This window comes from Podarcis filfolensis (assembly GCF_964270895.1).
Source record: "Podarcis filfolensis genome assembly, chromosome: 6".
NCBI classification, from domain to species: Eukaryota; Metazoa; Chordata; class Lepidosauria; order Squamata; family Lacertidae; genus Podarcis; species Podarcis filfolensis.
In genome coordinates, this window is record NC_139609.1 from 4,997,378 (window position 1) to 5,069,466 (window position 72,089).

A 72,089-nucleotide genomic window follows, 5' to 3' on the forward strand; every position below is an offset into this window, starting at 1 on the left:
AATGCATGAAATGTGCTGTAGTTTCTGCATCATATAAGCACCAGATCATGTTCTATTTTGGGTTGCATGCTATTGAACCAGATGAGGACAGGGTAGAGGCTCAGCCCCAGAATCTGAGCCCCAGTACAGTGGTACCTCTGGTTAAGGACTTAATTGGTTCCGGAGGTCCATTCTTAACCTGAAACTGTTCTTAACCTGAAGCACCACTTTAGCTAATGGGGCCTCATGCTGCTGCTGTGCCACCAGTGTGTGATTTCTGTTCTCATCCTGAAGCAAAGATCTTAACCCGAGATAATATTTCTGGGTTAGTGGAGTCTGTAACCTGAAGCATCTGTAACCTGAGGTACCATTGTATATCTGTTGGGAATAAAAAGTGTAACTTTTTTGTTTGAGTAATCACAAGCCAACCAGTACCAGAAATTGAGGACCAAGTGTTGTCATTACATCTGTTAAGCATGGACACATTTCAGTAGATATCCACCTAGGCCAGGGTTAGACTTTTTCCATTAAGGGGAGGGCATGCCTGCTCTGTTCTGTGGTCCTGTCTCTTCTTATGTTCTTTTGGCTGTGGCAGCCATTTTGTGTTATGTCACATTTCCACAGCAGCTATTTTGTGACTGACACCCACCCAGCTCTTTCTCCAAATACCAAATGGGTAAAGGTAAAGGTAAAGGACCCCTGACAGTTAAGTCCAGTCATGAACAACTCTGGGGTTGCGCGCTCATCTCGCTTTGCTGGCCGAGGGAGCCGACGTTTGTCCGCAGACAGTTTTTCCGGGTCATGTGGCCAGCATGACTAAGCTGCTTCTGGCAAAACCAGAGCAGTGCACGGAAACGCTGTTTACCTTCCCGCCAGAGTGGTACCTATTTATCTACTTGCACTTTGACGTGCTTTCGAACTGCTAGGTGGGCAGGAGCTGGGACCAAGCAATGGGAGCTCACCCCATTGCGGGGATTCGAACCGCCGACCTTCCAATCGGCAAGCCCAAGAGGCTCAGTGGTTTAGACCACAGCGCCACCCGCTAAAGTCCACTGTACACTGATCCAAATGGCTGGCGACCTTTGTTAGCCATTCTACACCTGAGGCATCTATCTTTCTTTAAGTAGAGTACTGCAGGATTTTATTTTATTTTATTTTTGTTCGTGGAGGAGGAGTTGGAGAAAAACTAATCATGGCTTGGGACTAGAAGCTGTTTGTTTGTTTGTTTGTTTGTTTGTTTGTTTGTTTGTTTGTTTGTTTGTTTTGCTTGCTTGCTTGTTTTTAAGTCTGATCCTCAGCTATATTGTTTGGGAGTTTCTCCTCTCTTTCTTCTGTTTGCCCCATACTTAAGAAGGGTCATAGATGCAAACAGCTGGGGAAAACTCTAAGCAAACAAACCGTACCAAGGGGGAATGCTTTCTGGGGCACACAATGCCTTTAGCTCACACATGATTAGCTGAGTGGAATGAAGGTGTAAAATGCAATTACTTCTCTCATACACAGTTCCCCAGTTTTATTTTATTTGAGGGGGGAGCAAGAAGATGCTACAGATGTCAGCCATGATTTACTCCAACACATCATCCGATTCACAGCAGGTATAAATCTCCCATACCCAACACAATCATGTTAAGATTTTAAGTGCTCCTGGTATGTGTGTATAGGGAGCGGGAGAAAGTTCTCAAGTGTACACACCCCTCTCCAGTCCAGAAGCACCAGGGTAAGAAAATAGCATTCCTCTCAGTACACTCTAAGCATTACAATTGCTGCAAGAGATGGAATAAAAGAAAGGGAGCAGAATTTGTTTATATCCTCCTTGAAAACAGCAGCAAGATTTTTTCGACTCCATCCACATCCTTCTTTATTGATCTTTGGGCAATTTCAGAGCATCAGCACTATTGTGGCTCAATTTCAACAACATGATTCACTCCATAAAGAAATATAGATATTTCTGGATAAACACTCCAGGCACAAAGATTGTTGGACATTGCTAAATCCGTAGTGGGCAGAGAGTGTGGTGGGAGATTCACCTGAAGCTGGTACCATTGAGCACGGGAACACGGTAGAGGACTGTGCAAAACAGGGGTGGATTAGAGCCACTAGAACAGGGATCAGCAAACTTTTTCAGCAGGGGGCCGGTCCACTGGCCCTCAGACCTTGTGGAGGGCCGGACTATATTTCGGGGAGAAAATTTGGCAGAATCCGAGACCAGGGAGAAGAGACGGTGGAAGAAGATTGGAAGAAATTTAAAGACTATTTGCAGAAATATTGTAAAATTAATGAATGATAGAATGATGTTGGATAGAAATTAAGTGGTTTCCAGCTGTAATGCTTTAAGAATATGGAAGAAGGGTTTAGCAACAAAGTTAATAAGAATATGCAAAAATGAATCGATAATGGATGAAAATACTGAGTTATAAAATGTTAAGTTATAGAGATAAGATGAATGAAAGAGGGTAAGGATTTGCTGATTTGATTTTTTAAATGGGAATACAAGAAGGGGAGGTGTGAGGAAGTCAAAGAAACAAGCAAATGAGTTTTAAGCTATGAAAAATAATTGTTTTTAATTTTTCTTATTTTTTTGTATGTTTACTTATTTTTTATTTTTTTTATTATGTGTTTTTGTATATTTGTCTTTGTAAAATCTTAATAAATATTCCTTAAAAAAGAAAAAGAAAATATGAACAAATTCCTATGCCCCACAAATAACCCAGAGATGCAATTTAAATAAAAGGACACATTCTACTCATGTAAAAACACACTGATTTCTGGACCGTCTGCAGGCCGGATCTAGAAGGCGATTGGGCCAGATCTGGCCCCAGGCCTTAGTTTGCCTACCCATGCACTAGAATGAACTGTGCTCAGAGCCAGAATTCTGGTATTGGGAGCAGCCCTGGAAGAATTTAGGCAAAGCAGCCCTTCTTGCCCCACTTCCTGACCCCTTCCTTTCAACAAACAGGGGATGCAGGGAAAAATGGGAACATGGGGTCATGCCTTTGGTCAGACCATTGGTGCATCTGGCTCAGCAGTGTCTAGGCTGATTGGCCACAAACCACCGCTGGAAGGAAAAGGCCAGACTGAAGCTGCAAAGTTTAAAAAATTCAACCATAAAGAATACATATCACTCAGGCACCTCTTAATGGTTTGATAGCAAAGAGCAAGAGACAAAACTGCTCCACCATGCCATTCCAATTATGGAGGTGATGTAAAAATTGGCTTTTGCTGCACCACTCCCCATGGGGCGCTGAGTCCCCTAAGTCCACGATCAGTCAGAGAAGAATGGATAGAGGCAGGATCCAGTGGAAAGCAAGCAGCTATTTATTTTTCTGTTGCAACAGAGTTCTCTCTCCTCCTTCCGAGGAGGGAGAGACCCTGAAAAAAATTGTTTACTTCCCCCACAAAAAGCCCCTAGACCCACTTCTCTGCAATTTTGTGGGCTCAATGCAGCTTGGAGGGACCCTGTGCCTTTATGCTTTGTCCACAAGGGAAAAGATTACAGCCATTTTTATGATATGATGAGTATGTGGGCAGGGGCATTAGGATTTAGTAAAAGAATTAATCAAGGTTTGATCAAACTTTACCAAACGCGGAAACCCCCAGATTTAGTTATGCTACCAAGCCAAGCTAGCTCAGCAAAGCTAGCTGGATGGTCCATTAGCAAGGGACAAAGGCCCATGATGGTCTGTCCAGGAAACCCTCAGAGAGCAAGGCTGTGTCAGCCAAACGGGAGCAGAGTCGCTTATTTTCTGGGTGCTAGTGAGCAGAGGCAAAGGCCAGGCTGAGGGTTTCAACTCTGAATGGCGTAGGCTGGGGGGAGTTCCTTAGAGCTGGTTAGCAAGAAGGAGAAAGAAAGGCAGAATTGCAAGTGAGCTGGGAATGACAGATGGAGAGTGGCTATTTTTTTCTTTTTACTATCCTTTGAAGCCAGACCCTCATGGGATGTGAATGGTCTGCAATCCCTCCACCTCGGGGCAGGTTGTATATGTGTGTAAATAAAACCATGTATCATAAAGACACCAGTCTCTGTGGCACCTTATTCCCCAAAGGAAACACAAAGCCTGGAACCCCTGGAATCTCATGTGTAACAAGTGTCTCTGTTACAGTGAAAAGGAACCACGGAGCTTCATTTTATACAGATCAGCTCACACCCCAGCACACATATCCAATAGAGAGAGCACAGAGCAACTCGGAAACAGTCTGATTTAATTTTTATTTTTTTAAATGCAAGATACAGATACAAGATGAATTCTGAGGCCCATGCACACTTTTTTTTGGGGGGGGGAGGTTCCTTCCCTGCAGACGTTTGCACTATCTATGCAGATACCAGTGGCAGAGCTAGCTAGTCCATGTCATGCAGGGAACAGGGCTAGTTGGCCCTACTTAGGCATTGATAGAGGACTTGGGCAGCTTCTTCTGTTTACAGCCAGGGTGGAGGAAGGGGGGTGCGGTGGGTGCGGGCGGTGCTGGGTGTCACCACTGGGGGAGGGGTGACAAAATGCTGAGTGGAGTTCTCACCCTGGGCCAGCAGGGGAGCAGGTGGATACTGTAAATAGTTTTCACTCAGGTCCACATATGCAAATAAGGGATCGAAAGTAACGTTCAGTGATTGGCTAGTTACAGAAAATAGTTACAGTTGCGTTGTAGTGGAGCTCTATATAAGCAGGCTGGCTGAACCCTTCAGTTCAGTTCTGTTCTGGCCTGTGAATAAACAACAGCTGTTTGAAGAATCGCTGTGTCGTCTGAGATGTTCACCCACAACTTAACACCTTAACAGTCTGATTTAATTTTTATTTTTTTAAAATGCAAGATACAGATACAAGATGAATTGTGAGGCCCATGCACACTTCTTCGGGGGGAGGGGGCCTTCCCTACAGAAGTTTGCACTATCTATGCAGATGCCAGTGGCAGACCTAGCCAGTCCATGTCATGCAGGGAACAGGGCTAGTTGACATGGCCCTGCTTAGGCATTGATAGAGGACATGAGCAGCTTCTCCTGTTTACAGCTTGGGGTTTTTCAGCAACTGAATGTTGACCAAGAGTGCAGCTTTAGTGAGAGAAACAAAAGGTCAGTTTGTGTGGAAGAAAAGCGGTGTGACAACAGCAGCAACGGGAGGAATGCCCACAGCCATTTGGTCAGTGTGTCTCATGACCTGTTGCTTCATGTGTATGTGTGCTCATGCAAGCACAAACATTGGCTATGCCCACTTTTGCTTTGGTCATGCCCACCGTTGGCATGTGGCCCTTGGCGGTTTGGCTAACAGCAAATGTGGGCCCCAAGCCAAAAGGCTAACTACTCCTACTGTAGGCTGTTTGGCCACACACTCTACCTTCTGGCAAGCTGGCAGGCAGTTGCATAGCTAGCCGCTTGGGTGCCTGGTGCGCGTCGTATAGCCGGGGGCAGGGTGAGCCTCCCATGGGGGCGGGGTGAGCTGTGTGGAGCCTCTCCGCTGCCTGCCCCTCAGCTGTAGGGCGGCTGAGGGCGAGGCGGTGGGCAGATGCAAGCCCCACAATGCCGTTTCAAGCAGCGCCGAGCCTGCAGGTGCCCAAGCCACCATGTCACACCCAGGAGAGATGCAGGCTCGGGCACACTGCAGGTAAGTGCCAGCCCCCACGGCGTGGAGTCCAGTACCAGCTGCGTTTTGTTAGGTTTTTTGACTGAACTAAAAAGTCTTGTGAGCCCAATTTTTTTAAACTCATATTTTTGTCACCCCCCTCAGTGATGACACCCGGGGCGGCCCACACCCACTGCACCCCCCCTTCCTCCCCCACTGCTGCCAGGACATTAGTGAAATTTGGTTCACTCCTACTGCTTTTCTTCTGTGGGTGACAAAAGGGAAGGTACTGGGGGGGGGCATTTTATATCCCACAACACAGATGGCAGACCGAGTACTGAGTAAGAAATTAACAGATCTGAAATCACAAATCATGCCTTAACCAACTGGAAAAGATGAATCGAGCAACTTAGTCAAAGCCGAATGAAGCTCATTGCAGTGCTAAAAAGGTATGAATTGGAATTTGTCAAATGTCTTGGATATGAGACATTCATTTGATAAGCAGTTTTCATGGCTGCCAGATAATGTATTAGAGGGCTGAAATGCTGCATTATTTGAATTCAGATTGTGCAACATAGTTCTTTGTATATAACATATTCTCAGTGAAATGCATTTGTGATTGCTGGAATATTTTGCGTATCCATCAGATATTTGGCATTAGGATGCTATAGAGTTTTTGCCCTTCTCTGGCTAGCTGAAATCGCCTCCTCATTTCACAGCTCCCTTTGAGGGGAGGCTGGGTGATATTGGGGTGCGCCAATTTCTGGGGTGTAGACAAAGCTTACCAAATCTTTTCAATGCTCTATGGGGGGGTCAGTTTCCCAGAATGCTGTGTTCCAAGGATTCTCTCCCCACCCCCTACCACAATGCACTTTAGAATGGGACATTTTGGGAATTCTAAAACTGTTGGCCACTAGTGTTGAAGAAACTGAAAAGTGTGTGTCTCCCCCCAAAATGAGAGTGAGGTGGAAGCTATGCTCCCTTCCTTATTGCTGGGCCCCTCCCCATATGTGGAATGAACTTTCAGGCTTCCATAAAGCTTGGCCCAGCTCTAGTTGGAAAACTCTTGAAGATCAATTAACATTGAAAAGTAATTACGGTATGTCACCAAAGGCCAAAACTGCCTTTTGTCTGGCCTATGGGGAAAGGCTGTATTGTGTTTTCGTTTTGTTTTTTGAGATTGCACTTTCTATTGTTGTAAGACACCTTTAGTGTTGCATTTACACCACAAGACAGAGATATAATTGTAGAGACATATATATCCTTAAGTTTTCTTCTGATAGGAACAGAAGTGAAATACTACACAAGACCACCCTGCTTTCAGGCTGACCAGGCTGCATATACATAAGTTCGTGGTCTGCTTGAACACAATGCTAAATGCATCAGTGGCAAATCACATCGGCACTTTGTTTTGTTTGTTTAATAGTAAGATCAGGGCAGCAGCCCAATTTTCATTGGGACGTTTCCTCCCCAGGTATGGTGCCGATTAAAATAGTCCCATGCTACACCTGGCAAAGGGGACGCGGGTGGCGCTGTGGGTTAAACCACAGAGCCTAGGACTTGCCGATCAGAAGATCGGCGGTTCGAATACCCGCGACGGGTTGAGCTCCCATTGCTCGGTCCCCAGTGGCGTAGCGTGGGGGGTGCAGGGGGGCCGGCCGCACCGGGCGCAACATCTGGGGTTAGGGCAAATCCACGGGTTAGGGGGCGCAAATCCATGGGTTAGGGGGCGCAAATTACTTGCCTTGCCCCGGGTGCTGACAACCCACGCTACGCCACTGTCGGTCCCAGCTCCTGCCAACCTAGCAGTTCAAAAGCACATCAAAGTGCAAGTAGATAAATAGGTACCACTCCAGCGGGAAAGTAAACGGCGTTTCCGTGCGCTGCTCTGGTTTGCCAGAAGTGGCTTAGTCATGCTGGCCACATGACCCGGAAGCTGTACGCCGGCTTCCTCGGCCAATAAAGCGAGATGAGCGCCACAACCCCAGAGTCGGCCACGGCTGGACCTAATGGCCAGGGGTCCCTTTACCTTTACCTTACACCTGGCAACAGGAAAAAAGCTCCCATTTGTGCAAGTAGAAGAGGCATATTTCCCTATTGTTAATTGCAGTGTAGCAGGGCTGGGGGAGGCATCGGGAACAAGCAGCAGCTATCCAGGGTTTCAGACAAATGTTTCTCTCCTAGCCCTATTTTGAAGTAGGGGGAGAATCAAACCTGGGAACTTCTGTTGGCAAGGCAGGTGCTTTGCCACTATAGTCAGAAAGCTTCTCTGAGTTTTGGCAAAAGCTCAGGGATTGCAGCGTTATATTGCTTCCATGGCACATGAGCTTCCCTATGGGCCACTTCAAGGACTACATTTATTTGGGGAATTAAACATCAGCCTTGAAGTCTTGTCTTATATAATCCAGCTAAACTGCGGTTGGTGTGCAGGACTTTGAGAGAGCAAGAACAGGAGTGGAGGCCGAGGTGCAATTTGGAGAAGTAGTTGAAAGCTCACAAAAACATGGGGGTGCTTTTTGACAGCAACAAAAACGAAAACAACGCTTTAAAAGATGGTTTTAACTCAGTTCTGTGTGGGCCAATTCTCGATGGTTTATCATAAGGAGGGAGTGATATGGCACATCAGCGCACACAAGCCAGCGTTATGAGCCAGGAGAGAACATTCAGAAAACTCAAGCTTTTTTCTCAACATTCATCAATTGAGCCCATAAATACAGAGCTGGAGTCTAAACTGAGCTGTGGAGAGTTCACCCATCACTATCTGGAACCTTTTAAATATCACAGATGCTGTATTTATTAGGTAGAACTTCTAAAAGCTTTTTGCTGCCTTTGGCTTGGCATGTTAACTTTTGGCAAGACTAGAACAGTTTAGCCCAGTAGAGATATCTTGATGATTAGCAGAAAGAACATAATTTAAGGAGGCTGGTCAGGGTGAGGAGATTCACCCCGATGGGGATTCAGACTCCATGTGATTACTCCACACGAGCACACCTCCACTCCGACCTGTTGCACAAACTGTACAAACTGTGACTATTGAGACAAACAATTAATTACCAAGACTACTCAGCATGCGTGTCAGAGGCACACATCCCTTTGCTTAGAAAGAAAGTCGGGTTTGTACGGATAATCTTGATTTTGCTTGCCAGTTTTACCGGGAATCTTAGAGGGCATTTAGAGGGGAGGATCAAGAGGCAGAAGGAAAATGTGCTTAAAAACTTTCCCAAGATGAGGGAAACATGCTATTGGGAACCCAGGTTTCTCTTATGAGGTCTAAGCCCTGTCAAAGCGTTACGATTGACAGCAAGTGAGGACTAGTGCAATAAGCTCCTCCTCTTGTGTTGCCATCACCACTGTCTTTGAGTTGGAGGTGACGTCTGAAGCAGGGACTGAAGTCTGAAGTCTCTTCTTCTCCCTGAACATTTTTAAAGGTAAAGGACCCCTGACAGTTAAGTCCAGTCGTGAATGACTCTGGGGTTGCGGTGCTCATCTCGCTTTATTGGCCAAGGGAGCCGGCGTACAGCCTCCGGGTCATGTGGCCAGCATGACTAAGCCGCTTCTGGCGAGCCAGAGCAGCGCACGGAAATGGCGTTTACCTTCCCCCCCGGAGCGGTACCTATTTATCTACTTGCACTGGTGTCCTTTCAAACTGCTAGGTTGGCAGGAGCTGGGACCGAACAATGGGAGCTCACCCCATCGTGGGGATTCAAACTGCCAACCTCCCGATCGGCAAGCCCAAGGCTCAGTGGTTTATACCACAGCATCACCCGCGTCCCTCTGAACTTTTTATAACCCTGCAAAACTGGGGTTCTACTTACTTAGGCCCTTAAAATATAGTGCTTCTTTCATTTTAATCAAATATATCCCAGGAGTAGAACCATATACACGGATGAGAATCCTGCCCTCCTTGCTGAACCTCTTCTTCCTCTTTCACTTGAAATTGGAAATAATAGCCCTGATCAGCAGGGGCAAAGTGAAGGAACAGGCCAGCCAACAGAAGTGCTATCCTTCAATTTTATTGTGTGCATACAGGCTACAGAGTTAATTTGAGTAACGTACAGTCTTCAGATAATTTGCTATTGACTCAAGAGTGATTTTAGCTATTCAGTCCATTTGCTATTCACTTTACAAGCAGCAGCCAAAGCTATGGCTGTTTCTTTCTGTAACGTAAAGTCCGCTAATAGAAAATTGATAGGGATGTTCTACCAGGGGTAGCCAACCCCTTCAGATACTCTTGAAATGCAGCTCCCTGAGCCCCAGCCAGTACGGTAAGGGGTGCACAGGGAGGAGGGAAGCCACCAGTGGGAGGGTCTCAATTCAGCCTTGCAAATCACAAATGCTACATGCCTGCATCTTTGAGAAAAACAAATACAAAATTCTAATGCTTCAGAACTTACGACAAAGCAGTTAGGTAATTAACAATACATATCAAAAGAATAAGTGATCATGTAATATTGCTGCCCCGCAAGACATGCTAGTAGGGCAAGTATACTTAAAAAAGAAATAGCAATGAAGAGAGGTAATTAAACCAATCCAAAAGGGAGCAACATTAATCATGGATCCATAAAATCTTGATTGGAGCTTATTCATTCCCTCTATTTCTGATGTCCAGGCTTTGAGTGTCAGTTGCTTATGGGGCCAAAATGGCACCACCGACCCACAAGAGGGACTGGAATAACCCCAAGCATTGCAGAAGTACAAATACTTGTGGTGGGGACTCAAGGCCCCCAAACAGACCAAGAAGGACTGTGTGCTTAGTGGCCAGATACCGGACTGGGGTGCTGAATGGGAAACTGAGGGAGCAGGAATGGAATCGGGCCATAGCTCAGTTATTTCCATGCAGGGACGTGGGTGGCGCTGTAGTCTAAATCACAGAGCCTAGAACTTGCTGATCAGAAGGTCGGCGGTTCAAATCCGCACGATGGGGTGAGCTCCCGTTGCTCGGTCCCTGCTCCTGCCAACCTAGCAGTTTGAAAGCATGTCAAAGTGCAAGTAGATAAATAGGTACCACTCTGGCGGGAAGGTAAACAGCGTTTCCATGCGCTGCTCTGGTTTGCCAGAAGCAGCTTAGTCATGCTGGCCACATGACCCAGAAAACTGTCTGCGGACAAACACCGGCTCCTTCGGCCTGTAAAGCGAGATGAGCGCCGCAACCCCAGAGTCGTCTGCGACTAAACTATCAGGGATCCTTTACCTTTTTAGTGGCACATTACAAGACAGGGAAGGGGCTGACTGCAGGCAAACTTGGAAGAAAACATTGGGACAGAAGGCCCCTAGCTTGGGAATGTAAGACAAACACACACACACACACTTGTTTTGACTACCACCCCATTATTTAGCTGATGTCATAAACCGATGCGCAGAAGGACCACCGTTCCAAAAACATAGCGGAAGTCGGGCAAAGGCTGCTTAAGCAACAGGGGGAAAAGAGCCAGGATTTTCTTGCAGCAGGAAGAGTAGTGCAGTGTGATGATCCTGGAAGGGATTTGCATAAGAGGTTGATATTGAGGTGGGATTGAGTAAGAAGAATCAATAACCCTAAGTAGTTACTCCTGAGCACAACTGTGCCGTGCAGGGAGGGGGGTTGGCAGCAGTGGCGGAGCTTCATGCTCCGGCACTTGGGGGGCAGAGAGCAGGCAGGGGCGGGGCTGGCGCACATCCCGGGGGTGTGGCGGCCAGCATGGCCGGGAGGGCAGCCATGATGGCACCCCACTGGGATCCTGCTGCCAGGGTGGTCCGCTCCCCTCAGACCCCTCTTCCTCTGCCAGTGGTTGGCAACAGCAGGGCTATCGCTACTTGATGGTAGACTAGATGATGGACAGGTAACCATTCCAAGCACTCTCCTCCAGCCTTCACTAGAGCTCCCACCTGAAGGCACACCTGTGGATCCATGCAGGGTGAAAAAGAAGTCAAGATTAAAAATCAGGACAGATCTTACTGCCTGGAAGTGCACTGCCTGCTGCCCTGAGCAAAGAAGAAGCCCTTTCCCAGAGAGAGGATGTCATCTGCCATGAGGTTGGTGCTCAGCAGCAGTTTCTGATATTTTGAATTACTTTGTTGAATTAATTTAATCATTTGCTGAATTGCTTGTGGTTTGATTTTATTTACTCTTTCCCCCCCAAAAAAAAAATTATTAGTTTTCTCTTATAACACAAAGACAAAAACACAAAAGAAAAACATTATGTTTGACACAACATAAAAACTTAGCAACAATAAAAACACACAAAATAAAATATATTTTTTTCCTTCTTATTCCCTGGTGTATTTACATTGCTAAAAGACTTCCTCGACACCCTCCAATCTGGATTTCATCCTATTACATATTTAGCAGTTCCCAATTTCAAATTTATAACATCAGTATCTTCTTTCATTACAAACTTCTTAACCTTACTTCCAATTTTCATCCATGATAATCTTTATTATTAATCTTTTTCTATCCCTTAGCCTAATCTATTAGTTCTAGGGATTTCCTAATTATCTTATATTACAGTATCTCACTAAATATCCTTTAAATTTCTTCCAGTCTTCTTGTGTTTCCTCCTCTTTCTGGTCGCGGATTCTTCCAGTCAGGTCAGCCAGCTCCGAAAAGTCCATCATCTTCATCTGCCATTCTTCTATTGTCAGTATTTCTTGCAATTTCCAATTTTTGGCTAATAAAAGACTTGCTGCTGTAGTGGCATACATAAACAGTCTAACATCCTTCTTGGGCAATTCCGGTCCTGTTATTCCAAGTAGAAAGGCTTCTGGTTTCTTAATAAATGTATTTTTCAACATTTTTTTAAATTCATTATAAATCTTTTCCCAGAAGTCTTTCGCCTTGGGACACGTCCACCACATATAAAAAAAGTGCCATCTTTCTCTTTACATTTCCAACATAAGTTATCATTAGTGTGGTAGATTTTTGCTAGTTTCACCGGGGTTAGGTACCATCTATACATCATTTTTATAATATTTTCTTTTAATACAGTACATGCCGTGAACTTAACCCCTTTCTTCCATAACTTCTCCCAATCGTCCATCATTATATTGTGACCCACATCTCTTGCCCAATCAATCATAACGGATTTAACTTGTTCATCCTTTGTATGCCATTCCAACAAGAAATTATACATTTTAGAGAGATTTTTGACACTTGTATCTATCAATTCCATTACCAATTTGGATTTTTCAGTTGCAAAACCATTTTTCTTATCAAGTTTATACAATTCATTAATCTGATGATATTGTAGCCATCCCCCCAGTTTATCTTTACTTTGATCAAATGGTCTCAGTTTTAATCCATCCTTATTTTCCAACAGTAAATCATTATATCTCAACCATTTGGTCTCCATATTCAATTTTTTCTGGGCCTTGGCCTCCATCGGTGATAGCCACCTGGGTGTTTTTCTTTCTAGGAGATCTTTATATCTTATCCAGACATTATAAAGAGATTTTCTAATTACATGATTCTTAAACCCTTTATGTGCCGATATCTTATCATACCATAGATATGCATGCCAACTGAATACATTGTTGAAACCCTCCAAGTCTAACACATCCGCATTCTCAAGTTGTATCCAATCCTTAATCCAGCAGAAGGCTGCAGCTTCAAAGTAAATCTTTAAGCCTGGCAGGGAGAATCCTCCTCTTTCTTTTGAATCCGTTAATAATTTATATTTAATTCTGGGGTTTTTCCCTTGCCAGATAAATTTAGATAGTGTCTTCTGCCATTCCTTAAAATATCTTACATTGTCAATGATAGGTAATGCTTGGAATAAAAACAACATTTAAGGCAATACATTCATCTTTATCACCGATATTCGGCCCATTATAGACAATTTTAAATTAGACCAAATCTCCAAATCTCTCTTAATTTCATTCCATAATTTCTCATAATTGTCTTTATAAAGATTCAAATTTTTCTCAGATTTCACACCCAGATATTTTACTTTTTTAACAAACACAAGGCCCGTTTTTTCCTGGAGGATTTTCCTCTCCTCATTATCTAATTTTTTTCCAACACCTTGGTTTTGCTTTTATTTAATTTAAAACCCGCTACTTGTCCGAACTCCTGTATCAGATCAGAGTGATTTATTTACATGCTATTGTATTTGCTAGTACAGTGATTGCGATGTTTGTTGTTTTGTTAATGATACTGTGATTACTGAGAGCTGCTTTGAGCTCAACATTTTTGGTTGGAAAAGCAGAATATAAATATCAAATCAAACCTCTAGTGGCAAGCAGATCCCACCCTCCTTTGAATATCCCAAAGAGGCAGAGAGGAAAGACGATCTCCAGGTTGCCACCCATTACGAGTGTAATGTGTGTGGCAATCACACAGGGTCCCCGGACGTTTCACCATCTATTGATCCCTGTGCCACCACTTTATTTCTTGCTGCCACCACCCAGGCCCTGGTACAATACTGAGTCCAGTCAGGGTTAAATTGGAACATAAACGTTTATTTATTGCAGTTTAACAAACATGTGGTTTCATAAACAGTATCGGTCCATTACAATCATGGGGTACCTATCCAGACCTATAACTTCCGCTACCTGCTCTCACTCACTAAACCACCTCTCAGATATTTACTTGTCTTCCTAGCCCTTAACTGTTCCTGACTCAGCTTATTTAGCTACACTAACTCAACCTACCCCCAAACTCTATCCCAATTCACTCCCACTCCAACCAACCACCCAACTCCCAACGAACTCCCTAACCCCTCCCAGAGCTGGTTTTATAGTCCCTCTGACTCCACCCCCCTGGGATCTGATTGGGTAACCTGTTTAACTATTTCACCTCCAGCACTCTCATATGTTAACGTCACATAGTGTGACCCATAGGCACTGGGAAGTGGTCCTGTTAAGATGCTGAGACAGAAGTGAGTGGGTGGAACAAAAGGAGATACCAGCAGTAGCAGAGAAAGCAAGAACAGGAAAAAGGACAAGGCAGGAAATGACATATATGCAGTACAAGCAAAACGCTGCCGACTTCCAAAATGACATTTCACCCAACTTTCATCAATCAATTTATAGCACTGACAAAACATTACGGGACGTTCCAGCAAAATATGCAATTCACTTTTACCACTGCATAAAGGGAGGGGCAGGGATACAGCTGGCACGCAGCAGAAATTACTCATATCTGTCGGAAATTTGTTATCCCTTCTTGCAGAAATCTTTCCATTCACATTTCCATTGCCTTCACTTGTTCTCTGATAAAAGCATCACTAAGCCAACTGTATTTGGCTATGTGGCCTTGTGACACCATGACTGGGTCGGGTCGTGCATGTGAAAGAAGGAATGATAAGAAACAGTAGTAGTAATGAACAGGACAAAAAAGGGCCAATATGTGCACAGGTGTTTTGCAGGGTGGAAACCAGTCTGCCAAACCTGCTAGTTTTTACCTAAAAATGGAAAGTAAAGAATATTCAGCATAGCTCTGCATACACCCAAGGCCGGTGGGATGAGGAGGCAGATGTCAACAAGGGGAAATATTAGGGGCAGAAAGAAGGACCCCCAAATAAATGAAAATAGTACAGAAACTCTCTTGTAGACATGGAAGTGTCATTTGCCTTCTATATCTCTGGTCTTTCTAAGCTACACCAGAATCACTGCCAAGCTCAGAAATCTTGTTTCCCTTCCTACGTCCAAAGAAAAAGAGAAGAGAAATTAACACAAGCACTTAAGGCTACAAGACGCTTTGGCAGCCCTGCCCTTTAACCCTTCCTCAAGCCCATACATTAGTTAACAAAGAGGAACACATAAATGAGATGGAACAATGGCCAGAGAGCCAGGGTGTGAGATATATATATATATATATATATATATATATATATATATGGTTTTTTAAACCTTTGCCCATTAGTTTTGTTTCTTATTTAGGACATGGCATTAATCATGCTAATATTTTACAGCCTGGCTTCACACTTTAGTCATTACTTTAATCAAAGCCATCAGTGTAGGAAAGAACAGGCTACCAGGTGGGAATAGTAGCTGTCGCTCGCTGTTAATTACTTTGCATTTTACAGCAATCAGCAGCAGGGGCTGAGATCATAATAAATTCATGACTTATGGGCCCATAAAATCATTACCGTAGGAAAATACGTTTTATCGGGGATTCGTCGGGCCGCTGTTCAGAGACAGATTTCTGGAAGGAAGTGACACCCATGAAATTAAACCAACCCTTGCAGTCAGCAGAAATGCAAATGTTGGCACAAACAGAGCCAGGGCAGGTTTGTACATCGGGGAATAGGGGCGGGGGCGTGTGGATGGAGCAGGAGCCCAAATAGCTGGGAAGAGTGGGCAGGTGTGGCTGGGAGCCAAGGCACATGAGGCAGGCATGAGGAAAACGGAAGCTGGGAAGAGAGGAGAAGGACAGAAAGGAAACAACCGATATGGGAGAGGCGGGGACTGCAGTCAAGGATGGATACAGATGCAGTGTTTTACAGTGGTGAAGGTGATTTTGCATCTCCTCAAGGAAAAGTACATTTTTCTGGCCCTGGGTGAGGCCTAAAAGTTCAACTTTTTACAAAGGTTTCCACTACTTGGCTGGCAGTGGAGAGCGCCTATTGGCCAGCATCACTAAAATCACCAACCATCCTCTCCGCACTGCATACACAAAATCCCCAGACCTTAATTTCTAATTTATAAAATCATACTTGTATATTGTAATACGTGCTTGTAAAAAGCACTTCAACTGAAGTTATGATGAAGTCAAATAGTCTCTCAATTAGGTCATTTATTTGAGAGTGGCTGTGATTTAATTAATTTTAATTTTAATTATTTTTAAATTAATTTTATTAGGCATTTGCTTAATACCTAACTTATTGTCCAGGTATGCAACTATATTGGAGTGGGACCTGGAGTCTGAGCACCTACAATGCAGGAATGTACTTGAGGGCTTCACCATTTCCATGATGTCTCAATGAACAGGTTTTGTTGGGTAGATGGTTGATTCAGCTCCAGTAAGTTGAGCACATAAGTCATCCATATAGAATTGTTTTTAAATCTTAAAAAATAAAATAAAAGATTACCTGTGAGCAAACTGGAGTAGTACGTTAGAAATGGCCCCAAATCAGAGCCAAGGGTGCAGCTACCTTGCTCTCTAAACACCCCATTGTGTGTATCTGAAAGTGGCTGCAGTTTACAGATACAGCACCCCAACAGCTGAAACTGAAATTTCATAATAGTTTACTTCCTAATAGTAGTCAAAGGCAACAGCTGCTTAGGACACTGTCTCAAGCAGTGACAGATGGAGAAGAATTAGTGATGGCAGCCGAAAAAAGCATCCCTCAATACACTTCAGTCAAACCTGAGGTCACCAGAGCAAACCCAGGTGATTGCCCCTTAATAGAGGCCAACATCAGAGCCACATACGTCTCATTAGGTATGGCTTCCTCTTAATAATTTGTGTAGCAATGTCAAATTACAAATAATTGCCAGAATAAATGCAAGGACAGTAAGTTTACACTGTTCAGTCATTCTTGCTTTTGAAATAATATTGTACTTCCCTGCTCCTGGATAAAAGGTTTATTGCTTCCTTAATTGTTTTTCTGGATTCTAAATGTTTTGCCGCTGCGTCCTCTGTAGTATTAAAATCAAGAAGAGGGACTGGTGAATATTAAGGCCAATTGTACTAGGAATAATCTGTTAACAGTGAGTGGTGGAGTTTTGTATTTGTAATTCTTGTACGTTGCTGTAAGCATTAGCAGAGAGGAGACACCTAAATTGTCATATGCCTGGAACTCCCTGTCCCAATTCATGGGAAGCTGTGAATACTTCTTTTTAAACTCCCTTGGTTTTCTCTGAAGCTGGCATCCTTAGTCTTGACCCCATAGCTGAAGCCCAGTACAGTGGTACCTCGGGTTAAGAACTTAATTCATTCCGGAGGTCCATTCTTAACCTGAAACTGTTCTTAACCTGAGGTACCACTTTAGCTAATGGGGCCTCCTGCTGCCGCCGCGCCGCCAGAGCACGATTTCTGTTCTCATCCTGAAGCAAAGTTCTTAACCTGAAGCACTATTTCTGGGTTAGCAGAGTCTGTAACCTGAAGCATCTGTAACCCGAGGTACCACTGTACATGTAACTATTTGCTCACTTTTCCCCCTGGTTACCATCATCTCTCTTCCAATAATAATAATAATAATAATAATAATAATAATAATAATAATAATTTATTTATACCCCGCCCATCTGGCTGGGCCTCCCCAGCCACTCTGGGCGGCTTCCAACAGAACACTAAAATACAATAACCTATTAAACATTAAAAGCTTCCCTCAACAGGGCTGCCTTCAGATGTCATCTAAAAGTCTGGTAGTTGTTTTTCTCTTTGACATCTGGTGGGAGGGCGTTCCACAAGGCGGGTGCCACTACTGAGAAGGCCCTCTGCCTGGTTCCCTGTAACCTCACTTCTCGCAATAAGGGAACCGCTAGAAGGCCCTCGGCGGTGGACCTCAGTGTCCAGGCAGAACAATGGGGGTGGAGACGCTCCTTCAGGTATACTGGACCGAGGCCGTTTAGGGCTTTAAAGGTCAGCACCAACACTTTGACTTGTGCTCTTCCTACACTTCCACAAACGCCCTTCCACATCTCTGGCTCCAGTCTAAGTGAAGGCTTAGGACCAGGCTATCTGAAGGACTGCATTCTCCCGTAAAAACTTGTCTGGGCTCTGAGATCTTCTAGGGAGGCCCTTCTCTCAGTCCCATCACCCTCACGGCCCACTTGATGGCGATGAGGGAGAGGGCCTTCTTGGTGGCTGCCCCCAGGCTTTGGAACGCTCTTCCAAGAGAAGCTAGACTGGCTCCCTCCTTGTTTCCCTTCTGTCGGCATCTGAAGACCCTCTCGTTCCAACAGGCTTTGGGGAGCTGACTTTTTTTAAAAGAAAAAATAGTGCTGTGCTGTTTTTACTATCTGTGTCTTTAATAGATCTGTTTTTATGTTGTTTTAACTCTATTATAGTTGTACCACTTTAACTATTAATCTATATATGTTTTAGCCCTCTGTATTTTATCTGTGTCGAGTCGGAGGGGAGGCAGAATATAAATCAATATAACAATAATGCAGAGATAGTAGGACTAGTCAAGTATAGGTCATTAAAAATAATAATAATCTGGAATCCCGCTGATAAGCTGTTTGGTGTGGAACTGAATCCAGCTGCACCCTACTCTCCATATTGGTGAGATTACTTTGGCTTTTAAAAAGAATTACACTAGGGTTACCAGATGTCCCCGGTTCCTGGGACAGTCCCCGGATTTGCAAATCTGTCCCTGGACAAATTCCGTCCCCGGATTTGCAAATCTGTCCCTGGGAAACGTGGCAGTGGCAGCCTCAGCAGCCCAGAGCCAGCCTGGTAGTGCAGTTGGCTCTGCCTGGCTCCATGAGCTGCTTGCTGCCCACTGCCATAGCGCCCGCCATTTTTCCTTGCTGGAACTTCCGGCGAGGAAAAATGGCAGGCGCCACGGCCGTGAGCAGCTCCTGAAGCCAGCCAGAGCCAACTGCGCTACCAGGCTGGCTCCGGACTTTCTGACTGCCACTTCCGCCGTCACTGCCAAAGGGGAACCGGGGATGTCTGGCGGTACAGATCCCCTTCCCCCTTCCCCCTTTGCTTTGACTGGTCGGGGGAGGCGCGGGAGCTGTGGGCGGGCAGCTGTTGCCCAGTTTTTTAAAAACTCTGCACATTTATGTTTCACAAGGTGCAAAGGTAGGGCTTTGCACCTTGCCTGGCAGAGAAACCGCATGCCTTGCGCCCCTCCTGGGCAACGGCCACCCACCCGTGACACTCGAGCCTCCCCCAATCTGTCAAAACAAAGGGGGAAGGGGGAAGGAGATGGGGAAGGCTCGGGAGTCACGGGCGGGCGGCACGCCACTGCCCAGTTTTAAAAACTCTCATAGAATCATAGAGTTGGAAGAGACCACAAGGGCCATCGAGTCCAACCCCCTGCCAAGCAGGAACACCATCAGAGCACTCCTGACATATGGTTGTCAAGCCTCTGCTTAAAGACCTCCAAAGAAGGAGACTCCACCACACTCCTTTGCAGCAAATTCCACTGTCGAACAGCTCTTACTGTCAGGAAGTTCTTCCTAATGTTTAGGTGGAATCTTCTTTCTTGTAGTTTGGATCCATTGCTCCGTGTCCGCTTCTCTGGAGCAGCAGAAAACAACCTTTCTCCCTCCTCTATGTGACATCCTTTTATATATTTGAACATGGCTATCATATCACCCCTTAACCTCCTCTTCTCCAGGCTAAACATGCCCAGCTCCCTTAGCCGTTCCTCATAAGGCATCGTTTCCAGGCCTTTGACCATTTTGGTTGCCCTCCTCTGGACACGTTCCAGAGGAGCATTTATGTTTCACAGGGTGCGAAAGAAGGGCTTTGCACCTTTATACAATATGTATGTGTGCTTGGGCCCAGGGTCTTCTGCCCTCACCACCCCACCTACTGACTCTGGTAACCATAAATGACACAGACACAACTCTGGCTGTAGGCTTCAGAAATGGAAACACAACATGCCTTCTCTGGCACTTGCAATTTCCCACCCAGTTAGGAATATATTTCATTGCCTTCCCTGTTGTCTGCATTTTTAGTCTGTAAGCTCTAAGGGACAGGGAACACTTTTATCATTTTAACCCCCTCCCTGCTGGCAAGTTGCTCCTCAGTTAAATCCTTTGCACATAGATGACCCTATATAAACAACAATAAATGTTTTAAATGCTTGATTTTTTTTTAAAAAAAAAACAAACCTTAGCAAAGTCCATTCATCTTTGGATATTTGTTTTGGGTTGTTTGTCCAAAGTGGGATGCTCTGTTTGGAAGTGCTCTGAAAGGGTTAACTGTCAAGCCTTTCTCTGGTTGAGAATATCAGTAAAAATGATGATGGTTTGCCAGGGTTTCTCATCTCTTCCAATTACGCTGTGCAAACACAGGACGTTATTTAGTGTTATTTAAGCATGAAATTATAACAGATCATTGGAAAAATAACTACAGAAGAAGGCTCTAAAAATAAATTGGCATCTCTAGTTGTAGCTGCTTATTAATGTCTGTGGAGCCCCGACAGAGCTAAGCTGCAAAGGATATCAAAGGAGGCCCTGCTCAGCTGCCTGGAGAATCCTGAAGGGCAGCGGAAGAAAAACTGCTAATTGTATGTGAAGCAGAGTTCCTATTTGCCTTTGGGAATTTGGCAATGGGGGAGCTAGTATCTAAGGGCTGCCCCATCAGGCATGTACAGTATCTTCTCCACCACTTGATTCCTGCAACATTGTCACTTTGCATATGCAAATGGGCAGACAGAGGGTTGCATCCAGCTACGTTTTACTCATGTTAAACCTATTAAAAATAATCCACCTGAGCTTGCCATTTCCACGGGTCTATTCTGAGTAGGCCTAACTATGGATACGACCCAAAACTTTTATATTGCCTCCCAATACAGTCAATTCACATCTTCAGCTAATAGTTAATTCCTTAACACTTGATGACTGACAGCAGAATGTGCAAAGTTGCTCCACTGAAAACAGTGTGTGTGTGTGTGTGTGTGTGTGTGTGTGTGTGTGTGTGTGTGACATCATGCACCACTTCCACACCACAAGTGGCCTCTTCACCCATGTTGCAGCCTTTTCACATGAAAAGTAGATGCATATAAGTCTGGCTCTTATTGCTGAGAATGTTGGGTGCTCCTCTGGAGACAGGCAGAGAAAGCCAGAGGGAATGGTAGAGTCCAGGGATGAAATGGGAAGGGGCCACCTTGAGTGTGCTCCACCCACCCACCCCTGCCAACCCTCCAAAGCAGAGGTCAGCAACCTAAGGCCCATGGGCCAGAAGCGGCCCATGAAGGTCACTTCACTGGCCCATGAGCCGCCCCCGAACTGAGCCGTCTGCTCGGTGAGTTCCCACGCACTGCGCTAAACCAGCACGACACAGGGACTCTCTTCCGTAGCTCCAGAAATCACGTCTGCACATGCCCAGACACCGAAAATTCCTTCTGCGCAGGCGCAATTTTTGGCATCTGGGCATGTGCAGAAGCAATTTCCGGCACCGGGGACATGTGCAGATGCGATTTCCGGAGTCACGCTGTGCTGGTCCGGCCCACGGAGGATCTCTGCAGGAGTGATCTGGTCCATGCCCGGTAAGCCTTGCCAGCCCCTGCTCCAAAGCCTTTCTGCGGCTTCCAGGTTCCAGCAATATCTCATCTGCCTCATGGATGAATTGGCCCTGGTAAAGGAACTGCGTGGCCCCTTTTTCTCCATCCTGCTTGTCTGTGCTTGTCGGGTCTCTGCTTATCACCTAGTTGGTGCTGCTCCCTCCCCTCCCAACTCATGGAGAAAATAAACCACTGAAGGAGGCATGAAAAGGAACAAAAAACAAAGGGTAGGAAAGAGGCAGCCAACAGCAAAAACGATCCCCTCCAGCATCTTCAGAGTCATCCTTAGTTGGTTTTACTAAGTGCAATTCCACACTTCCCAATTTCCTTTCCCCAAGTTTGGTCGTCATTGATGCCCCAGAATGTGAATCCCCTGGTGTGGGGGAAGGTGAGGTAGCCTGAGCAAAGTGAAACATACCTCATAAATGAGGCTCCAAAAGAGGGACCATGGAGGGCCATTCATAAACTGAGAACTAATGCACAATGATGCAGCTGCCAAGTTTGTAAACCCGAAAGTCACTGGTTCAAATCTAACCTCAGCCTCAATCTAGCTAACAAAGCCAGCCTAATGAGGGGCCAGGGGTGTGCAGAATAGTGGATCCACCACTATTTCTGAAGTCCTACTGACTCACATGGGCAGAGAGGTCTGATTCGATGCACACACACACCCCACACAATTCTTTTTGCTGCTCTAGCTCCATTCTGTTGTAGACAAAGGGCTTTCGATTCAGCAAATCCGAAGGAGCCATTGTGGGCCCTCTGCCCAGTTTAGAATTGTGCCTAACTGATATGTGGTGGGAATGTAGAGAAATTTTTTAAAAATTGGGAAATGATATATAATGAATTGAAGAAAATGTTTAAAATAACATTTGTAAAGAAACCAGAAGCATTTTTATTAGGGATTGTAGGACAAGTCCTGCCAAGGAAAATAAAGAACTTATTCATGTATGCTACAACAGCGGCAAGAGTCTTGCTACAACAAGGATGGAAGAATGAGGACACCCCGACAAAAGAACAGTGGCAAGAGAAATTGATGAATTATGCAGAACTGGCTAAACTGACATATAAATTGCGAGATAAAGACATCTGTGACTTCAAAGAAGAATAGGAACTCTTTGCAAACTACTTAAAAAGACAACAAAATGAATTGGACTCCTTGGCAGGTTTTGAATAAACATACACAAATTTATTGATTGTTAATATAGTGGACAGATAATATAAGGATTTATAGAAATTTTTTTTAATAATTTTTATTAACTGGCCAATCACATCAAATTAAATCACATCACATAATTCCAAATTACAAAGCCAAATTTTTAAATTTTGTTGGGGGAACCCATACTTCAAGATCCAAAGGGGGATTCAAATCATCTTCTTATTACTGCGTTAATGTCCAAATCAGTCCCATTCCACATCATATCTTGTTCATATAATTTCTATTTTTCCTTTACGATCTCTTCTGTTAGTCTCCTTAAGCCGATAAGCAAAATAATAATCCTGTGTGGATTTCCCGTTCCCCCACTAAGTCCAGATGGTTTCCATATATCTCCTTCGTAGTTAGCATCGCTCTTTCCATCATGAATTTGGCATTTGTCGCTCTTAAGTCCCACCGAGGAGTTGATCCACGATATGTAAACAACTCTATTTCTCTCTTTCTCCTCCCAGACCCAAGAGCTCCAACAATGCCTCCCAAAATGGCGACGGCATTTTTAACTGCGTCATTCCAAAACTCTTAGCTTTCCAGCTTCATCTTGAAACATTGCTTTGGTTCGAAAGTTTATCTCCACACAGCCTTAAATCCACAGCTTAAGTCCTTAGTTTCTGACTCATTAGGGGAGGGGATTCTTGTTAAATCACATAAGAAAAAGGAAGACAGGTTTTTCCCCCCCTCCCCCCTCAGTCATTTGTCATACCGTATCTTGACGTATCTTCTCATATTTTATTCTTGTCTTGTTATCAGAGATCTCTTCTGTCAGCAGTCTTTACTCCCCTTTTTCCTTGAAGCATGTGCAATTTATCTCGTCCAAATTGTTTCTTTTGAAGATGCTTGCAACTAGCGGCACGAATCAGGGACGGCGTCCAGGAGTGCTGGAATCCCACAGGAGGGCTTTGTGCCCTAGTGTCCCCACCCCCACAAATTCGGGGGTGGTATAGGGCACAGCAGGCAAGGGCCGTCCCCCCCACAATCCTGGGGGGGTTAAGGAGGCTAATTACCCCCATCATAGCCTCCAAATTACCTCGTGTGGGCAGGTTTTGAATAAACATACACAAATTTATTGATTGTTAATATAGTGGACAGATAATATAAGGATTTATAGAATTTTACAGTATGCAGAGAATAATATGTGCTGAGAAATCAGAGAGAGGAGCTGAGGGAAGTCTCCGGGAGAGAGGGGGAGGGTCTGATGGGGGGAAATAATGAATTTGATATGTTTTGATATTTTGTTATGTTGAAATTGTTAATAAAAAATCTTTTTTTAAAAAAAGAATTGTGCCTAACTGTATTGTATGCTTTTCTCTGTATTCCTGTATTCTTTTGCTGTTCAGTTAACCAAAGCTCCGCCATTATCAGCAAGTGAGGAGAGCATGCAATGCACACAGAGCATGTAATGCACACAGTAGTAGCCCCCCCACCCCACCCCATTAACAGAGTCCAAGTATGCATCCCAGTGTAAAGGAGAGGCTGGTATAGAATCAATTAGGCTGGCCAGAGCCATCTGGAAGATGATTTAGGAAGACACCTTGATAAGATAACGGGAGTTTCTTAGGTAGAAAACAACTCCAAATATGGGGTGTCTAATTGGAAGGCCAGGTAAAGAGACATGAGATTTTCACGCATTGCTGTAATCAATAATATTGCAGAAATGATACGGGCACAAGGGCTTCATGTATTTGGAATGCTATATAGTGTAGCCTTATTGGAGTTCACCGATTGGGTCTGCGTTGCTCCGGGACAGGAGGAAGGAAGCCAAATGACACCGACGTTGATTCAAAGAAAGAGTTTATTCTGCTCTCCGGATAGCAGAAGGCACTTGCGTGATCAAGTCCACAGCAAGTCCAAAGAAATGAGAAGTTTCATGCAGTATATATATCCTCCAGGCACCCTCTCCCTCCTTCCCATATAAATCCAACCACGTCAGCCTATGTATGCAGGTTGACATCACATATGTTCTTTCTCTGGTATTCTTAACCATTAAAGGGAATTCCTTCCTGTACTTCTGACCATAAAAGGATCTTCCTCTTCCTACTCTTATCTTGGAGGAAGAGGTCGTCATCTCCGAGAACACGTTTTTGGCGTTGTTCTGGACTTAGGTCTGTGCGTCTTTTGTGGTCAGGACATAAGATAAGGCACAGATGTGTCTTCTCTGTTCTGCTGGTGCAGTCAGGGTGATTCCTGCCGTCACAAACTGATAAAGGAGAGGGCTCTGAGCACAGCCGGGTTTTTGTTTATACATTGACTCAGAGCTCAAGTTAATGGATTTTAGCTAAGGAAAAATAGGGATTTTGGTGCAGTTTCAAACTGCCTGCACAGTCAGTTTTGGGTTTGGGAAACCCATTCCTTTAATAGATGCCTTGAATTATTTCATCCCCTGCGCAGCTTTTGGAATTATCCTCTAGGACCACCATTGTTCTTACTGCAGTAAGCAATAAAGCTGATCTTTACATGACGCTGCTGTCTTTATTTTGGCTAAAGAGTATTACCAGACACAAGAAGAAGAAGAAGAAGAAGAGGAGGAGGAGGAGTTTGGATTTGATATCCCGCTTTATCACTGCCCTAAGGAGTCTCAAACGGCTAATATTCTCCTTTCCCTTCCTCCCCCACAACAAACACTCTGTGAGGTGACTGAGGCTGAGAGACTTCAGAGAAGTGTGACTAGCCCAAGGTCACCCAGCAGCTGCATGTGGAGGAGCGGGGAAGCGAACCCAGTTCACCAGATTATGAGACTACCGCTCTTAACCACTACACCACGCTGGCTCCCTGCTCACACTCCAAAACTCTCTGTTTCGGGGATTTCTGTGCCCTGCTGCCCTACAGCTCAAAGACTCTGCTGGGGTGGAATCCCTCCCTCTACTAGGTACATTCCTATCTATTGGCAGGTGCTGGTGCAGATAAAAGCACACAACACCCTCAACCCCCTGCAAGGTGTGGGATTAGGATCGGACTCCAAGTGACCTTCAGCAAGACACTGTCTCTCAGCTTCACCCCACTGCCTCCACATGACTAACGATCCTGGTCTATTTTACCAGGAGGTTGCAAAAAATGATTGGCATGACAGATGTGGAATACTTGAAATGTGCCATATAAAATTCTTGAACCCTGGGGAATTCTCTTCCCCTATAGCTTCAACATTACAGATTTATTCAGTAATAATAATTTATAACCTTCTGGTTTCTAAGAAATATATTGTTTGGCCGCAAAGCTTATGGGCAAGTGGTTTGCTGAAGAAATGGCTAATAGTCAGAAATAACGCTGGCCATTCAGCACTGATGAATACTCCATTCAGTTTAAGATGCTACATATCAAAGGATGATAAGAAACCATAAAGTGTTTAGAAATGAGCTGTAAGAAAGATATATGGCCAAAACACAAACCTTGGGTGTGAAGGTGGGGGGAGGAGATGCCAATGGCATTAAAAGGAGGGCCTTTTTCAGCCAGGACTCAGTTCTGGCACCTCTCCGGTAGGTGCTATTGCCTTTATAAAGAGAACCAGGGAGGGGCTCATGGTGAGTTCTGGCACCTCATTTTTTTTGGGGGGGGAATCCACTGTTTAAACGTTATTGTTAATTGTGCACCACGTTCAAAAAGTCATGTTGCTTGGGAGCAATGACTGGTGTGGGTTAAAATGCCAACCATTTTGATTGGTAACTGGCAGGAATCCAGTTACTGGTCAGCAAATCTCCTGGTTGGTGTCCCCCCCACCCCACTAGTGTGCTGGGGAAAGGTTTAGGATATTACTTGCCTCACAGGACCACCACATCATAAGCCACACCTGTGGGTCCTGTAAACAACATGGGCGTGCGGCAGCCAAAACCAGCCCTCTCAGCTGTGGATGAAGTCATAGCACATAGCACCCCCAGAGATTCCCCTTCCCTCCCAGTGGACCAGGGCTCCTCTTCCCCAGTGCCTTGCCTGTTGTGACAGATTAATGCACTATTAAAATATAGGCTTATGCTATGCCATAGCTAATGACCCTCTCTCCTTATCAGAGCTGGCCCAGCCATTAAGCAGGATGAGGCTGCTGCTCAGGCCGTCTTACCCATAGGCGCTAGGGGATGTGGGGCACCCATGCGCCATGCTCTCAGGGGTGCCAGGCAGAGAGTCCAGGGCCCAAGAGTGGAGTCCGGGGAAGAGCCCGCCCTTTGGTCAGAGCGCTGCAACAGGCTCTTCTGCTGCGGGCAGTTCTGCGCCGCAAGTTCAGGGGTGACCAAGCCAGCGAAATGCTGAGGCGGCCGGCTGGCTCTGCCCTCCTGCACGCCTGGGACTGGGCAACTGGGGGGCGGCACCCAGCGGATCTTTGCACCCCGGTGGGGGCCACTAGGTGGCGCATCGGAAGATGGCTGACAATAACATCTCTCCGACCCACACGAGGTAATTTGGAGGCTATGATGGGGGTAATTAGCCTCCTTAACCCCCCCAGGATTATGGGGGGGACGGCCCTTGCCTGCTGTGCCCTATACCACCCCCGAATTTGTGGGGGTGGGGGCACTAGGCACAAAGCCCTCCTGTGGGATTTCGGCACTCCTTGACGCCGTCTCTGATCCGCGCCTCTAGTTTGCAAGAATCTTCAAAAGAAACAATTTGGACGAGATAAATTGCACATACTTCAAGGAAAAAGGGGGAGTAAAGACTGCTGACAGAAGAGATCTCTGATAACAAGGCAAGAATAAAATATGAGAAGATACGACAAGATACGGTATTGCAAATGACTGAGGGGGGAGGGGGAAAAAACCTTCCATTCCTTTTTACGTGACTTAACAAGAATCCCCTCCCCTAATAAGTCAGAACTTTAAGGACTTAAGCTGTGATTTAAGGCTGTGTGGAGATAAACTTTCGAACCAAAGCAATGTTTCAAGACGAAGCTGGAAAGTTAAGAGTTTTGGAATGACGCAGTTAAAAATGCCGTCGCCATCTTGGGAGGCATTGTTGGAGCTCTTGGGTCTGGGAGGAGAAAGAGAGAAATAGTGCTGTTTACATATCGTGGATAAACTCCTCTGTGGGATTTAAGAGCGAAAAAAATGCCTGATTTATGATGGAAAGAGTGATGTTATCTACGAAGGAGATATATGGAAACCATCTGGACTTAGATTGGAAGAACGGGAAATTCACACAGGATTATTATATTTGCTTATCGGCTTAAGGAGACTAACAGAAGAGATCGTAAAAGAAAAAGAGAAATTTTATGAACAAGATATGATGTGGAAACACCAAGATAAGACTGGATAGAATTATGAACTTTGTCTGGACTGATTGGGACTGATTTGGACACTAACGCAGTAATAAGAAGATGATTTGAATCCCCCTTTGGATCTTGAAGTATGGGTTCCCCCAACAAAATTTAAAAATTTGGCTTTGTAATTTGGAATTTATGTGATGTGATTTAATTTGATGTGATTGGCCAGTTAATAAAAATTATTTAAAAAAAAAAAAAGATCTTTGCACCCCGGCGCCACATATGCTTAAGGCAGCCCTGCTGCTGCTTCACGCAGAAGCTTCCCAGACTACCACTTTTGCCAGCAGCGCCAATTTTGAGCAAGATCACATCCATTTGGGGTCTTGCCCAGGATTGCAGTGCCACTTCTCTGCCAGGGGTAGATGCAGCAGAGCAGGTGGCAGCAGTAGGACATAGCACCCCTGCTCCCTATAGTCTCTTCTCAGTTAATTTGTCTAATCCTTTGATAAAACCATCCTAGCTCATTGGCCATCTAGCCTCTAAGCCACATCTTGTGACAGTGAATTCCATACATTAAATATGGACCAGGGCACTGATTGTGTGCTGTTGGACAGGTGTGGTTTAATGTTGGAGACAAACTTGTGCTGATGGAAGGATCAACCAGGTTGGAAAGGCTCGTTTGCACAATGGCCATTCCTGGGTTCTGTCACCAGTACTGCTGAAACCCACGAGGCCCAATCTATACATTATCACAGTGATGCACAGCCACTTTCCTGTGGCTCCTTTTGATGCTATGTCCTGCAATCTCTAGGCAGGGGAACCATGAATGGCACAGCACCTTCCTGTCCCAGTCTGAGCTCTCCCTGCAGCACTGCTCCTACAGCTAGAAGCTGTGTCTTCTACCTGTGTGGTTCCTCTGTCCGCAGAGAGAAGAAAAGTGTTGTTCCCATGCGGTTTGGGTCACACTAAATTGCTGCCATGAGACACTTTGAAAGACTGAAACAAGAAATTAGAGACGGGGGTGAAGTTCTCCTCCCGTGGAAATATGGACCAGAAGCTCTGGTCGGCATGGACACATTTCCAAGAAGGACTTGCTTCATTCTGGCAGCTTCCAGAACTATCCAGACTTAGCGTCACTAAAGCTTTTGCCATCCTTAGGTGGTGGCGACGTCACTTCCACGTCACTGTGCATGCGCATGAGGCCCAGAGCAGTCCAGACATCCCTTAAAATATTCAAAAGCTTTGCTTGCAGAACAGATGGTGAAAAGAATCGTATAGACACATTCACAAGACATATGCTTATCCAAGCATAGGCTCAGCTTCTTTTAGGAAATAATACAGCTTCCTGCTTTCAATCAAAACTTCCAGCTTTGCACCCACTCTGTGCTTTGCCATACAAGCCAGGCAGCTGCTTGAAAAAATCCCCTTTCTGTTTCAGTCCTTCTCTCTGTTTAACTTCAGAGACCTCATTAACTGCTGCACTGCTCTCATTCTCCTATTCTCGGAGAAAGAGCATTGACACGGTTTTTCTCAGCAGTGTCAAGAGAAGCTTTTTCATGCAGCAATCTCTCTCGGCTATGTTCATAATGGCTTGCTCACTCACAGCCATCTTCCCACACTGTGTCATCACAGCAAACTCATGTACACAAAATGGGGTCTCTGACTTGGTACTTTACATGTGACCAAAGTTGACCAACCGCATGAAAGCTACTGGAGAACATACTACCATTAGCTATCGAACCAACCCAAACTCAAAGTGCTTTCTTTAAACACACAGCAATATACATTCAAACATTCCCATTTCAGCAAATTTGAACTACTATGGGTTAAACCACAGAGCCTAGGACTTGCCAATCAGAAGGTCAGTGGTTCGAATCCTCGCAACGGGGTGAGCTCAGTCCCAGCTCCTGCCAACCTAGCAGTTCGAAAGCACATCAAAGTGCAAGTAGATAAATAGGTACCACTCCAGCGGGAAGGTAAACAGCGTTTCTGTGCGCTGCTCTGGTTCGCCAGAAGCGGCTTAGTCATGCTGGCCACATGACCCGGAAGCTGTACGCCGGCTCCCTCGGCCAATAAAGCGAGTTGATCGCCACAACCCCAGAGTCAGCCACGAGTGGACCTACTGGTCAGGGGTCCCTTTACCTTTTTGTTGTTGTTTAGTTGTTTAGTCGTGTCCAACTCTTTGTGACCCCATGGACCAGAGCATGCCAGGCACTTCTGTCTTCCACTGCCTCCCGCAGTTTGGTCAAACTCATCAGGAGACAGATGAGGTGATCAGGCACTCCCATTTCTTTAAAAACTTGCCATAGTTTGCTGTGGTCGACACAGTCAAAGGCTTTTGCATAGTCAATGAAGCAGAAGTAGATGTCTTTCTGGAACTCTCTAGCTTTCTCCATACTCCAGCGCAAGTTTGCAATTTGGTCTCTGGTTCCTCTGCCTTTTCTAAATCCAGCTTGAACTTCTGGGAGTTCTCGGTCCACATACTGCTTGAGCCTTCCTTGTAGAATTTTACCCTTTACCTTTACCTAACAGGCAGATGGGCACAATATCACTAAGCCCTCACCATACCAGAGACCCCCTGAGCACAAATAGAGAGGTCTAGACATGCTTGGAACAGATTGAAAGATCCATTCCACAATCCATTCTGGATTTTTGGCAGAGTAAAATGGATTCTTTTGCTTTCTGGAACGGAAACCAATAGATGCCACTGTGTGAACAAAGAGCGGCAATGGTTAAACTGTGTTGCGATCTTGAGAGATGCCACCAAATTCTGACCACAGCTTTCACCACTTCCTTTTCTCAACATCTCTTTGCTCTTGGTTTATGCACTTGCCCATGATTGCAAATACCTAATACATCTGGACAGTGCTTTTTTCTTTTAAAAAAATGTTTAGGGGTATACGTACCCCCCCCCCAGAAAAAAGCACTGCACCTGACCCAAATATATATATTAAGTTGTATGACAAGCTAGTAAGAAAAGAATGGCAGTTTCAAGTTTCAATGTCAGCTAAAACAATCTTCATTCCCTCTTGCTCTCTTCCTTTTTTTTAATTTGCAAAGCTGCTTTCATATTTGAAGTTCATCCAGAAAATCCTTTGCAAAATATTTGCTGAAGCACAGTAATGCCAGAGTCAGAAGGGATTAAAAATGTCCCTCCCTTTCCCTCCCCCCTCCCAGGACTCCCTTCTTTATACAGTTTTGCAAATAACAGCTTAGGTCCTCCCGTACATCTTGAAATAAAATAATACACACCACTGAAGATGGGGCCTCTCTGCTCTGTTATTGCAATGCTTCATTTGACATTTTGACTGTTTCAATTAGTGAACAGAGGCTTGCTCCAGTTAATCCAAAAGGCAACCCCCTTGCTCCAGTTAATCTGAAAGCAACCCCCTCTTTTCCCACCCAGCCCTTGGCAGCTGCAACATGCAAAGCCTGTCTCAACAGGGGATACCCGGCTGATGCTGTCATGTCCAGCATGTGTACAACCAAAGCCTGCGATGGGCTCAGGGCGAAGCTGAAGGGGATGGTCTATAGGAAGTAAAACAGCAGAGACCATTCTGTGTGTAACTTAATGGGCTAATTTAATTCTGCTATCAGCAAGTCAGCTAACCAAGAGGGGGGTGGAGATGTTGCTTATCAGCCAGACAGAGTGGCATGATGTTCACTGTGGTAGCACATGCTCTGACTGCCTGTGCAATTCTAAGGAGATTTTCCTCTGTTTGTTTTAGTTGGATATCTAACCTGCTATGTACAAGGCCTGAGCTAAGAAAGACAAAACCTCTTTGTTTCTTTCTCCTCAGATTATACGTGGTTTTTGTGCAGTTACCTCAGTAAAGTGTTATCAGGGTTCATTTTTTCACCGGACGCCATCTGTGTTATTTATGTAAGAAGCATTGCCCTCACTGTAAATAGGGCTCACATGGAGGAAGGCTCAGAGCAAATATGACTGATCGCCGGTGGGAGCTCCATTTAGAGTCAAGTGTGTGGAGATGATGGCAGCAGAAGTACTTCTCTGCCACCAACATGTCTGTACAAAGCCATCCAGCAGAGCTCTTAGGAATGATTAGGTGTCTTCCCCTCTCTCAAGCTAATAACACAGAACCTTCAAAAGCACACGGTGACCTCTGATCAAGGCATTTCGTGGAGAAAAATTGTTCAAATTTCCTCTGTCTTGGACATCATCTAGGTTACAGGCATTGCAAATATAGGACGTTCTCAGGGACTGGTAGAATTGCTGGTGCTTGAATGACTTCCAATTCTTGTTGCCTGAGGGCATAGACAAGCTGCTTAGAGTGGTTCAGTCCATCCTTTGTCAGCAGACAGCTTTCCGGGTCATGTGGCCAGCAGGACTAAACTGCTTCTGGCACAACAAAACACCTTGACGGAAACCAGAGCGCACGGAAATGCCGTTTACCTTCCCACCACAGTGGTACCTATTTATCTACTTGCACCGGTGTGCTTTCAAACTGCTAGGTTGGCAGGAGCTGGAACAGAACAACGGGAGCTCACCCCCATCGCGCGGACTCAAACTGCCCACATTCTGATAGGCAAGCCCTAGAGGCTCAGTGGTTTAAACCACAGCACCACCCGCTCCATGGAGAACATAGACAATTGTGTGTGTGTGTGTATACACGGTTTTTCAAAAATTTACATACAGATTACAAAAACACAAATCACATACATTTCCAGTACAGTGGTACCTCTGGATACGAACGGGGTCCATTCCGGAGCCCCGTTCACATCCTGAACTAAACGTAAGACGCGACTGCACGTCTGCGCATGCGCTGGTCGCGTTTCGCTGCTTCCGCGCATGATGTCATTTTGAGCGTCTGTGCATGCGCGAGCTGCAAAACCCGGAAGTAACAAGCTCCGTTACTTCTAGGTCGCTGTGGAGCGCAACCCGAAAATATTAATCCCGAAGCTACTTCAACCCGAGATATGACTGTACACATATATTTGACTTCCCTCCCCCACTTTTGTGATTTCTTTTTCATTTTAATTTTTATACTGCATTTTCCACATTACTCCATCTTTAAGTTACTCTTTAGTTTCTCTTAATAATATATTTAATTGCTTGTTTTACATTAAACCTACTTATTTGCATACATGAATTTTCCAAATAGTCCACAAATTTCCCCCAATCTTTAACATATATTTTTCTTTCTGGTTTCTCATTACACCTGTCAACCTCGCCATTTTAGCATAATCCATTAATTTAGTTAGCCACTCTTCCTTGGTTGGTGCTCATAGTAGGCCAATTCTGAAACATCTGCATTGACTTCCAGTTGGTACTCATTTGAGGGATCCATCCCAGCACTTCATCGCAGATGGCGATCCATCATCTTCTGGGCCCAGTGTGTGTGTGATATTTAATATCACTGCACAAAAGCAGCCCATATTACTCAGATATTGACATCGTAAGGTGGCATGTTAAGGTGCTTTGCAAAGTCAGCTTGTTCCAATCTTCCAACTTTGTTCCAATCGCAATGACTTTCAACAATTCAAAACAACTGTTGAATAAAACCTAAAATATCTCCCGCTGAAGGTTTTTGTTTGTGTCTCTCCCAAACAGCTGTTTTGCATTGAGTGTCATTCACACAAAACACCAAAGATTTCTTTCTGAGTAGTTTCAGTGTTGATCTCCTGCTGACTACATTTTTAAGGGCCTTATGTACAGCAGATTTCCAGCCTAACAATAAATAAAACATTATAAATAGCCCCACTGAATGGTTGTCCCAAGGACACTGATTCTTAGAGCTAGGTACTTACCTCTGTTTTTAGTTGTCACAGCGAATAATTGAAAGTGTCTAATTGATCACATAACAGCACTTTTAGAATGCCAAAACCTTGGCCTTTGACAAAAGGGTCAGAAAACAAATGGTGGAGGTATATTTATGTGACCCACAGCAAAGTACAAAGCACGTACTACACACTAGTATTGCTGCATCTTTTGATGATCTTTCAGCACATCACAATGTTACTGCAAAATAAGCTCATATTTTTATCCTTCCTTTCACTCAAGTATCTCATATACAAATGCAGAGAGAGAGAGAGAGAGAGGGTTGTTTTTTTTACAATACAAATCTTCTCAGTGCCTTAAACAAGCTGGTGATAAAAGCAGAGAGAGCTCTTACTGCACTTAACAAGCACATTGCAAGACTTTCATTAACATGGTTAAAACACTTTCCATGGGTGAATTTGTAGTGTTGGTTTCTTGCAGTTTCTCATTTTTTCTAATCTTAGCATTCATGTACGCTTCTATTTCCCAACACACACATACACATTCTCCCAGGAAAACTCGCATTTTAGTGCTGAAGTGGAATGAACGGCGCTTGGGTTCTCCACGGAGTGCCATTTGTTCCGATTTAGCACTAAAGAGCAGGTTTCCCAGGGGAAAGCAGCAAGGCAAAGGCAAAAGAGCTTGGACCTGTGCCACAAATGGGAGATTTCCTGGACCCATGCTTTCTAGGCACAGGACAAGTGGAAGTGTGGCCGAGCCCTTAATTTCATCCCCCCACATTTCCATATCACTTTGCTATTAAAAAAAAATGAACACAGTCCTTACGGAAATTTATCAGCATTTTAATACACAGTTCTCCTAACATACATATTTTTGTATGCAATTTTGCCATATATATATATATATATATATATATATATATATATATATATACATGCAATTCCCTCTAACATAATACATAGTAATATATCCCCCCCCCGATATCCCCTTAATATGCATAAAGGTAAAGGGTAAAGGGACCCCTGCCCATTAGGTCCAGTCGTGGCCGATTCTGGGGTTGCGGCGCTCATCTCGCTTTATTGGCCGAGGGAGCCGGCGTACAGCTTCCGGGTCATGTGGCCAGCATGACTAAGCCGCTTCTGGTGAACCAGAGCAGTGCACGGAAACGCCTTTTAACTTCCCGCCATAGCGGTACCTATTTATCTACTTGTACTTTGAGGTGCTTTTGAACTGCTAGGTTGGCAGGAGCAGGGACCGAGCAACGGGAGCTCATCCTGTTGCAGGGATTCGAACCGCCGACCTTCTGATCGGCAAGCCCTAGGCTCTGTGGTTTAACCCACAGCGCCACCCGCGTCCCTGTAATATGTATACTTCCCCCTAATATCAGAGCCACCAATGGAGGGGCAGGGGGTACACATGTCCAGGGCAGCAGAAGGCCCAGATTCTTGGCTTTCATTGTTTTAAAAAGCAAGTCAATTGGATCTCTATAAAGATAGTTAGAAGGCAATGTTCTAAGGCTTATCAGAGGCACATACAGAGAGCTTGCTGTTTTTATGGATGCTTAATCACCATTGCTGCTAAGTGCTGTGGGGAAAGAAGGCTGACCGCCCCCACCTGGGACTCGAGGAGGGGGCTTCCCAGAGCAGGAGAGGCTCATTGTCCTTGCTGCTAGCTTGGCCCTGGACAGAAGAGAATAATCTGTCTGTGTAATGGAGTATGTTTGTTTAAGCACTTTCCTCTGTGCCCACATTATTTCATTCACTCCCCAAGTGTGCTGCCATCACAGTATAAAACACAGTTGCCTGGTTTTTGTATGTTTTACTCAGAAGTAACCCCCTTCAAATAAATGAGACTTGCGTCCTACTGAGAAAAAACTTTTTGATATTGTAATGCCCCCCCAATAAAATATTATATGCTTGCTGCAGAGTAGCCATGTGCAGGATCACACTGTAAGTTATCTTCATTGATTTCAAAAGGTCTACTCTGAGTAAAGCATAGCTGACTACTACCCTATATATTTACACCATGCTTTTCCTTTCCAAAGCTCAATGGCGTATTTCTATTTTTTCAACAGCTCCATGAAGTTGGGTTTCTGCATAAGCAGCAGTTCTTGCTCATAGTTTACAGGGGCCCCAATTCACATACAGTGTACAGTGGTACCTCTAGCTGCAGACTTAATCCGCTTTGGGGTGCCATTTGCACCCCGAAAAATCCTCAACTAGAGTGCCTCTTCTGCACATGTGCACGAACAAGTGCTTTTGCATGTGCGCGAAGCGCGCTTCTGCGCATGCAGATCGCTTCTGCGCATGCACAGGCGGCGAACCCGGAAGTAAACACTTCCAGGTTTGCCGCATTCGTAAGCTGAAAGTCCATAACAAGAGCGGAACACAACATGAGGTATGACTGTACTGGGCCCAGGAAATCCTGTTGGTATCCTTGCCTAATAGTCACATATTTCCCTAATATATACATTTATGTACACATCATTTGGATGGAAAACTGCCTCATAAATTTCAGAGAAGTGTGAATATTTCATAGGATAGCTGCAATTTGGCTCATTTATAGTTTTACAAAGTGCAAATAAGGTAGGTTCGCATTCAGTTGTCAGCCAAAACAAATTTATGTTTTATCCCTAGCACTTCATGAGCTTCTGAGGAAAAACAACAGCATTTCTTAAAACTACCTGTTGTGGTTTTAATGTAATGGTAGGTTCAAGCATCTGGCTCTCAAAGTTGTTTATAAAACCAAAGTCGGTGTCATAAAACCAAAGTCTAGGAATAACATGGCTTTTTTTAGGATGCTGTCTAGACAGCATCCTAAAAAGCAGAGACATCACCTTGCCAACAAAGGTCCATATAGTTAAAGCTATGGTTTTCCCAGTAGTGATGTATGGAAGTGAGAGCTGGACCATAAAGAAGGCTGATCGATCGCCAAAGAATTGATGCTTTTGAATTGTGGTGCTGGAGGAGACTCTTGAGAGTCCCATGGACTGCAAGAAGATCAAACCTACCCATTCTGAAGGAAATCAGCCCTGAGTGCTCACTGGAAGGACGGATCCTGAAGCTGAGGCTCCAAGACTTTGGCCACCTCATGAGAAGAGAAGATTCCCTGGAAAAGACCCTGATGTTGGGGAAAGATGGAGGGCACAAGGAGAAGGGGAAGACAGAGGACGAGATGGTGGGACAGTGTTCTCAAAGCGACCAGCATGAGTTTGACCAAACTGCGGGAGGCAGTGGAAGACAGGAGTTCCTGGCGTGCTCTGGTCCATGGGGTCACAAAGAGTCGGACACGACTAAACAACTAAACAACAACAAAAACATGGCTTTGTCTGTTTCAAATACATTATTTAGCCAACAGAGCACATTTCATGAAGTTTAAGGTGGAAAGCATGAAAGACTCATGCTGAAGAAGAGGGGGTTTCGGTTGAATGTCGAATAAAGTGAATCCTGTGCCAAATCCAACCCATGCCCCCTCCATCCTCCCACCCCCAATAAGATAGCTGTAAAATGCACATCTTGGGATAACATGAAGCTAATAGGGGTTCTGTCAGTTCCTGTGAGGAGATGTGCTCCACTAACATGCTGGCTCTGGAAGAAGTGTGTTCCTCCTTAAAGGAGAACAGAGGAAGTGTGAAATGTATCAGCCTCCTGTTTCACAGTGTAGCAAATCCTCTTATTTCATGGAAAACAACAACCTAATTTGCAAAATTCCTATTAGAGCGTATCGTGCATGGTTCTGTCTTGAATTACAGCTAGGTAGGCATGAGATCAGAATGTAACATTAATGTGTAGCCAATATATTTGCTTTAATTCAATCATACAAGGCTGGTTCCTTTCTTTTTGCCCTTCTTTCTTAAGTGAAAAGAATACGTGTTTGGTGCTCTGTTAATTGAAATGTTTCTCAAGGTGCATCTGAAGACAAACGGGGAATAGGCAGCTCTTACAGTTGACAAAGGCTGTTGTAAATAGTAACGGTTTGCACTGCAGCAAGGTCTGTTGTACTCCAGCACTCCAAAAATATTACAACGGGCAGGCAAAGTGGCCTTGTGGATTGCCTTCCACTGCAGCAGTGCGAGATCTAGGGCCTAGATTGCAGGCAATCCGGTTTCGTTCACCATCAGCTGAAGAAGGGAGTCCTTGTACAATCGCTGTCCAGATTGCAGAGCTATGCTGGAAATCAGGAACAGGTTTGTACTGTCAGTAAACCAGGATGCATATACACTAGCCTTTTTGCAGTTCAAAAATGTGCTGTTGTTTTTCTCACACTGGAATTGTTCATGCTCATCCTCAAGATGCCATTTGCAATCTTAGATTGAGTCTTGATCTTGCTGTCCGTAAGGGGGGTTGTGGTTACTTGAAACACATTGAAAACCCTTCCCTTGACCAGCTTATGCACACCTTTTCCTCCCAGGTTACTGAAGGAGGATGGTCATGGTCTTGGCATATGCCCACCACAACATCATGTGGACACAACCCCCATTCCTGGGAGAGAGTCGACATGGGTGCGTCTCTTCCCGGTGAGACGCATCCCATGTCGACTCTCTCCGTGCGGCTCTTGGCTCACACTGCGTGCGTCTTTCTCTCTCTCTCTCTGAGATACTGGCCACTCCCAGTGTTCTATCCCCGCCCTCAGAATGTGAGGCGTCATCACTCAGAACTCTTAACCCTGTAAGTTCTGAGCCTCTATTAACACTGCCTACATCTGTTTCCTAATGGACACACTGTGTAGCCTTATTGGAGTTCACCGATTGGGTCTGCGTTGCTCTGGGACAGGAGGAAGGAAGCCAAATGACACCGACGTTGGTTCAAAGAAAGAGTTTATTCTGCTCTCCGGATAGCAGAAGGCACTTGCGTGATCAAGTCCACAGCAAGTCCAAAGAAACGACAAGTTTCATGCAGTATATATATCCTCCAGGCACCCTCTCCCTCCTTCCCATATAAATCCAACCACGTCAGCCTATGTATGCAGGTTGTCATCACATATGTTCTTGCTTTGGTATTCTTAACCATAAAAGGGAATTCCTTCCTGTACTTCTGACCATAAAAGGATCTTCCTCTTCCTACTCTTATCTTGGAGGAAGAGGTCATCATCTCCGAGAACAAGCTTCTGGCGTTGTTCCCGGACTTAGGTCTGTGCGTCTTTTGTGGTCAGGACATAAGATAAGGCACTGACATGTCTTCTCTGTTCTACTGGCGCACTCAGGGTCATCCCTGCTGTCACGAACTGATAAAGGAGAGGGCTCTGAGCACAGCCGGGTTTTTGTTTATACATTGACTCAGAGCTCAAGTTAATGGATTTTAGCTAAGGAAAAATAGGGATTTTGGTGCAGTTTCAAACTGCCTGCACAGTCAGTTTTGGGTTTGGGTTTGGGAAACTGCAAGGTAATGTAAAACCAATCTGCAATTATTCCCCCCTCCCTCCCCCCACCAAGAATGAAACCAGATTCTCAAGAAGGGCTTTTTTAGAGTCAAAATATATGCAGTGGTTCTAGATTCTGTGTAGACTCTATAGAAAGAGAGGGAAAAAGGAGTCAGTCTCTTTCAATTCTAGAATGAAATGTGTGTTCCCAGTCACAGGCATTTTTATACCCGTGCTTTCATTTGAGCCACTCAAAAATAAAGCAGAATTGTTGCACAACTCAGGTGTGTGGGCCTACAGTTGCACCTGGCTGTCTCGACCTTGCTTGCTTACGTTCATTTTCTCCAAAGGACCTTGGAATGGCAGTTTGGGTGGAGAGTTCTGAAATATTTTTTTTAGATCCCTTGTGAAGAGGTAGCGAGGAACAGACCTGACTCTCAGCCTTCACTAGATCTGACACAGCCTGCAGACACAGCCCGTGCCCCAAACTGCATATCAGGGGTGGGATGGGTTGGAGGAGGGGAGGCCGGCAGAGAGCAGCAAAAACAGCAGCACCAAATGAAGGAAACAGGGGGATAACAGGGGCCAGCAAACATTTTCAACAGGGGGCCAGTCCACTGTCCCTCAGACCTTGTGGAGGGCTGGACTATATTTTGAAAAAAGATGAAGAACGAATTCCTATGCCCCACAAATAACCCAGAGATGCATTTTAAATAAAAGGATACATTCTACTCATGTAAAAACATGCTGATTCCCGGACCATTCGCGGGCCGGATTTAGAAGGCGGTTGGGCTGGATCCGGCCCCTGGGTCTTAGTTTGCCTACCCATGAACCTTGGAGGCAGCAGAAAAAGCCAAGATGAGGCAGATTTGGAGTGGAGGTTTTCTGAAACAGAGGGCAGCAACTGCACAGTCCTGGGCACTGGAAGGACCCTGAGTGCATAAACGTAAAACTTTATATGGTAATTGAAACCGCACCATTAAGCCTCACAGGAATCAATAGGACAAGAAGAGACTCAGGCCTCCTCACACAAAGGAGTAAAAGACTCACCGAGTCACTTCTGCAAACTTGAGTGGACTTGGGACTCTGAAGAGGTCCTGTGATGCTGCTCTATCCTTCAGGGGCAATAGGTTAAGGACAGTCCTATTCCCTCTCCCTCACAGAGCAATAGGTCTCTAAGAGTTTCCTAGGAAGAGGAAATCAATGCAAAGGTTAGCGGAAGAGGGATCCATGCCCAGTTCGTTATGACCACCAGATTATGGAATTCCAAATTGTGTGTGTTGTCTCCATATCAGAGAGGGCAGAAACTCTGCAAGTGAGTTTTATGCTGCTGACTAAAATTGTTACCAATAGTGTGTGTGTGTGTGTGTGTGTGTGTGTACTTTGGTTGTAATCCTATGCCCACCTGCTTGCAAACTGGTCTCATTTCAGTCAGTGGGACTTCTTTTTGAAGTAAACACGGCAAGAACTGGCCTAAGCCTCTATATATCACATCCTCTCTCCACCACACGATTAGTTATTTAATTTGAAAGTGAGGGATGCAGTTCTGCTGTTTATTTGTTAGGGTTAAACTTGCCCCAGCTGCACTCTAAACACATTTTTTACAGTCTGGCAGTGATCTTTGCCTATTAAGCATTTCTGGCTTCAGAAGAACGCTATTGATTTATTCCACTTTTATAGCTGGAGGTATTTATTCCTATTTGCTTTCGTGCTTCTTCATTCTGGTTAGGAAAACAACAACAGCAACCAAACAACAGAAGTGGGTGAAAACTGATGATTCATGCCTTTTTCTTGCTGTGAGGGAGGAGAAAGCAGGTGACGGCAGTTCAGGTGGGATAAACGACTTTAGGTCATTCGCGTACTTTATTCTTAGGTTGCAAAAACAAAACAAAAACCAGTTAAGGAATTGTAAATGCACAAGTAAGCAATGCACATATGAAAACCCCTTCACATTATGGATGAAAATCACCATGCCCTGCTGTTGCACATTCTCGTCAGCAAAGACAATTAATACAGCACCGGCTGGCATTCATTAATGTAGCACATAAGACTATGCTGCAATCTGGCATCTACGCAAATTCTTAACATGGAATTCAGCCTCTGGCCTCTAGGCCAGCCCACCCACTGGGCAAATGACATCTTTGCCTTTAGCAGCCATTATTTAGGAGATTCCATATGACAGCCAACATAAGCATGCCTTATTTTCTCCCACTGGCCATTTTGCGGAGTCCAGGAAAATGAATGAAACCTAAGCAAACACAAAGGGTTTCCCTCATCCTTGCAAACTGTAAAATGGATGGTTAGTAAAGAAGAAATGAGAGCTGAAAATAACCGAGCTATGCTCAGGGTGAGGACCTGAAAACATTAATTCAAAATGATCTTTAGGTGTCCAGAAGGGGACATAATAAGCACAAGCTGTATGAGGTGTCGATGTGCTTGGAATGTGATCCAATGTATGGCCTTAAAAATACTTCATAAACTACCTTAAATACAAGCTACGTGGATACTGGATGTGTGTGTGAATATGCTAAAGCTGTCTATTCCAGTGTGAATCTGAACACACATCAAGGTGGGAGTGTGGTGGCCTTGCGCTGGCCCAGTGACCTTGCCCTGCCTTAAACCTTACACATGTTTTGCATAAGGATCTATAAGGCCAAAGCTTCAGGTCCCAAACGGATAAGGGCTCTTTGGGACTCCACTTTCTGACACTTTAGTACTCGTGCTGTACGGAACCAGTCTCTTTATTTCTGCAGAGTTTTCCACTTTTCTGCTCCACTGAAATGGTACAGAGTCTTTGAAGTGCCCTGGCTTTTAGGAACTGCAAGCTGACTGTGCCTCTAAATGCAAGTGCTGCCCTTTTGCTCCTAGCGGGCACGCACAGCCCTGTCTTAAACTTAACTCACATCCCCTCTGAAGGGGCAGCTGTGTAATTTGGGGTTCTCCTGGATCCACTGCTGTCATGTGAGGCACAGGTGGCCTTGGTGGCATGCAGTGCTTTTTATCTGCTTAGACTAGTGACCTTAAACTATGACCCTGGACTCAGCGATACAGCTGCAAATAAAATGCTTTAAGTGTGTTGTAAAGTGCAATACACAAATGAGACACAAGATGGAGACAGTGAGCTATGGCAAATTCGATGTATTTTTCAAAACGTTTTTTAAAAAAGCATTTTCACAGAGTTTTTTTATAAGTGTGTAGATTCCAACCCTATCTGGACAGGGGTAACTTGGTTGCAGTAATCTGCTCTGGCAACCTCAAGATTAAACTACTGCAATGTCCTTTATATGGAACTACCCTTGAAAACCGTTTGGAAGCTTCAGCTATGCAAGAATTATTATTATTATTATTATTATTATTATTATTATTATTATTATTAGCTGTCCATCGGACTGGGTTGCCCCAGGCACTCTGGGTAGCTCCCAGCAAAAATAGTAAAAGCACAACAGCACTTACTAAAAACTTCCCTGACTCCATACAAGACACAGAAAGTGACCTTGTGTAGAGTCAACACTGACTGGCAGCACCTACTCAGGGTTTCAGACAGGGGACATACGCAGCCCTACCTGGTGATGCCTTCTGCATTCAAAGCAGATGTTCTACCACTGAGCTGTGGCAGAATGTGAGCCCCAAACTCTTGACAATTTGAGGTAAACAAATCATATAACACCAGTTCTGTTACAATTACATCAGCTGCTGAGGTGCTTCTGAGCTCTGTTCAAAAGGCCGATTCCTTATGGCTCAGAACCCTAATAACTTATGAAACATCTCCTACATTACGAATGTACCCTGGGCCCTTCAGCTGAGTCTCTTCTCTGAATCCCTTCTTTGAGGAAGACAAGGGAGAAGAACCTTCTCACCGTGGACCACCCTCCCTAGTGAGGTCTTTTCAGTGTCAGGTATTTAAAAATGTATTTCTCCCAGTCTTCTGGTGGACTGTGGTGATGTTATCTACTTTCAATGTGCTAGCAAAGGTTTCTGATATTGCAGGTTGCCTTGTGTGTGTTTTATGAACTATGTGTGATCTTTTTTGGTGAATGTGTTCAGGATAGATAGATAGATGATAGATAAATGATAGCTGTAAGTCACTCGGAGATTTTTGGGGGGTCACAAGCAACTAATAAGTTTGATAAACAATAATAAATATACATGTCAGATGGACAAGAGTTTGCACTTCCATAACTTGGACAAAAAAGTTGGTTTCCAGGTGGAAAAATCAAAATTGGAAACAGAATTGTTAGATCCCAAAATTAAGAATTTGTCAAGAATGTATAACTTGCTGTTGAAATGGAACACTCAGGATGAAACGGTGAAATCTGCTATGATTAAATGGGCACAAGATGTTGGACATAACATTATGATGGCTGACTGGGAACAGTTATGGACCACAGGTATGAAATTTATGGCATGTAATGCTCTAAGAGAGAATTTAATGAAAATGATTTACAGGTGGTACATGACACCAGTCAAGCTTGCAAAAATTTATAATTTATGTGACAATAAATATTGGAAATGTAATGAGACTGAAGGTACATTCTTTCACCTTTGGTGGACATGCCCAAGGATTAAGACATTCTGGGAGATGATTTATAATGAAATGAAAAAGGTATTTAAATATACCTTCCTGAAGAAACCAGAGGCCTTTCTCCTGGGCATGGTCAGCCAATTGGTGCCAAAGAAGGACAGAACTTTTTTTATGTATGCAACAACAGCAGCAAGAATACTTATCACGAAGTATTGAAAGACACAAGATTTACCCACCCGGGAAGAATAGCAGATGAAGTTGATGGACTATATGGAACTGGCGGAAATGACTGGCAGAATCCGAGACCAGGGAGAAGAGTCGGTGGAAGAAGATTGGAAAAAATTCAAAGATTATTTACAGAAATACTGTAAAATCAATGAATGCTAGAAAAATGTTGGAATGAAGTTATATGGCTTTAGCAGAAAGGTTATAAGGAATTAAGTATAAATAGATTTTTAATGTATTAAAGGGGAAAAAATAAGGTTAGAATAAGTTAAGATAAATTACAGGACAGAAAACTGAGGAAGATGGAAAGGATTTGCTGAAACAGTTAATTGAAGTGGAATACAAAAAGGGAGGTGTGAGGAGGTCGTGGAAACAAGTGAATGAAAGATAAGATACTGAAATTATGGATGTGTTTTAAATTGTGTTTGTTGTGTTTTGTTAATTCAATGTTTTAGTGTCAGTGTTACGTAGTGTTTTGTTTTTGTATTGTATTGTATTGTATTGTTGAATTCTTTTTCTTTCTTTTATAGTCTTTAAACAGTTAATAAATATTATTATTTTTTAAAAAAAGAGTTTGCACTTCCAGCTGCAAGTGCCCAGGTGCAAACTACATCAGATAATATCAGAAAGAAGGTAATTTGGAAACCATTGTCTACACCAATAGAACAATATCTTTATCTGAAATCGAATCTGCTGGATTGCTGCAAAATCAGTAAGCAACACCATCTTTTTCTTCATTGGTTTAAGGAGAGCTGCTAGTTTTATGGCTGTTAGTGGAAGCCTAATTTGCACTTTGTTTTTGTAGCAGTAGCAAGCAAAGCCTATCCTAGGGGTAATTATTAATGCATTGTACAAAACCCCACATCGATAAATAAGGGATAGACCCATAGCAACAGTTGGCTCAGGTTCCAGGCAGGAGAGGCCTTATCACCAGCCCAACTTACCCTTCCCCCTTCAAGATGACTTGAGTTGCCTGGTAGTTTTAAAGTCTGCAATAAAAATAAAAATAAAAAAACTAAAGCCCATAAACAAACTGGGAACGGCAGCTCTAACTTCACGGAGGTACAGCTTGCACTGTAATGAAATTTCAGGGCAGGAACTAAATCAGCAGCTGACTTCAGCTGGGATTTCACTCATGCAATGGCTGAAGCAGGAATCAGCCAACAGGGTGATAAGGTGCATCCCATCAAATAGAAGAAGACTCCAATGAAGCCAGCTTTTAAACCCAAATTTAGAGAGTCTGCAGGGTCATTTTGGGTTTTATCCTGGTCTAAACTCTGAAGACCAATCCAGTATGTTCCAAGTGCACGATGAGGTCATCACCACCCAGAGGAACCAGCTTGTGAGGGCGATGGGGGGGGGAACGCCACGTGCGTGATGTCAGGACATTGGGAGGAGCTGGGGGCGGGGCAGAACACAATGGCCACACAGCTCAATGGCCAGTTGCTCCTCCTTCACCTCCTCTTGGTGCCGCCACTGGCAGGAGGAGGAGTTGGCCACTGGAGCTACGTCACACTCGGTTCTGCACTTCACCTCCACACTTTCTGGACACTGAGGGGCCCACCCCACAAAATATAGGGGTGCCAAAAAGGCTTGCCCCCCTGGAGCTGGAGCCCCTGTCACCACCTCTTGCTAAAAGTTTCCAGAGCTGCCGGGCAATTCGCACTGTGAAGGAGGCCCGGTCCACCGGTTCTCTCAGCCCTGTCAAACACATGCAGATACACACACACACACAGAGAGAGAGAGAGAGAGAGAGAGAGAGAGAGAGAGAGAGAGAGACATTTCACAGGTGAATATAAGGATGTTCCTGTGCATTAGTGGGTGGGACTAGTAGGAGTCTTGAAGCCCAGTGCCCTGTCCAAACTCCTAGGTAAGTGGAAGTGAGATTTGGTATGCTCATAGCTCAAGAGACATTGATTATTAAGACATTCTGACACAGGGGGACACAAAGTTTATACCCAAGGCCAGCATTGCTGTTATGTACTGAGTTGAATAGGATCCAAAAGGCAGCAGTCTGATTGGTCCTAGAACAATAGGATTCAGAATGCAGCAGTCTGATTGGTCCTAGAACAATGCAGCAGTATGATTGGTCTGCAGGAGCCACCCAATCATGCTCCAGATAGAAGTGAATCCACAACTTGATTGGCTTACAGTAGAATTCCGGAATTAGCCAATCATGTGCAGCCCATTGTGTAAATAATGTATATAAAGCAGATACTTTGAGGGGACTTTCATTCATTCATTCCTCCTCACCACTATGAGCTGAATAAAGAGCATGAAATCACTTTGCGACTCTGAGTATATTTCAATTGCATCACAAAGCAAGCCAACAATTGGTGAGAAAGGAAACTTTGGACAACCGCTCAAGGGTTTGTTTAGTTCACAGAAGGCAAGCTCCCTTTACATGTGAAATGTCACACAATCTCGGCTTCTCTTTAGCTCTCCACCCTTCACATTGAAATAAATATACACAAAGCAGGTTTCATGATTCTCAATTCTGATGGATATCACTTCTTTTCATATTTGAGGGCAACAACTGCAAAAGGTGAATTTTGCACATGCCACATTTTTCACGGTCTTGACAGTTTGGGAATGTGCAAATCTTGCTCATTTCATTTAGTCCAAAGATGCAGAATTGCAAGGAGTCCCTGCCCCATGACGCATGCAGAGTAACCATATTGCAGAGTAGCAGGAAGGCAACAAGTCAACAAGATCGGAGGCCTGGTGTGTAAAACATGATATAACTACAGAGTTCCAACAAACCCAGTCCTGGTTCTATAGTAATACCTCAGATTCTGATAATGTTTTTTTAAAAAAAAAAGAAAAGAAAAGAAATCTTCTTCAAATTGTTAATGTGCTCTGCTTTGTTAAATTCTGCCTCCCTCAGGGCTGCTGGTCCAGCTGCATTCAGTTCCTCCAAAAGTCTGTGTATGTTGATGAGCCTTGACCTATATTATTAGTTCTGACCTTACATTATAATATTTGACCTCTGAAAAGGCTATTTCAGTGTCCTTTTAAATCAAGTTTCTTGTGGTCTCTGCCGCCTCAGCCCCAGATCCATGGACACTGGTGCTCCTTGGACAGATCCTGCCCTGTATCCTCATAGGACTCTGCCTATGTGCCTTCATTTCAATGTTTAAACATTCATTGCCTGCCATGTCAATCCCACCCCGGCTCTCTCATCCGTGCTTAACTTCCGAAGCGCCACCTGACAGTGATCTGTGGAGCTCGCTCTCTCCTGCCGGGTGCAGTTTTATATCATCTGACTTTGAGATAGTTAAAAGCTGCTAAAAGCAAGTCATGCATGCAATCTACTTGAAAATCTCCCGTTCCGTGGGCTAGGTGGATCTTAAGCACTGTAGGTGCTCTCCTGCTCCAGCACAGGGGTATTTTAGCAGGCCTCCACTTCCAACAGCAGCCATCCCACTAAGACGTAGGGAGCCTGAAAAGGTATACTTTCCCAGATCAGCTACCCCATAGGCACAAGGACTATGAGGCACAAGGGTGGGGAGGAGGAGCCTCGGGACGCGGGTGGCGCTGTGGGTTAAACCACAGAGCCTAGGACTTGCCGATCAGAAGGTTGGCAGTTCGAATCCCTGCGACGGGGTGAGCTCCCGTTGCTCGGTCCCTGCTCCTGCCAACCTAGCAGTTCGAAAGCACATCAAAGTGCAAGTAGATAAATAGGTACCGCTCCAGCGGGAAGGTAAATGGCGTTTTCATGTGCTGCTCCGGTTCACCAGAAGCAGCTTAGTCCTGCTGGCCACATGACCTGGAAGCTGTACGCCGGTTCCCTCGGCCAATAAAGCGAGATGAGCGCCACAACCCCAGAGTCGGCCACGACTGGACCTAATGGTCAGGGGTCCCTTTACCTTTACCTTTAAGGCAAGGAAGCCGTAAGCTCCTCTTCTTTATTTTTCGAATACTGACAGGTTGATCTCCATGGGTGTGCATACTTTCACTGAATGTCAGGAGGAAGATAAACAAAGCAAAAACAAAAAACAGAAACTCACATCTTAATAAAATAAAATAGAATAAAATAAAATAAAATAAGTAGTATTATCCATACCATAGCATACAATAAAGAAACCCTGGGCTCATCCAGAAGCTTGCTATAAAATAGGATTGTCAAGTCAGGAGCATCCCACACCCTGATATTTCGGGGCCCAAAACTGAGACCTGGAGGCAAGCGCTGCTGGTGTCACAGGAGGTGAGCCCCGGCGATATCCCAGAGGACTTTGAGTCAGCCCACGGGGTCTGGCAACCCCAGACCCTATTTTCTAGGGACAGTCCCAGATTTACAGAAGCCATCCCAGTTTCTGATTTGATTCCCGAATATCTTGCTTTTCCTCAGGACGTCCCGATTTTCATCAGAGAACTGTTGGAGGGTACAGAGTTACGCAACCCCCAGACCAAGGAGATAAGTAACTCTACAAGCTTTAGAAGACACCTGAAGGCAGCCCTGTATAGGGAAGCTTTTAAATGTTTTATTATGTTCTTATATATTTTGGAAGCCACCCCAAGTGGCTGGGGCAACCCAGCCAGATGGGTGGGGTATAAATAGTAAAATTATTATTATTATGGAATAGGACACCCCTATTTTCATCGGAGGAATGCTGGAAGGTGTGCAACCCTGCTACACACTCCACAAGAGTGGGGGTAGAATTGGTTGTTAGGACAGGTAAATGTCTAAGTGGGTGAGCCAAGCTAAAACCTTAATATCTTCCAGTGCTTGGGAGGCTACCGGCAAGAGCATAGCAGCAGTGAATACAAGTTGAGGCCTAGAGAAGGGAGGGAAGTTTGCAAAGGGGTGAGACTGGAATGAGCTTGGTTCCACATCTCAAGCCACAGAAGCCGTGGAACAATTTTATTTGAAAGCCCCTGAAATGGAAAAGGATTGTGTTAGGTTCTTCATCTGATTTCGAGAAGACTCTGGTTTACATTAAGCTATTCTATGGGCAAATCAAGCTGATAACACCATCTAGTTGGACAGACCATTAACCCCTTCTACTGCATTCTTAACAATAATAATAATAATAATTTATTATTTATACCCTGCCCATCTGGCTGAGTTTCCCCAGCCTCTCTGGGCGGCTCCCAATCGAGTGTTACAAACAATACAGCATTAAATATAAAAAACTTCTCTCAACAGGGCTGCCTTCAGATGTCTTTTAAAAATAGGATAGCTGCTTATTTCCTTGACATCTGATGGGAGGGTGTTCCACAGGGCGGGCGCCACTACCGAGAAGGCCCTCTGCCTGGTTCCCTGTAACCTCACTTCTCGCAATGAGGAAACTGCCAGAAGGCCCTCGGAGCTGGACCTCAGTGTCCAGGTAGAATGATGGGGGTGGTGACGCTCCTTCAGGTATACAGGACTGAGACCGTTTAGGGCTTTAAAGGTCAGCACCAACACTTTGAATTGTGCTCAGAAACGTACTGGGAGCCAATGCAGATCTCTCAGGACCGGTGTTATATGGTCCTAGTGGCCATTTCTTCACTTGACGTTTGAAAACCAGCTTGACTCCTGCACCTATTTTCAAGGTGGGATAAAATATGGGGAACCTATGGGCATGTGATACATTGGGATACCACGATGAATGGCATGCTCATTTAGCACACAATTCTGTGCTTCACATTCAAACAAGAGCTATACTTCAACACCTGCTCTTAATGAGATCTGGAGAAATTGGGGAGCCAGTGTGGTGTAGTGGTTAAGAGCGGTAGACTTGTAATCTGGTGAACCGGGTTCGTGTCTCTGCTACCCCACATGCAGCTGCTGGGTAACCTTGGGCCAGTCACACTTCTCTGCAGTCTCTCAGCCTCACTCACCTCACAGAGTGTTTGTTGTGGGGGAGGAAGGGAAAAGGAGATTGTGAGCCGCTTTGAGACTCCTTAGGATAGTGATAAAGCGGGATATCAAATCCAAACTCCTCCTCCTCCTCCTCCTCCTCCTCCTCTTCTTCTTCTTCTTCTTCTTCTTCTTGTCTTAAGTGCTTTACAGCCTTTAGTTCCATTTGTTCACACAACAGCCCTGCGAGGCTGGTCACTACTGTAGCAGAAGCTGACAGTACCTGTATTCCTGGCACTGCACCAGCTAACTATGTCCCAGAGACTGGGAACAAGAAGCCGAAGCGATGACGGAGGAAATTACCTGAGCTGACAGCATTCAAGCCGGCTAAGCGCCCCCTGCCACTAGTTCTCTTCTGAAGCCCAGAAATAGTGAGCTTGGTTCTTTAAGACAGATGGAAGCTGGTGTTACTGCAGGCATTGTTTTCCTCGCAGAACCAAAGGGATAGCTCTCTCAGTCTGTGTCAGATCTGAAAGGCTGTGCTTGCAGATTGCAGCAAGGATGGTAATGAAGCATGAAACTGCCTTCTTTGAATAGAATCTCCTCCCCCCCCCCCCACTCCCAGCCACCTTTCCCTTCTCCCCCCTGGGCAGTCGGCCACCAGTTCACATCCCAGCCCACACACTTATTTATATTTTTAATTAATGGGGAATTTCAGCCTCCATTAGATGAGAAGGGCTCGGTAATGAGCCACCAATGCATTAGGTGCCACTACAAATATTTCACCCTCTCTCCACTGCGGACGTGAGCACAGGATCAAACAAATGAAAGCGAGGAAACGGTTTCTTTCTTTATTACATTCCTCCCCCCCCCCCCGCCTTACCTCCCACAGGAGCCTAGTGTGCACATAAGCAAAAAAGAAAAGGAAAATGCAACCCAATTAAAACAACCATATAAAATACTATTTTAAAAAACAGTTTGACAACACAGCAATGGGGGGCAAAGCAGCCTGTCAGCCCCTATCCCCATTCCCCAAAGGCATGGACAAACAGATATGTCTTTAGTTGTCTCTGGACTGATGCCAACATGAGGGAGGAGAATTCTTTAACTGGGAGGCCACTGTGGAGAAGGCCTTGGCATCATGTGGCTGCCCAATGGGCAACGCCTACTGGTGTGGCGACATGAGTAGAGCTCCATGGGATCAGACCAAAGGCCCATCTAGTCCAGTATCCTATGCGCCCAGTGGCCAACCAGATGCTTATAGGATGCCAGAAAGCAGGACCTGAGTACAAGAGACCTCTCCCTGCCTGCAACTCCCAGAACCTGGTATTCAGAGGCAGGGCCATCTAAAGCATATCTGGTGCCGTGGTGCATAGATCCCACTGGCGCCCCCCATTTCCCAGAGTGGTTGACCTTTTTAAGGGGTGGACCCCAAAGTTGTTGACCTTTTTTAGGAAAGGCTGCTCCCGCCCTTGCATTGCTGCCCCATGATGCTCATGTGTGGCCAGGCATCAGCTCCCACGGTGGGATCATGGTGTGCGGCTGGGCAGCGGGCACGATGGGGTAGGCAGGTGGGGGTCTCATCCGGGCAGGGACAGGCAGTGCGAGCTGGGCTGTCCGCGTCGCCACAGCAGAGAAGTGCACTCACTCGGCTGCAGTCTCACCATCCTTGCTTGGGGAAGAGGGAGGGAGGAGAGAGCGTGACTGGGAGGGGATTGGGCAGGGGAAGGAAACGCGGTTCGTGTGAAGGAGTGCAGAGGTGGTGGGGGCAGTGGGAGGAGGCAGGGTCCGTGCAAGGCGGTGGAGAAGCAGGGGAAGGAAGGAGGGGCGCTGGGGGCAGCAGTTGCAGCATGTAGCCTCGAGCGCAGGGATCTTTCGAGGTAGAGTGGACGGGGGAGCGGTGGTAGAGTCACGTTTATTATGCGCAGAGCTTGGGATGCAAGCACAACCATGCGGCCGAGGAGGTGGTGTGTCGCAGAGCCAGCAGAGAGAGCTCTGGACTGTGGGAAAGCCTTCCTGCCTCCGACGGACGCTGGAGATGCGCAGGCACCAAGTCCCAGCTCCACCTCACTTACCTCCCCACTCTCCCCTCCCCGGACTCTCCGCCTGGCACCCTCCACTACATGGCGCCCTGGCTCGCTGTGCCACTACGGCCAGTGGCGTAGCGTGGGTTGTCAGCACCCGGGGCAAGGCAAGTAATTTGCGCCCCCTAACCCGTGGATTTGCGCCCCCTAACCCATGGATTTGCGCACCCTAACCCTAACCCCCAGATGTTGCGCCCGGTGCGGCCGCCCCCCCCCCCTGCACCGCCCACGCTACGCCACTGACTACGCCCAATGGTAAAGACGTCCCTGTTCAGAGGCAGGCTGCCTCCGACAGTTGAGGTACACATCTTAAGGCACATTTTGGAGAAAGTGCTCCTGCAAGTACTTTAGATACTAACACCAGCAACTTGAATTGGGTCCAGTAGCTCATAGGATGCCAGGGAAGTGATTTCAGGATTGGTATTATAGGCTCTCACTTTGCCAGCCCACTTAAGAGCCAGGCAGCTGCATTCTGCCCTTCCTTCTCGCCTCCTCCCTGCAAATCCTGCCGCAATTCTCCCTTCTTTCCCACCGCTCCCCTCCCAGAACTGATGTAATCGAATGAAGAATGATTCCGTAAGAGATTCAGTACACCATATGGCCTGCTTCAGTTCCAGTTCACAGGGTGTAGCAAAGTTAATGGGAGGCTCTGAATTAATGGCTGGGATCAGTAATGGGCTGGATGTGGGATAACAAGCTGAAGATTAATCCAGACAAGGTGGAAGATTTCTGGTCAGTTGAAAAGCTGATGTGGCCGGGGTGAGATGGAGAGACTGTTGGGGACGTGGCTGCACTGTGTTCTTGGGGAAAGAGGCCCGTGGCTTGGTGGTGCTCCTGGATCCAGCTTTGCTCCTGGATTATGAAGTGGCAGCTGGTGCCCCAATTGCCCCCTTTCCTGGAGAAGGCAAATCTGAGCACCTTTGTGCATTTTGAGAACATCTTCAAATTGGATGTCAGCTACGGCAACATCAGCTGGTGCAGTATTTTGACTGCAGTATGTTTTTCGTATAATGATACTCTGATATTGTGCCATCTTCATCAGTTCCCCATTTGTTTCAAAGCCCAAATCACAGTTGTTGTTGTTGTTGTTTAGTCGTGTCCGACTCTTCATGATCCTATGGACCAGAGCACGCCAGGCACTCATATCTTCCTCTGCCTCCCGCAGTTTGGTCAAACTCATGCTGGTAGCTTCGAGAACACTGTCCAACCATCTCGTCCTCTGTCATCCCCTTCTCCTTGTGCCCTCAATCTTTCCCAACATCAGGGTCTTTTCCAGGGAGTCTTCTCTTCTCATGAGGTGGCCAAAGTATTGGAGCCTCAGCTTCAGGCTCTGTACTTCCAGTGAGCACTCAGGGCTGATTTCCTTCAGAATGGATAGGTTTGATCTTCTTGCTTCAGGATCTGTCCTTCCAGTGAGCACTCAGGGCTCCTTCATGGATCACTGCCTTGTCATGGAGAAGAGGTTTGAATAACTCAGAGAAACTATGAGCTATGCGGTGCAAGGCCACCCAAGATGGACAGGTCATAGTGGAGAGTTTTGACCAAATGTGATCCACCTGGAGCAGGAACTGGCAAGCCACTCCAGTATCCCTGCCCAGAAAACTTCATGGACAAAAATCACAGTACTGGTTAAGAATTTAAAGTCCTAGATATTTTAAAAATCGCCTCCTTTACAAAATGTTAGCAGTTCTGCATCCCAGGAGGCAGAACTCCCTTACATTCAACAGTGGCATTGGAAATAGCTGTTGCTGGTAAATGTCTGTCTCGAGAGGTCCATAATTTCATCACTTGCCCCTAAATAGCATTTCAAAGTAGATGACAATTGTACCATCCTCTAAACAATGCTGGAAGGGAGAGCCCTGTCTCATATACCTTACCTGCCATAGGGCACAAAGCAGAATGGACCCCTGCCAAAGATCTCAATGGAGGTAAGGTCATACACGAGGAGATAATCTTACTCTTTTCTCTTCATTCCTGTGCTCCAATTACAACACCATAAGTTGATAAAGTTAAAGAAATGAAGGTGAGGATAACCACAGATTGTATCCCTTGTAAAGATAAAGGGACCCCAGACCAATTAGGTCCAGTCGCAGACGACTCTGGGGTTGTGGCGCTCATCTTGCTTTATTGGTCGAGGGAGCCGGCATACAGCTTCCGGGTCATGTGGCCAGCATGACTAAGCCGCTTCTGGCGAACCAGAGCAGCGCACGGAAACGCCGTTTACCTTCCCGCCGGAGCAGTACTTATTTATCTACTTGCACTTTGATGTGCTTTCGAACTGCTAGGTTGGCAGGAGCTGGAACCAAGCAATGGGAGCTCACCGCATCGCGGGGATTCAAACCGCGACCTTCTGATCAGCAAGCCCTAGGCTCTGTGGTTTAACCCACAGCACCACCCACGTCCCTTGTAGGGTGATGTAAAAGAGCATCCTTGAATTTGCTGCTATGAATAACACAAGACCAAGCTTCTCTTAAACTAAGGCTATTTTAGTAGAACTGTGGCAGGTTCTGTGGGGATTAGGAACCCCACTGTTTCTCTCTACCACCATCATAAGAGCCCAGGAAATGTGGAATTAGGGACCTATCCCATCACTTCTCAGTCATGGTGCCTGGGCTATGGAATTCTTGACCTCAGTAGGTTCAGTAAGCCCCTCCCTCTTCACAACAGGGAGCACAGTGCTATCCTGGCATGCTTTGGGCATGATTAATAACTAAGTTGCTTCTCCTTTTGTTTGCTGTGATGTTGTTTCAAATGCAAGAAAGCACCTTTTATTAGTTTTTGTTTCATTGTCCTTGCATCTGAAGTGCAGCAGGTAGATAAATGGCACCTGGACTTTGGAATTTGTAGAATACATTTTTTTTATTAAAAAAATCTTGGCATAAAAATTACGTGTGTGTGTGTGTGTGTGTAAACTTTATTCATCTTTAGTTTGTTAGCTGCCTTGAAAGTCCCATGTGGGGACAGAGAGGGAGAGAGAAAATACATTTTGGCTTAGTCTGAGCTTGAATGTTCATATTTAAATATGCAATTAAAATGTATTTTATCACAAAACAAGATTTTTTTTTAAGTATGTTATTGATTTTCCTGAGAAAACAACAGCAATATAGAAGCAGGCGAGTTATTCATTTATTTATTATTAAATTTGTATGCCGCCCTATGCCTACAGGTCTCAAGGCAGTTCACAAGATAAAATCACAATATAAAACACAAAATACATAATCAAAACAAAAAGTTCCCCCAATCACACAAGTGCAAGCAGTTGAAAAGCTTTTGAGGACATCTGAAGTAGAAGAGATTGGAGTCCACATGGCAGAGGACAGAAGCAGTCCAGCGTCTCAGAAAAGCAGATGAAAGACTAAGAACTTGTATATGTCCCTTAATGTATTCCCTGAGTGGGCTCCCAGTGGCAAAAAAGTCAAAGGGTTTTGCCTTTCCTTTGACAAATTTTATATTGAACATCAATTTTTCTGCAAACGCAATATGCAAAAGTCTATGGAGCCATTGCTCAAAAGTTGACCGCCTGCTTCCAGGTTTTTGACGTTTCTAGTCAAGCACTCAGTAACATGTAGGATAATAGTATTTTATGTACTCAGTGGCGTAGCGTGGGTTGTCAGAACCCGGGGCAAGGCAAGTAATTTGCACCCCTAACCCGTGGATTTGCGCCCCCTAACCCTAACCCCCAGATGTTGCGCCCGGTGCGGCCGGCCCCCCTGCACCCCCCACGCTACGCCACTGTATGTACTAATTCCTCCATGCCCCCTCCCATACATTTAGTATCACTTAGTGTGAAATCATCTGGCGTATTGCAGAACTGATTTCTTTAAATATCAAATTTCATTATGCAGCTATTTTTGGACAATCCCAACACACACACCTTGTTGTCCACATAACCTACAACCATTATAATTTCTACTCTTCCTTACATGTGCTAAGCTTAGAGGAGATCACAAAACAAGTATTCAACCACATATTTTATCTCTATGTATTTCTAAACATAGTGTGGTGTAGTGGTTAGACCAGGACCTAGAGTTCAGATCCTCACACAGTCATGAAACTCACAGTGACCTTGGATGAGTCACGTTCTCTCCACATAATATACCTCACAGGGTCATTGTGAGGATAAAATGGGAAGAGGAACAATGCACATCACCCTCCCCTCCTTGGAGAAATATGCTATATACATTTAATATTGAATATTTTATCCTAAAATATGCAATTTTAATGCACTTCAGTATCTTTTTTTTCCAGCAAAAAACCGCACAGCAAAGTTCAGAGAAGTGTGAAATTCAAAGGATAATTACATTCTGATCCTGGCATTAGCCTGGGAGGTGTGGAGCAGGTCAGTTCACATCAGAATCCATAGAAATTAAACTCTTCAAGCATCCCAAGTTGAGTGTCTCTTGGAAACAAAATGGTGAGCCGAGGGAACTCTGAGCAAAATGGTGTAGACAGTGTAAGCTTCTACCGGATAACATATGCTAAAGGCTTGATTTGCCTATGCAGCCTGAGCAATTAACTCCAGCACCTTCAGCGCAGTAATGGCCGAATCGAATTATCTGTGTAAATGCATAGGGAGTCAGCTCCGAGGTAGCGATGAGGTTATTTTCTGCAGGTACTAATACAAGCCTTACATCTGTGGGTTCTTTTTATCTGTTTGTGTGGGCAGCTCTGTTGACATTCATTGTCAGCTGGAAATCTCAGTGGAAAGATTTCAGAATTGTTCACTCATTACCTTGGCTCTTATTGCCTTGAGTCATATGGAGGAAACGTTGTTGAGTTTTGGAAGGAACACGCACGCCACATTAACACAGAATAAACAATAGAGTGAAAGCTTTAATTTGTTTGCTGTCATTCGTCTCATCAACACATTGCTTTCATTTTTTTTAGAGCGTCTTTAATCAGCAAGGCTCCTGTGGCAGCAGACTTGTATACAGTGGAGAAATCATTGTGCCTGGTATTCTCAGTTTTAGTTTTGTCGAGGGAGACACATCCACTGCAGGGCTCCTGCTACCACCAAGCCTATCCTGGCCCTTTGTCCATTATGCTAATGTGTAGGGAACACTATGCAGCAGGCAGCGGTGCCAACCTGAATAAAATATGGGGGGGGTAGGAAAGCCCCACCCTGCAAAATAGATCACAAGACACAGCACACGTACACCATTTGAATGGCAATGCCCATCAACTTGGGGGGGGGGGGCGGCCCCCTCACATATTTTAGGCCCCATGGCAGCAGGTGCCAGTCTCCTCATACTTGCATTGGATTCCATCACACAGCCCAGCCCACTATTGATTTCACACATATGCCAGTCATTCACCCAGAGAGAGAGAGAACATCTGGCAGGTGCCTAGCAAATGCTTAGGGATTCCTCTCCCTGATTTCAGGCCAGAGCAAGAGATGCCTGCGAGAAAAGGGAACCCGTTAATTGAGCATTTCTTATGCTTCTAAAATTGAGTTTGTCCCTCTTCTGAATTTATTCAAATGTGTGCATTCAGCCTACTGCAAATATTAGAGTACTAAATCAACATTAGCCTTAGAAAGGGGCTCACATTAGCCTCACAGAAAGCAACAACACTGGAAGAAAGCATCAACTCTTGCCTAGACAATTTAACTTGTTCCAGGCATTTGCAGTCTAGAGAACAGAGAGCTGCTGTTCAAATGAGCTCCTGAAAGCCAACAGCAGCAGGGCTTCCAGAGAGCAAAGGTCTGGGGGGACTGAGAATAACTATGCCACAACCCAGGCATCCCCAACCTTTGGCCCTCCAGATGTTTTGGACTACAATTCCCATCATCCCTGGCCTCTGGTCCTGTTAGCTAGGGATCATGGGAGTTGTAGGCCAAAACACCTGGAGGGCCGCAGGTTGGGGATGCCTGCCACAAACCTTTCATGGGACGCTCACAGCACTCTTAATCATTGCCTTAACGATTTAGAATCTCAGCAAAGAAGAAAGATCCTGAAAATTATCGGTCTTGAAAACCCGCCAAGCCAAATAGAGCTGGCAGATTACTTGTGTTGTAAACAAAAATCTGCCCTTTTTCCCTTATGGGGTATCCAAGAGCCCATATAGAGTCCTTACGTAGGTTCCCTATTGGTAGGAGAAAATAACAGAGGCCAACCAGAGAATATTGAGAAGCAAAGCAGCTAGTAAGCCTGATCTTTAGTGATCTGTTGCAACAGGGTCCTCACTCACCACACGCAGGAAGGAGGAGGAACCCCGAAAAATGGCGCACAAGGCCTTATATAGACATTTTAAATTCCCTGCCCTGGAGCTCAAGACCACCCCTCCATACATCATACATACATCACAGAAGGGGTGTAACCCAAGACCACCCCCCACAAATATCATATCTACATCACAGAAAAGGTGTTGTTGTTTTTCCTGTCTGCCAGGTTATCTGACTGCCTTTCCTGATAGTCTGTAGCCCATTAAAATGCTGATAGTCTATCACCCATTAAAATGCTGATTAAAATGCAGATGAAGGTGATGGATTATATGGAATTGGCGGAAATGACTGGCAGAATCCGAGACCTGGGAGAAGAGTTGGTGGAAGAAGACTGGAAGAAGTTTAAAGACTACCTTCAGAAACACTGTAAAATTAATGAATGTTAAAATGATGTTGGACTGAAAATAAGTGGCATTAGCAACAAAGTTAATAAGAATATGCAAAAATGAATTGATAAATGGATGAAAATATAGAGTTATAATATGTTAAGACATAGAGTTAAGATAAATGAAAGAAGGTAAGGATTTGCTGATTTGATTATTTAAATGGGAATACAAAAAGGGGAGGTGTGAGGAGGTCAAGGAAACAAGCTAATGAGTTTAAAGTTACTAAAAACGGATTTGTTTTTTAATTCTTTTTTATCTATTTGTTTTTTGTATTTTGTACTTTTATTCCTCCTTTTTCTCTTTTATGTATTTTTCTATGTTTTCTTTTTTGTATCTTTTTCTTTCTATGTGACTTTTTTCTATTTTGTAAACTTATGTTTTTGTAAAATCACAATAAATATCTTTTTTAAAAAAATAATAATAATAAAATGCTGATTACTCAATTCCCGAGACAATGGGAAGGCTCCCTGAACCCCTCCCTCCTTGCAAAGAAAAAAATTGGTCAGTTTGGAAATCAAAAATGATTTCAGGTCGGTCTTCCTGTGCTGATCTATGTAGGTGCTTGGTTGGTACACTTATGAACATTTAACATATATCTAAGACCTCAAAATTCCTATCACACTTGCAACAGGTATTCAAAGAGGTGTTGTCTTGGCCTGCTCAACATCAGTTTGACACAGAACATGTTTTTTCAACATCCCAGTGAAAAGGTGAAAGACGGGGGCTCCCTCAAATGTAGTACCATAATTGTCAAGTTTGTGCATGTTCATGATGGAGATGAGCTCTTATGCAAATCCTGCCAAAAATAAATGGAAGCCCCGGTGAAGTGGGAACAGAAAAATATTTCTCTTTCCTGACTTTTCCAAGGATGTGATTCAAGCACGCTCTGAAATATACTCAGAGTCGCGAAGTGATTTCATGCTCTTTATTCAGCTCATAGTGGTGAGGAGGAATGAATGAAAGTCCCCTCAAAGTATCTGCTTTATATACATTATTTACACAATGGGCTGCACATGATTGGCTAATTCCGGAATTCTACTGTAAGCCAATCAGGTTGTGGATTCACTTTTATCTGGAGCATGATTGGGTGGTTCCTGCCAACCAATCATACTGCTGCATTGTTCTAGGACCAATCAGACTGCTGCATTCTGAATCCTATTGTTCTAGGACCAATCAGACTGCTGCCTTTTGGATCCTATTGTTCTAGGACCAATCAGACTGCTGCAGTTTGGATCCTATTCAACTCAGTACATAACACGCTCTAAATTTGTTAATGCAAAAGCCCTTGCTAGGGCAAAGAATGTGAAATGTGAAATACTACGTTCAGTTCCCAGCCAAGATTTGTATTCAATCTTCAGGTCAAACTCACAAATTCAACCAGTCAGATTTTGCAGAGGTATTCCTCACTAAAATTGGTGAAAACACTGGAACTGAAGCTTTGAATGACCTCCTTAACTAACTAATAAGAGGATGCAATGTTGAAGATATTGTTCTGCCAGTATGGGCCTTCCGCCAATAGACTGGAACGTAAACAAGAGAATGTTTTATATCACCTGTTTATTGACTAGTGAAGCAGCAAAAGTCACCACCGCTTTTTGAATAAAAATACTAACAAGTCAGGGTCAAGCTGATAGGAAAGGAGGAGGAGGAAACTGCGAGCTCAGCCCATTCCGGAAGTCATGATTTTTATTTTTATTTTTATTTTTCTGTTTGGTTTATTTTTTCTGTTTTTATTTTTTCTTATATTTTCAAAACTGGTTAAGTTGGATAATCTGTTTTATTATTTTCATTATGTAACATTAATGTGGTAGGAGATTTTTCTCTGTCTCTTCTTATTTTTGTTCTGTTTTTTGTGTGTTCACTTTTTTATTCTTTATTCGCCCCCTCTCTCTTTTCAACAATAATAATAATGAAACTGTTTGGTTATGGCTATTATTATGTATACTAAGCCAAATTATACAGAGAGATATGTGTAAGGTATTTGAGGTATATGAATGGCAGGTCGTATGTATATATATGTGTGTGTGTGTGTGTGTGTGTGTGTGTGTGTGTGTGTGTACACACACACACACACACATACATATACAAGAAATGTAACAATGAATATTGGATTTATGACCAAGATAAGAGGGGGCAAAAGGAAATTAATAATACAATATGTAGTTAGTTAGTTTAAATGTAAAAGGGCTGAGAGATTGCAAAAAACAGTGAGTAATTCTGCAATACTTAAAATCTTTAAATACTGATATAGCTTATTTACAAGAGACACATTTGTTGGAACAAGACAAAAATGTGTTAATGAAGGATTGGGTAGGAAAGGTATATACTACAAATTATATTTCTAATGCTAGAGATCTCACTATCTTGATATGAAAAAGATTGAGGGTGGGTATACAACAAGTTATTACTGATGAAAATGGACGCCATTTAATTTTGTGTGTGAAAATGCTAATTCACATATATGGGCCAAATGTAGATTCCCCAGATATGTTTTATCAATCTTTTAGTCATCTGAGTCAAAGTACATATGATAAACTTATAATAGGAGGTGATTTCAATGAAATAATTCATCCTTATCTGTTATTCTAAAGCCTGGCAAGAACCTAACGCAATGTGCTAACTATTGCCGAACTTCTTTGATAAACATTGATACAAAAATCTTAACAGCTATATTGGCAAGTAGACTGCAAAGAATAATACCAACTATTACTAAAAATGACCAAACAAGGTTTATAAACACGACAGAAGCTGCAAATAACATCAGGCTAGTAGTGGATTTGATAAGTTTTAACAGGAACATTGAAGATTTAGCTATACTGTCTCTAGATGCAGAAAAAGCTTTTGATAAGCTCCACAAACAATAAACTAAAAGTACTATTAGATGTCTTTAAAAATTGGGAAAGAGATGGTTGTATGGAAGAGGTGGATGAATTTGGGTATATTAACGTTAGACCAGCTGATAAACAAAGAGGATGAAATTTATACATATTCCATTTTAAGAGACAAATACAGATTACCTACAAATGTTCAATGGCAATATCTCCAGATAAAACACTTGCTAACCACCATCTATGTACCAGCAGCTTTTACAGCCTCAGAGACCCTAGAAATATAGAAGCAGTTGGTTCATTCTTGTGCAACAAAGAAACTGGCCATCAACATATATAAATCTTTGTTACTAGCAAAGTAAATATACAGGTATTGAGGTAGGAATGGAAGAAAGAATCTCAGTTTTGACCACACAGTGGAAAACTGTTTTAAGTGCTATAACAAGGGCATCTCTGGGCCTTAAATTGAGACTCATACAAAAAAAATTTTTTTTAAATATACCGGACCCCATTATGTTTGTTTTTAAAAGGGCTAACTAAGGTATCTAACTGTTGGAGATGCAATAGGGATAATGCTTCTCTAAAACATATGTTTTTTCATTGTCCTATATTGAAAGATTTTGGGCAGAAAGTAAGTGAAACTATCAACAGAACTGTATGGAACAACCTTACATTTACAGAGCAAAATATCCTTTTGAATTATATGCCCAGCACATGGAACCTTACAAAAGGACAATACGCGTGGACTCTCTGCACCCTTCTTACCATGGCAAAAAGACTGCTACTGATGAACTGGAAAAATAAAAATGCGGCTCCCTTCTATGATTGGATTGAAAACTTATACAGACTCACAACGCAGATTTGCCATGGACAAATTCAATGATATTTGGAATTCGTTTTTACAAATATTGCAATAGGTTAAGATCTGGTGAAGTACAATAACAACTTTGTAAAGTATACAGTTTTGGGGGTTTTCCCCTACCCCCTTTATTTTCACTTTTATACGTGTGCTGTTTCTCTTTTTCTTTCTCTGTCTTTTATTTACATCTCACCATGTTAAGTGCACATATAATTGTGTACTTTTAAACTTTCAATAAAGATGTCTAGATTTTTAATTTTTAAAAAAGAATACATCCTTCCACAATGGTTTTTTAAAAACAAAATATAAAACAACACCTTTGTGTGGAACATGCCTTTCCCTGGGCCTGAGGATTCATGACTGCCTCAGTCACAAGTGTGCAAGCAGGAGACTTGATTAAACTTGATTGCCCTTCAACCAAGAAAGCACAAAAAACACAGTGTAGCAGGAACCCCCCCCCCCCATCATTCAGTTTGTACAAACTTCACACACACTCACACTCACACACTGCATACGCTACGCTTCTGTTATAAATTCATAGAAAATCAACCATACATCGGATTTGCACTGTTCCACTTTTATTTTACTCCATGAAGGAAGGACTACAAAATGGGGAAGGTTTGATACAGGCCAGCCATAATCCCTTCACCATCCCAGCACATCCACAGGAGCCCTGCCCAGTTGCTATGCCAACCCTGATGGTCCTAGACAGAAGACAATCAAGATCACAAAGAACTTCCATATGGGAGTGGATTCAGCATGGACTGGAACAAAGGACAATGATCAGATCTTCCCTCAGGGGGCAGGAAACTGCGACTACCTTTTGTCTTCTGAAAATGACTCATGAGGAGGGGGGAGAAGGGAATCAGCCAGGTGACAGGACACTCAGGTTACCACCACAACTCCTCCCTCAACCCCTCCTTTCTGTAATGTATGCATGATGTTTCTGGGGGTGGGCTTGACCTACAGGATGGGAATTTCAAAAGTTTTTATAAGGTCTTGCACACCAATTTTCGGTGTCTTTCCTCTCACCTGCAAGTGAGGGGAGCACCCTGTCGCGACAGTCTTTCTTCAATAAAGACCAAGCCTACAGGCTGCTGATTTGCTTCACTTTACTCTGGTTGGTGTCTTTACTTTTTGTCCAAGGGAGCCCTCGGATTTTTCCGGTAACACAGTATATGTTTTAAATAAATAAAACCACATACCTTTTGAATACCGATGATTGCTTCAGGCATTTCATCTGTGAGCTACAAGAAATTTAGAAGAGTGAATTTTATTTTGCAAAGCAAATGGAAAAAACTAGGGCACCTTATAAGGAATGGAAACAAACGTTTCAACACCCTCATTATGCGATACCCATAATGAAATCTCAGGATGCAATGCCAATGAACTGATGGATGTGTATTCCAAAACAGGGAGCATTGCAAGAAAATACAATGAACATACACACTGTAACCCATGTGGCAGTTTCATCATGACCTACGCCACATGTAGCATGCATAATGTAATGATTAACCCATTGTGTAGGAGAGCTGTCAATAACAATGCACATTTGGTATTATTTTCGAATGGCCAGATTTATTTCCAAGATGTCCAAAGAACTACTCCCAACTCTGAATTTAGTCTGGGTCAAGATGTAATCAATGAAAGAGAGAAGAAGCACAGGACTCAGACATCACTGCAGCATTAACACCACAAACCACGTGCTCTTGGCTTCCCCGCACTTCTTATTACTTACCAGAGGCAAAGGAGCTGGCGAGGAGCATGGCCAATTCATGTTTTGAATGCTGCAGAATGGCCTGGTGCCCGATACACCTTGTGATCAGTGATGACCAGCCTGGGTGACAAAAGTCTACAGGCCCATAGGGAGACGCTGCCTCGATCCAGACCCATTTTAAAATGGGCAGAAGGTGCCAGATGGAATGGGGTCTGGTCTGAAATGGGCTCTTTTTCTGCCAGACCTCCAGAACTGGACAAAAAAAAAATCTAGTACAAATAGCATTTCCATGCTCTTGGCATTTACCATTACTCTATAAATATTTCAGGCCCCATTGCAGAACCTTCCTAAACCCAGCTGCTGTTTCTGACAACAGCCATCAAAACAGGAGCATAGCCATCCAAAAGAGTTTATTAAATGGACCTATTCCCAGATTAGCTGCAAACCAGAGGGGATGTGAGAGGGCATGAAGCATGCTTATTCAAAGATTAGAGCAGACAGTGGTTTAGGTGAAACACAAATGACTGCAGATTGGGAAGAACAGAGCCAGCCTCCATGGCTTACGCAGCAGGCAGCCATACCTTGCAGGGGTTTTTATGTGCCTCTTTTGGCTCACAGAACAGAACCTGTCCTCGAAGATGAGAGTGGAGGCTAGATTCATGAAGCCTCGGGGAGCTATAATACATCTGCCTGATTCATCTCACAGATGTTTATAAACCCATTGGAAGATTCCCCTGCCCCCGCCATTCCCATCCTCTCTCCAAGGGAATAACTCTCTTGGTGTGTCCTTTTCAGACACAAACTGAGATCCCTGTTTCTCTTAAGGTGTGAGCACAAACTGTAAAGATCAACATTAGGAAAGGGATCAATGGTGCAAACTCAGCTGCTTCTGTCTGTAGAAAGGAAGGCTGCACTTTTGCCATAAAGGCCTTTGAAACAGCTTCATTGCAGAAAAGGTGTTGGTATCCGTGAAGGAGAATGTCCCTCTCTGAGCAAGGCTGCTGAAAGCAAACCATAATGAAACTAGTACCAGACCATTATTTTTCAATGTTGTCACAGCTGTGTTCATTGGTCACTGTCAGTGACAGGTGACTGAGCTCCAATGGAGTATCATTTGGGCCACTCTGATGGCCCGTTTGGGGTCATTTATTTGATTTATATTCTGCTCTTTCCTGAAAGCTCAGAGTAGCTTGCTCCCATTTTCCTAAATTTTAATGGTCACCCAGGGTTGTCTTCAGCCATTCCATCCACAGCTTAGGAGAGGAGGGTGCAAAATTGGAAGCTGCTTATTTTCAACCAGGGCACTTTGTAATTTACTTTTTACAAATGCATTTGCAACAAAATGTGATATGCTACAAAGAAGACTGCTGAGTGCCTCACATGCAGATCCTAAACTAGTTGCAGGCAACTGGTAACATAGCCCTGGATATATTCCTGTGATTCTATACTGATTTGACATTGAGTTTTATTTTATCTGTATTTAGTTATTGTTGTTTTCATTGTTATTTTAAGACAGCAGGGAGAGATTTTTCCACCCAGGAGCCAAATTCCCTTCTGAGCAACCCTCTAGTGCCCTCAGGCCAGGGGTGATCGTCTGTTTACAGGAGATAGTTTCATGGGGAACGTTCAAGCCTGTGTCACACAACCCACCCACCCACTCCTGAACCAGTCAACCACACAACCAGCTGCTTAGTCCACTTCTCACTGCTCTGCACAAAATGTGTTTTGGGCTAGCAGATTCATCGCAGCCAAATATGTAGCTGTCTATCAACTGGGTGAAGCAAATTCAGAGTGATGGGAGTGCATTGAAATCTCTTCAATCAGAAACAAACCAATTTTTAGATTTTATATGTCATTTCTGTGTCAAAGCAGGGCAATCTGACAGGCAGGCGGGTGACTGCAAATGGGGCTCTCTCGCTCCGTCTTTGAGGATCAGAGCAGCAAATGCGGCTTGGGAAATTTGGGTCTAGTTCTTGATTGAAGGAGGCCACTCAAGAAGGAAAAAAATGAGAGCCAGGAATTACAGAAAAAGGGAGTCAAACACATACTTGCTGTTTGATTTTGCTACGTTATTTGATATGGGGTAGGTTCCTTTTCCTCCACCATCTCCTTTTAAACAAAGTTCTGTATTGCAACTGCTGCAGAGAGTCCTTTTCCTTCTCAAATACGGATGGCGCTTCCCTGTGAGGAGTAGCCTGAGTACAGATCGTCATGGGTGACAATCTACAAACACCTTGCATCTTATTTCCTACATGGAAATGCTTTCTGTATAGCAAAAGCCTAAAAAGAGCCTCTTCACCATTCCGACAGAGATTATGTGGCACACCCCTGCCCTCCTTATTCTCGTTTTTCTACATTTCCCAGGGTCAGCAACTGGTATTTTATGGGGAGCATAGCTTGAACTCTGATTCCTTTGCTCCCTGTTGCTGATCGCTATATATCACTATATAGATATACCCATGTAGTTTGAGGTAGATAAGTGGAACTAAATGCAATTTAAGGACTGAGCTAAAAAAACAAAAAATAGCTTCACATTTTTCTGAGCGTTGCAAAGCCACACATTCCTCTAACATTTTTTCAGGGAAGCAACAAAAAGGGGGGAGGTACCAAGGTACCTTCTTCTGCAATGCATACCTCCCAACACTTTGCCAGAAGGTAATGGAAACAGCACCCAGTTACTAATACAACTTAAAGGTAAAGGTAAAGGGACCCCTGACCATTAGATCCAGTTGTGACCGACTCTGGGGTTGCAGCATTCATCTCGCTTTATTGGCCGAGGGAGCCGGCGTACAGCTTGCGGGTCATGTGACCAGCATGACTAAGCCACTTCTGGTGAACCAGAGCAGCGCACGGAAATGCCGTTTACCTTCCCACCGGAGTGGTACCTACTTATCTACTTGCACTTTGACGTGCTTTCAAACTGCTAGGCTGGCAGGAGCAGGGACCGAACAACAGGAGCTCACCCCATCGCAGGGATTCGAACCACCGACCTTCTGATCGGCAAGTCCTAGGCTCTGTGGTTTAACCCACAGCGCCACCCGCGTCCCTACAACTTACCTTGCAGAATTGTTCTGAGAGCATAAAAGGGCATAAAAGGGTCCTGAAGATTAACCAGGCCAGCCTGGTCACCACAGCCAGCCAGATGTTTAGGGAAAGCCTGCAATCAAGACCTCATCCCTCTCCTCCTCACCCAGCAGCCAGCATTCCAAGGGAATTCCAATAGTTTTGCTGACTTGCCCCTTGCTCCTTGTGGCTGCAGACTTCCCAGGGCAACAGAAACGGAAGGGAAGTTTCAGCAGATGATTTTAAAGAGGGTGTGTGCGTTGTACAGTTTGTTAAGTATTTCTATTGTTTTACTTGATTTAAGGGAGCCGCTGCCCCCCCCCATGGTTACACCCATGTTTGGCTCCCCCTTAGAATATGAACCTAAGACCAGAGGGTTGGCTTTCTTCTCTAATGCAGTCCCTTACACCACAGCTGTAATCTGACTTGCTTAAAGCAGAACCTGGAGAACCTGCAAGATGCTGTCCGCCTGCCTGAGTGCTGAATGTTAATCTCCCCCTGACTTCAGAGAGTAAACAAAATGACATTGCCTTACAGTGGGTCTCACTCTAGCCTTCAGAACAGTAATACCGCCACCTACAGGCATGATGCTAAACTGGTATGGCGAAAACGTTCACAGAGCTACAGAAACTTCGTTTTCGGCCCTATGTACTGTATATGTGATAGAAAGACTCATGATCAATATGCTTAACCTTAGGACAGATTGCTCCATTTGTGGAACCTTGCCACACCCCAGACTTGTATACCTTATCTTATTGATGATAAAGTATATTTATTTATTTATTAATCAAAATCTTTCAGGTTTCCAAAGCAACTCCAAGCAGCTCGCAAAGACTAAGGATATAGTGGGAAACAAACTCAGAATTAAGACAGGATAATCAGCTAAAAACAGCTGTCAGTTCACCAGTTTAACGAGCCAAAAATGAATCAAAAAGAGAGGGGGGAAGAGTAAAAGGAAAAGTGCAGACACAGAAGAGCAATTCTTAACTTCCAAAATATTCTAAAGCATGATTCCTGAACCTGGTGCTATCCTGATGTTTTTGGACTACAACTTCCATCAACCCCAGCTGATAGTGTACTCATATATCACTCTCACTGGGAGGGCACCCAGTTGGTGAAGCCTGTTCTAAAGGCATTGTAAAGGTCTGATTCCTTACCTTTTCTGTTGTAACCTATGGCAAATAAGAGGTGCTCTACATACCAGCAATGACATGAGCGAGACGCCAAGCCTCTCCCATGTCCTAATATTCCCCAAGCAGTATGGCCTAGTTGGTAAAAGACTGATATGAAACAAGGGATATTTACAGTGCATACTTATGGGAGACGTGGGGTTATTCTAAACCACAGGTTGCTAACCACAGGCTCCCACTGCTTGTTCTGGACTACAGTTCCCATCATCCACAACCACTGGCCATGTTAGCTGGGCTTGATGGGAGCTGGAGTCCATAACACCTGGAGACCAGCAATGTCTCCAAGTGGCATGCTCTACTTCCCCCTGCCATGGGACTGAACAGCAAACTTTCCCATATCTGAGAGGACGCTGTGTTGTCTGCTCGGTGATATCATTGGTATGAACATTAAAGGTGCATTGCTCCCTTCCTTGCCAGCCCAAATCACCAAGCCATCAGACTTGCCTTTATTTGCACAAGCCTGCGCCTCCATTTGTACTGTCCTATCTTCGGTTCTGTTTCATGGTCACTGTACAACAGGGATAGTTTCCAATCTGGTCCTGTATACCGTATATGAGAAACAGTTTCTACCCAAATGTGATTTTGGTTGTAAACGCAGTGTAAGGTAGTCTCTAGGTGAGCATATTGTATTCAATTATGGGGTATTTTAGGGGCTAACCAGGCTGGGATAGTTGGGATAGCTGGCTTGTTGGTTTTTTAATGTCTGGTGTAGATTTTTCAATTTCGTCATTCTGTATGGGACAATGACAATAAAGATTATCGTATCACATGTGTGAGAGAGAGATAAATAGGTGTGTATGTTTTGGCCTTGTCCACTGGGCACTGCACCACCTGCCATCTGATTTCAGCCTCTGACCACTTTCTTCCGAGGGAATCTTATCTTCCTGAGTGTCACTCACCCCAGGGAGAAAGGAGACCTCCCTGGAACAGCTTCCTGCCCTCTTGCGTTCCCACCAGAGTCCTGAATCTACTGCTGCAGCCTTCTCTGTGCCGCCCCAATGTGCCTGCAGCATGTCATGTCAAGCATGTCAGGCCTGACAGAGAACAGATACAATCCAGCCAGCTCAGAAATGCTTCAAGACAGCATTGGAGATGGCTGGCAAGAGCACAGGTCACTGCTTCTCCTGAAAAAGGTTGGTAGCAGACTGAACCAGATAAAATTCAACGAGAGGAGCTCTTCCCCAGGCACAGAGATTTGTATTCAAAACAAAACAAAACAAAACACACAGCCAAGTAGCAGACGGGAAGCTGATTCTAAATATTGGCCCATGCACTGGGCACTGATACATATAGGAGGGAACATCACCAATGCAGGCCTCTCCAGGTGATGGAAGGGGTGAGGGGCTTTGGGCCACAAGTGATTGTTTTTCTGGAGTACCTATATTGACAGTTATTTTCAAGTAACAAAACTGTACTTAAAATAAGCTGTATTTATCCACAAGATGTAGTTCTATTCTCTCATATCTAACGTCTACAATCACCTAAAGTATCTGTGTAAATAGTACATCCAGGGCTGGCCTTATAATTAAAGAGACTGAGGCAGCCACTTCAGGCAGCTGATTTGGGGGGTCATGTAAAGACAGCAAATGGTTAATGAAAATGATAAATTATAAATGATCACCATCATTTATTTACTGTATTTTTACTGCCAGGGAGGGGGCCAGGCACTTGTGGGATTTTCTGCCTCAGGTGCCAAAATAATTCAACCGGATTTGACTTGGAGGGGTAGGGTGCCATTTGATCCTCTGCCTCGGGCAGCAAGATCTCTTGGGCAAGTCCTGGGCATATTTTCAAAATGTTAATTGTAAAAAATGAAATTAATGTGGTGTGGTTGTTTTTGCAACTTCTCCTCGAAACCATCCCAGGGCAGGCCTTTGAAGCTGGCTGTGAATCACTGTCACTGCAAAAACCCAAAGTTGGACCCTTAAGTAGGGAAAAGAGATGAAGGGAGGCAAACACATGTTTTACTAGCAACAGAGGGATCCAAACTTCAACCTTCACAGTACTTAACTATAAAAAAATGGAGTGGGATGGTAGCGGCCCCTAGCTTTACAAACACAATTTACCGGGCAATCCTAACTCTAACTGGCAAGATGGCAGAGTAAAGGAGTATGTTGACTGTCCTATAAGTTGGCTCAGCCCAGACCGGGGGAGGGGGGAGATTCAGATTTTTCACTAGGCTAGGTAGCATACCTGGATCGAAAGCCAACAGCACCCTGACCCACAGTGCCCCATTTTGGGGGTCTCTGCTGGTTACCGCTGGCAGGAGAGCTGCTGGTTATAGCTTCCTACAGAGGGTGGTAAATACCCGTGAATCCGCTGGATGAAATAGCAGAAGAACATTGCCTCAGGAGAGTGAGGAAAATTCTCAGGGATGTTTCACACCCTGGCCGGCACTTTCTTGATCTCCTGCCCTCAGGCAGAAGATATAGAAGCCTGATTAGTCGCACCAACAGGGTAAAGAACAGCTTCTATCCGTGGGCTGTTAGGCTGCTGAATGAAAAGATAACAACAGGGCAATTGACTTTCGGGTTTGGTGGGTGTGCGTCAGTAAACAATGGGAATTAAGACTAAGAAAGCTGAGTGGGGGGTGCTCGTGTAATCTCACTGTATACAAGTTGTACAAGTGACAATAAAGTATTTCAATTTATCAATGGCATTGGCCAAGAAAGCTATGTAAAACCTCCATGTGCAGCGGCAGCATGGTACCATAGGCTTGGGAGAAGAAACAAGATGGTTGCCACCTTCTCACCTTCTCCTTGTGAGATTCTGGGAGCATCTGAGTGGCTACCACCAGAAACAGAATGTGGGGCTAGATGGGCTGAACGAGTGGGGCAATTCTCAGCTGCCCACCATACTTGGCTTTCATCGAAAGGGTGTGTTAGGAGACTTCCTGGTTATGTTAGGGAAACTCTACATATATGCTGTGCATTAGCATCTAAGCACAACAACCCTTCAGGCAATGCATCTCTGAGGACCATACTCCATGCTACACACTTTGGGGGAAATGTGCTTAAACTGGCCAGTTTGGAAGAAAAATCAGCTGGAATGTATTACTGGAAGAAGGAAGGCCCTTCCCCAACCAAATCACCACTTCTCAGACCTTCATCTCCTAGAAGGTGTCAGTGAAATCAGGACAATATGGGGGGCCTTTAAAATAGACAGATGCAGCTCTTGAGGGGATAGAACCTCCAGCAGAACTATCATGACCAGGCTTTAAAATTCTGGAAGTCACACAAGGCTGGTGCTGCGATAACTTGCCTTATATCATCTGCAAGAGTGCTAGCCATGGTCCTGAATGAATGTCAATAATTGCTGGGCCAGCCTGCAGTATTGAGTCCTGAACATGCCCTGGCCTAGATCAGCACCAGCTAGCCTTCTCACATCAGCCATTGCACCTGTGGGATGATAGAATCCCTGGATGGACCAGAAGAATAACTTCTGCAGACTTGGCATTCTTTGTTCATTTAAAATAAAAATGTCTCCAGGTAATCTACACTCACATGCAGTTCATTACAGGGCCTTCCTCTGAAAAACTAGCCTTTTTTAAGTCTTGCCATTTGTGCACAAAATTACACACTATGGGGCAGACTCTTCTGCTATTAACTGCAACCATCTTGAAGATTTTTAATACTAAGCAACTGGAGGAGGAGGAGGAGGAGGAATTGCAAACTTCATACGTGGCAAGAATGAACAACATATCAAGACCATATGACACAGTAAAAAAAGGTTACCATACTGTGCCAGGAGATATCTCTGATATTACAGGTGGAAAGTGGGGATAGAACTCTGACAGCAAGCCCAGTAAGGGGGCAACAAAAGTAGGACTAAAAGAGGGAAGTGCTGGAAAGTGGAGATGGCCACCGGGAGAAGCCTGAGAGGTAAGACAAAGTGGGAGAGAGAGTGGGAAGACAAGAAAAGTGCAGAAACCTAGGAGCTGCGGATGTACCTCTTTACCCTGGCCTTCTATACCAAAGGACCCAGCCTATTTCTGTGACTGTAAATCGTATTAAATGTTTTTGGTTCTGAATTTTAATCTGCCCAGGGACGTTTTCGTGGAGGGTGAGTAATAAATTTTAA